The sequence below is a fragment of the Lissotriton vulgaris genome, chromosome 7 (genome assembly GCF_964263255.1).
Source record: "Lissotriton vulgaris chromosome 7, aLisVul1.2, whole genome shotgun sequence".
NCBI classification, from domain to species: Eukaryota; Metazoa; Chordata; class Amphibia; order Caudata; family Salamandridae; genus Lissotriton; species Lissotriton vulgaris.
The window spans coordinates 61,993,524-62,065,612 of NC_141695.1; the positions used below are offsets into that span (position 1 = coordinate 61,993,524).

Genomic DNA, 72,089 nt, shown 5'->3' on the forward strand with positions numbered 1-72,089 from the left:
AAAAAAGAATTGAGAAACCGTTAGCTCAAATACTCTATGCTGTTCCCTGCTAAACTTAGAGTGGAGGCAGAGGGAAAGGTTTGGTTTTTGGATGGATGGATGGATGGGTTTTTATATAGCGCAATATCACCGCCAGGTCTCAAAGCGCTTTGCATTGGGTACCCGTCCTGGTTTTCTCTTTGAGATAGCCCCTACTGGGTATCCCCAAGGTGAAAGCCAGGCATCCCATCGCGGGGGGCCGTAGTGGAGATTAAGCAAGCTACTGCCCAGAGTTGCAGAGTGTGAACCTGTGATTCGAGTAGGCACCGAAGGGAGAATTACCGAGTCCGTGGACATTTTGGGCTCAAGACCCTGCCGCGTCGGGAATTGAACCCTGGTCCCGGGTCAGATCTCAGCGTCCGGGTCTTCCTCCTCTAACCAGTGAGCCACACTTCTCCATGTGACTCTGGAGGAAGCCCAGGAGTGGCTCGACGGATGGCACTTGGTTATGAACGCCGGAAAGTCCGGAAGAAACAGAACAGGCATTCGTCGACGGCGGCACACTTAGGATCGGAAGAGGCGATGTTTATGAATGCCACGGAGGGCTCGGGAAGCTCCAAGTTAAATACCCCCTTGAAAGAAAGAGAAAAGAAGTGACAAACACCTGGTACAGGGCTCTTCTCATGACCGTAACGGCGATATAAGATCGAGACAATGGTGTCATACTTCTGGAATGACTATAACTGTCCAGGAGACTACGATGACAGAGTATCGCTCAAAGATCGTCAATGGACAACGTCCATTCCGCTGATTTTGCTACCTCTAGGTAGTTAATGTGTTAATCCGCCACAATATTGCTAAACATCTGACTTCAATATAAGAGTTTATTTACCTGGTAATCTTCTCTGATGCAGGGTACACAGTACCAATCTCTATTAGACTATATGAACTAACACATGCATACCATTTCAGATATTAAACCATTTTAATTCTAACATTCACATTTATCTTTTCCTTGTAGCTAACCATCAGGCCAAAAAGGAAGTGGCACTGGAGCAATGGGAGAAAGAAATCAGACATCTTGGGCAGATTTTATTCTTGTGGGTTTCACTGATGTTTCTCACTTCCATGACCTGCTCCTTGTTGGATTTCTTCTCATGTATCTGGCAACCATTTCCGGAAACCTCCTTATAATGTCAGTTATTTACTCTGACTCACATCTTCATACCCCAATGTATTTCTTCCTTTCCAACCTGTCATTTGTAGACATCTGTTACATCACCATTACTTTTCCAAAAATGCTGACCCGTTTCTTTCTAAAAAACATCCATATTACCCTACGGCAATGCCTGCTGCAGGTCTACTTTTTCATGGTCATGGTTGTAACAGAATTCATTCTTCTGACCATCATGTCTTTTGATCGCTATTCTGCTATCTGCAAACCCTTACAGTACACAGTGGTCATGTGTAAGTCAACATGTCTCCAGCTAGCCATTGGAGCTTGGGTTTTTGGACTGACAGAACCCATATTTTACGTTGTTCTCCTATCAACTTTCTCTTTTTGTAGGGCTCCTACAATCAACCACTTCTACTGTGACATTTCAGCCCTGCTAAAGCTTTCCTGTACTGATGCCCATAACCTAGAAGTAATGACTTTTATTATGGGTGTTGTCGTGGTAATATCCTCATGTGTTTTAATCATCACTTCATACATCAAAATTATCTCTGAAATCCTAAAAATCCAGGCAATAACAGGAAGACAGAAGGCCTTCTCCACGTGTGCTTCCCACCTCACAGTGGTGATTCTATACTACGGATTTCTTATGTTTATTTACATACGTCCAGCTTCAATGTACTCTGTGAGCCAGAGCAAAATGTTCTCTGTAATCACATTGGAATAATTCCGTTATGTAACCCTATTATTTACACTCTAAAAAATGAAGATTTCAAACAAGCTGTACAAAGAAGACGGAATAGGAAATGTTCAGTCCAGAGTAAATGAGCATATTTTTACAAATATAAACTGTTGTGAAATTTGGCATGGATATTCTTAAGGTTATTGTGTATCTTTGACACAATAAAGTACCATATGTAGGTAGCCAAATACCGGTCTGTAACGGCCGAAATGCGGTAATTTACTGAATTTTGACCGTTACCGACCGGTATTTAGCCCTTTACAATGTAGGTGACGATTCGGTAAGTAACGAATCGGTATTTACCTATTCTCTATTTACAGAATCTGTATTTACCGAATCGGTAAATGCAATGTAGAAAGCACATTAGAGGGTGCTTAAGTGCTGTAAGAATTTGTTAATTACCACCAACTTTTAAAAATTCACTTTTGAATTTTATTTAAAGTGCCATGTGGCAGAAAGGCATGTATGTGCGCCACATGTGCACACATGCACAATTCAGGGGTGCAACAGGGTGTCAATGTGACACCCTGCCACCCTTGAATATGCTCCCACTATTACCGATTCGGTAAATACTGAATCAGTAATAGTGGGAGCATATTCAAGGGTGGCTTTCCATTCATTCCTATAGGCCTCCAGGCCCATAGGAATGAATGGGAATTACCGAATCAGTAAATACCGATTCTTAAATACCGAATATTACTGATTCGGTAAAATGTACCACATTTTTACCTACATGCTATTTACAGATTCCTAATTACCAAATCAGTAAAATTCTGTATTTAAGTATTGGTAAATAGATATATCCTACATATGGCCCTACATCTATACTAACGTACCCAAACACCAACATACACATGAACATACACCCAGTCATACATGCACACACAGAGAATCAAGCTCATACACACAGAAACACGCAAACTATGTTTGTACTTGTATGTGCATGGGCACTTTCACTCACCCAAACACATTATTCATTGCACACACAATTCCACATAAACAAATACACAGATGCCCAAACACAAACATGCACACCCTTTCAGACATATGCAAACACACACACACATATGTGCATGCATTTACACAGACAAACACACATGTAGGCACTCTATGCCCTAAGCTGTGCAACTGTAACAAAATATGTATTGTTTGTGGATGGCAAAGCATGATGTTAAAAATATTATGAGTTTACAATCCCCTCCTGTCTGATACAGTCACATAAGAAAGGATGCAATAGACATTTAGAATTTGGAATTAGTGTGACAAATAATTGAGACTAAATTGAACAAACTCACAATTCTAAATGTAATATTAATTTGGGTTAAAACATTCTGGTTGGAAGATAATAAGAATGTCTTTATGTTGTTTCACATGGTTGTAGAATACCTGAACTATGTTCTATATATAGATGTCCTTTGTTATTTCTTTGCCCTAGCAGAGAGGGTTCATTCTATGACAATAAAACACTTACTGTCAAATATACTAAAGTATTACAAAAATGTAAATGTTGAAAAAGTTTAAGTACAAGAAAAGCACTTTATTCCAGACAAGAAACACTGTAATATTACAAATTGAAAGGACAATTATTATTTTGCTCAAAAGGATGAAATATCTGGATAGTCCAATGACTAAAACGCAAAGTATTGAAGCCAAAATATTAAGCTCCATCTATGTACCTTGTTATTATATATACACAGATGTAAATGCTAATTCAAACAATAAGGTCCCTAAAACCTGTGTTTTTTGTCAGTGATTTTCCAAGGTTTTTTAAATGCATAAAGAGAAAGAAAGGTGGAGAAAGAGGCTTGAGAAGTGAAGAGCGAGGCAAGAGAGGTACAGAAAGAGACAAGAGAAATGCAGAAAGAAGCATGAGAAATGCAGAAAGAAGCAAGAGAGGTGTAAAAATAAGCAAGAGAGGCATAGAAAGAGGCAATCAAGGTGCAGAAAGGACACCCTGATGCACCCCTGAAATGTACATGTGTGCACATATGGCACATATGCATGCCCTAAGGGCATGTATGTGCGCCACATGGCACCTTCACAAATGGCAAAAAGTGCATTTGTGAAAGATATTGCTAATTACCACCAACTTCAAGTTGGTGGTAATCTGCGATTTCTTAATTAGAGATTGCACAACTTGGGTGCTTCATACATAGCATTTAAGAAATCGCAATTTGCGATACCTTAAATGCTGATGCAAAATGAAGGAATCGCACATTTTGCGATTCCTTAATTTTGCGATGCAATTTCAATCACACATCGCATTTTCCGATTTTTTATTCACAAATGCAGCGTTTGCGACTAAAAAAACGGATGATACATATGCCCCCAAATCTTTTGGAAGGAAATGCATCTCACTAGTGGGACCGAAAACTCCTTTTTGAAGGAATTTGCATTATCATCTATTTAATATTATGACGGTAAAAAGTGCATATGAAGCATGACTACATTGGAATCTAGACTGAAAACAGATATATTCCATTAAATAATTTTCAAAATAGTTATTACACACAAAACCTTGAAGTCTGGTATTGATAGATTTTAATAGCAGGGCAATCCTTCTACAACCGCAGGAGGAATTGGACATTTTAGGCCATTACAAAAAACAGTACTGAACAAAACATCAACAATAAATGATGCGGTAAACCTATTTTCAATTCTTTCTGAATCACTCTGCGGGCAGTCTATTCTCCCTTCCTCTATAGCAGTTAGCATTATCACCCTTCCATTTGTCCTGCTGAAGGTCAGATGAGCAGAAACCAAACTGCTATTATTTCCAAGCTGCAATATTGTACAATATTGTTGACGTTTTCTGAAATCCATTTGATGTACTACAACCTTAGCCTGAGGTTTTCTTTGCAATTCTTAGTGGATTGCAATTAGACCTACCTCATGAATAATAATGAGGTTGGTTGCAATTTAGAACCCATTAGAATTGCAGCCATCCCAGAGATGAAGTCCTGTTGGCGTCAGCAAACCACCATGTCTGTGATTACTTCTACAGAAAGCAATTTTTGAAAATAAATACAGCCTGTTTTCATTAAGGGTAAACAGGATGTGCTTAAAAAGAAAAGAAATGAAACTTTGAAGTTACATTTATTAAGAGTAGGCAGTGGTTTGTAGGACCCCTGTCTACTCTTGAAAATATTTTACCAGCCATTCTCAAAGGGAAAGGGATCCTTCGGGGACCCCTTCCCCTTTGCAAATGAGTTTATTCATTTTATTTGAAAAGTTTTATATAGTGCTGGCTAGACCTGGAGGTATAAGAGCGCTTTACATGAGGTAGGACATTGTTTCAGAACATTGTTACATTGTTACATCAGTTGTTGGAGTTACAAAAGTTGCATGAGTTACAAAAGCATAGCATAACATTAGACAAAAATGGTAAGGAGAAAGTGCTTCATGGGACACAGAGACGTCAGGCTGGAAAAGGGGAGGCAGACAAAGAATCACAGAGGGAGGAGGTGGGGGAAGGAAAAGAAACAAATGGGGAGACGAGGAAAACAATGTCCGATGTCCGGCTGGGTCGGTGGCGGCCGAGGGGTGAACCAGAGCCAAACTCCTCTATAGCTGCATAGCTCAGCTCCACAGGGCATAGGCCAAGGTTGCTCAGGCACCGCGGTGGGTACAGACAGTTTTGGATTCCGCCTAGGGGGCATCGCCAAAAGTTCCATCGAGAGCGCTGGTCACTGTGCATGGTGCTGTGATCCTAGTGGTAGTGGGGCCACTCACATATCCTCTTCTGAGTGTGTCTCTCTTGCCGCTGTGATCACTCTCAGAGTGGACCCTGTATCCCAGGGAACAAATGCTGGATAACTCCCCAACAAGGGGAGAAAGAGTTCTTTTGTGAGAGGCCCACTCTTGGCGGCCACCTTAGTGAAAGTCAAGATGGTAAGAATGACCCTCACTGCTGTAGGGGTAATTGATAGTTGGGTCACTGCCTGTGAATCTGCAGCCCCAATACAGTAAATGTTGGTGGTAATGATATTGCAGGTAAAGTACAGCAATTAACATGTGCGGGGGCCATTTTGTTCATAGCTCCATCAGTTGCTGCTACACTCCTGGACTAAAGTGAATGAGTTGATGTGAGGGATGATCAGCCCAGGCCCGACTCGACCTTTGTGATGTGTTGTACGTCCCTGTGCACTGTGCAGAATCAGGTGCTGTCCCCAAGGGGCCTTGTTTCAGCCATGCTTGTCCATAATGGCCACAATGCGAGTAGCACAGGAAAGTCCTATCCATGCTTCTCTAGCCCAATCCAGAAGGGAATCCTACCTTTCATTCTCTGTTCCTACCAATTGGAGCACATAGTAGCTTATTCTAAGATGGCTGCACAGTGCTAATAATAGGCAAGTCCTATCTTTGTTTCTCTGGCCCTAAACAAGTAGGATTTGAAACTTGGTCTAGTGTAGGTGAAGCAAATGAGTGTAAGTTATCTTCAAAGAAATGCAAGTAACATCAAGAATCCACATGCAAGGGGAGAAGTCACACGGCAAGAACAGAAGGGCTCCTCGCTGGGCGCTTTGCTGCAGACAAACAGCCAAGGTCCGGGTGTGAGAAGTTTGCCTGATATATGATGCTCACTACTTCTAGTGATCACCTTGTATCATGCCAAGCAACCCTTATGATGATTGGTTGTAAGTCAACCTTAAAGACCAGCTATCCTAGTGGTAGCGTTGACAAAGCAGTCTTAGACTAAACTCTGAAAGGCATGTGAAGCAAGCTGTTTTACCATATACAACCCCCTTAAATACCAAATGAAAGGACACCACACAGATATATATTGAAAATATATATGGATTTATTAACTACAAATATCCCCTGGACTCTTTATGAGGACAGAAGCACAAGCGTTAAACACAAGACAGTTTAAAATACACAAAAGTTGCACAATATGGATGAGCCCTAGGGTCCACCTAAATCATATACTAAGAAAGTGGTATAAGAGATACCAATCGAAAAGGAAATAGGCCTTCGGCCTTGGGAATCGCTGGAGCTGATCGGGACTAGCAGTGACTAAGTCGGGAAAGACCCGCGGGACTCGGGTGCAGTGTTTAAAGTGCACGCACTCACCACTGCAAAGTCTATGGTGCGTAAAAAGTACAAAGTTAGTTAGTTAGGAACCTTCCGGGTGACCTAGAAAGCTGAAACTTAAGACACAGGCCCTAGAGGTATGTACCAGTGTGGGAACACCGGCGTTGCTGAGTTACCTCACCCAAAGGACGCGGGTGCACAAGGTCGAAGTAGTGTCAGGTTTCGTCACGCTGGTCGATGGTGCTTGGAGCTGAAGATGCTGCAGGCGGCTCGACGTGTAGAGTTCTGGTGGATCCAAGGGTGGATCTGAAGTTGTGAAGACCTGAAAGCAGAGGGGACAATGTTCAAAGTCACTAGCCAGTGACTATCGTGGAACCAGATTGGAACCAGGCGATGTCGGGTGCAAACAGGCGTTGAGGTATAGCTTCTCTCTGCAACCACGTGGACACCGGGGGTTGAAGATGTCCAGGAGTCAGTCACGAGCTGTCCCACGCAGGTTTCTCACTGATGGCGGTATCGGCAACTTGATTGAATCAAACAGGCCTTGGCTAATGCAAGCCATGCAGTAATTGAAAAAGGCTTACCACTCAGACCAGCAAGGTCAGAGCGGGTGCTCCCTTTTACAGGAGCGAGGGCAAGTCTGGAGCAACCAGACTCGCAGTGTAGTTTGTAGTTGTAGTCGCCATGTCAAATATGGAGGCCAGTCCAGGGGTGGCACAATACATGCTGCAGCCCCTGGTAGCCTTGGATGCACCTATGCCCTGGGTACCTATGGTACACTGTTACAGGGGCCTATAAGGTGAACCAGTATCCAATTCGTAATGCACCTAGAGTGCATTGGCAGTAATTTAGAGAGAGAACAGCAGGCTGTGGGTCTGATTAGCAGGCCCACAGCCACATTAAGTCATAAACCAGTGAAGCAAAAAGCAAAAATTTGGGGTGACCATAGGATAGCAGACCCTACTCTCCTACACCGGGGACTGCCAAGGGGCGGCAATGGTGCTTGATGAGTACTGTAGCCCAAGCACAACATGTAGGGAGAGGAGCATTTGCACTCTCGTGCTTCACCTCACTGCATACCCATGTAGGATAGTGGACCGGGTCAGTCACATCAAGCGCATCGCCACCACCTCAACTGTAGACCCTCATAATTCCCCATGACAACGGGGTTCACTTAGCCACCCAGGACGGGCAGCACGTTCTGGACAGGAAATGGAATGAAAACGAAAATACCGGTTCACGTTCAGGCAAGGTACATTCCAAAAAGGTAGCGTGCTTGACAGGCAGCGCTTTGCATATGTCAATAGGTCCTATCCCAGGACCCGGAGCATAGCCACAGGCTCTGCCAGGGGCAGGCCTTAGGGCCCAGTGGGTGCAATCCGACTAGAAGTCCTCAGCTTAGAAGTGAAGCACGACCGAGTGCCCCCCTTGTCAAGGTGCTGATTCCTCAGAGCTTGTTTGATGCTAGAAAGATCCACCTCCAGGCAACAAATGGGAGAAACATATTCACCTGTATATCCCTATCGTGAGACCAACAGCTTACAAGATGGGATTACTACAAAATAAAATTGAGCAATAGTTAATCATTTACTCTAAATGTCACTTATCACACTTAGTCATCAAAACCTTTGAATACATTAAGGACTCTTAACATACCATTGCTGTCCTTTTCCCCAGTATGTTAAATGTTTTCTCTTTTTGGAAAATGCTGGGCCAGCCAGGCAACTTTATACAAGTTCCTTCTTCCTAATAAAGGTTCTGAAATAGTCTTTTCACTTGGTTTCTAATAGTCTTTACACTTTTGTTCCAGATCGTTTTTACTCAGATTTGTCTTTTGAAAACTGTTGCACTAAATATCCAGATACACTTTTAGTTATTTTAATTAGGCTATCAAATTGCGAACAAGCCAAGAGTCATAAATCTTCTCAGAAGGCAAAAGTATTTAGGTGCGGCTTACCTTGATTCAGAAGTTCAGTTCCAAATGGTTATATACCTCTGCAAATTTCGACATTTTGTCTTCCACAAGCGAGAACTGCAAGGGATTAATGTGCTGTATATGTTAATTTCCCCGCAGTGTGAAGTTTAACCGTGAACCTCATATCCGGAGGATCGCTTCTACTAAAACGCCTTGAGCAATTTTAATCCAGGTATTATAGAGTCTATCACCAACTAGATATCTACTTTTTGTGGAGAACATCTAACAGCTTTACAAATATCATACTGTCTGTCTTTTTTAGAGCATTTCATCTGACCAATTCGTTTGCGTCCAGGAGTTTATTGACTTCCTGATGCACTAGAAGGTAATCCCCCAACATCCTGTATTTCCCTGCGAAGTTCGCTTACATTATTCAGTCCATATTAGAGTTTAGAACTTTAGATCCTCCACTTTTTATAGAACGGTTTAATATCAAATGTGCAGCTGCACTTTGAGAATTCCTCAAACCAAACATAAGTAGTAAATTTATACTGACTAATGAGGAACAAACGAAATATAACCATAGATCATTTATATGATCTTAAAACATACTTTAACAATATTAGCTATATAATATAGAGGTTATGTTCGAATAAAAGGAAATCCAAACGCTAAATTATTCGACAATAATAAGTAATAAAATCGATTTGAACGTATAGATTAGACTTCCAAGAAAAGATCCTCCATTGTAAAGGGTTCCCGTATGAGAAGCAAGGCCATCGCTATTTTCGCCAGATTGAAGCACACTTAAGATATTTAGACGACAAATATCTAAATTTGTAAGTTTCCTTGATAATCCTCTCAGTCTATCTGCTACTAACTAACTTGAGATACATAATTATCGAATGGAACTCATTATACTTTATATCATGTTATCTTTCTTTAGTTAATCCGTCCCTTATCCATACTCAACAAAATACTACCGCTAGCTTTGAAAATTACAAAGGCAGTAAGTATATTAGATAATATTTTACTGATAGATGTGAACAATAGTTAGTATATATATCCAAAAATAAAATATTGATGAAAGGGCATTTCTATTGAGAAACTAGCTCTATAAGTAAGCCCCAATTGTCCCATTTTCTACCCCTTGGGTCCTTTGGGTTATCTTCATACAAAAAACTATAATGAGCAATGAAACAAGTATGTTGAATATCAAAATAAGTTTGTTTGCAGGAATATTATGTTACATGGTTACTAAGTGACATTAGGAGATGTTAATTGAAATCCAATGGATCTTAGTTAGTGATTTTTTTGTATGATAAACTCTTAGTAAGTTTCAAACATGTGGTGATAACTTAAAAAATTGTAAAACCAGGTGACTTATATTGTTTTAATAATTCTTTGTTATTAGATAATCTGTGGCTACTCCAGAAGAAGGCGCTGGTCGCCGAAACGCGCGTCGAGAAAATCTTTATGCCACCTCTACCCTTCTCTTTTTAATACCCTTTTTCAATTTTAATTGTGTTTTTTTTAAATTGTGTTGTGATTTCATGTAATGTTGATTTGATTAATTTGTGAAATTGGGTAATAATATGTGAGAATCAACTTTTTTAATGGTTTTTATTAATAAAATTCATGTCACTGATGATTTTTTGGATGTATTTAATAATTTTTTCTCCTTTGTCACTTTCCCATGAGTTTTAAGTATTGAATTGCCTAGGTTGTTATATTTCATAAAGTGTGTTTCCCTGACCTAGGAATTACTATATTCAATTATTCAGGGGGTCCTTGTTACCTATAAATATCTTTTTCCCACAGCTTGTCTGTGCAGGGCTTGTATGTTTCCATTTTTACATATCTATTGTGAAGAACTTATTCATTCATTACTATTTCATTGCTCATTCTCTCTAGATTTAGAGGTCCTTGTTAGACCTCCCCCTTTTATGACATCGCCCAGTTTAAAACATTTGTGTTCACGGACGATGATTTTGCCCTTTTAGTAGGGAATACTAACTCTTTTGGTAGTGCATCAAATGATTCTGGTCGTAATGATGACAACTTCAGAAAATTTTTTGATTTAAAAAAGAAATTAAAACGGATGGAAGCACACGGAGAGTTCATGTTAGCATATTTAAAAACAGGAATAATCCCTATGGGCCGATGTGTGAGAAACATCCCAGGTTTATTCGTATACCATAGAGATTTCCTAGAGAAATGGAGTATGATTGCCACTAGATGCTCTAGGGACCTAATGATTTTAATTGTCGAGACAGCAAAAGAATTATCAGCTGAAATCAGAAAAGAAGTAGAGGAATTAGAGGAGAAGATTAAAACAAGTGGCCAAATAGAAGAAGCAATGAAAAAGATTGAAGAATGTAACAAAGAATTAGAGTTTTTTACCAACTATCTAGAAAAAAGAAAAAAATTATAAATTGATTAAAGATAAAGGGTTTAATACAATAGAAAATACCTACCCCTATTTGAGAGCAGACTTTTATAAACAAAACCATTACAGGGATGAAAATAAGGCCCAACCACAAAGAGTGAACACATTCTCTGAGACATCAGATTCTGATGCCAACGAAAATGATGGTTACTATGAACCTGAACCTAATTACAATGAAGCTCAAGCAAAACACCACCAAGGCCAACCTTCTTTTTTAGGGAATCGAGGGACGAACCGGGGACGTCCGCGAGTATGTTTCCAAGGTCAGCCTAGGGGGGATACAAACCTTAGCACCACTATCCCCAAGAAGAGCCACAATTCATCAGGGAAACCAGGAGCCATCAGTATTGGAACTCAGGGAAATAATCCAGATCTTTAACCTATCTGATACAGAATTGGATAGTCACAGTATTAGTTTATTATCAAAAGTTCTATCATATGTGCCCCATACTTCAGTAAATCATTTTGAGTTGCATTGTGATATCATTTCCTTGTTCAGAAAAATCCGCCTTAAAACGTTTTTTGGCCCTGAGAAACCTGAAGATGATGTTAGCAATAACATGAAAATCCTTTCTCTTCCATCTACCTTCAGTCCTGGCCTTGAACAGTTAGGTCCTGAAGTTGCGGCCTTTGAACTTGTAGTGTTGAAAAAATTGGATCAAGCCCTTAAATTCATCCCGAAACCAATCTATAACCTTAATAAAGATGCACATGTAGCTCTACGATCGTTAGCCTCTAATGAGAAGTTAACGATAAAAGGATGTGATAAAGGAGGCGGAATTGTTGTTATGGATTCCACCGAATATGAGACTAATATGTATAGGATGTTGGATGATCCTACTTTTTATACAAAAAATAATTCTCATTCTGCCATCAATATTGCCAAAGATATTCGTAGTATTACTTAATATGCCTTAGACAATGGAGACATTTCTAAAAAAGAATATGATTTTCTGAATTTTAATCAAGGTAAAGTGGCCTGTGTGTATGGATTACCCAAGATCCATAAAGATCAGTCTGACCCTCCATATAGGCCTATTGTTTCAACTATAGGCACAGCGACAGAACCTTTGTCAAAATATGTTGACAATTATTTACGCCCCCATATTCCTAATATTAGGTCTTATGTAAGAGACACCGGCCACATGATTTCTAAAATTGAGGACATTAATTTTAATCCCCTTACTGATCTGTTAGTTACTTTGGACGTAGAGTCCTTATATAGTAACATCCCCTTTCAAGCAGCTATGGAAACCACTGAATGGTTTATTGAAAAACAAGAGATACCATGTCCAAAGGCCTTTATTCTCAATTGTTTGAGGATTGTTTTAACTGAGAACATTTTTCAATTTGGTGCCCAGTTTTATCGTCAAACAAAGGGGGTAAGTATGGGGGCTTCAGTAGCCCCTTCAGAAGCCAATATTTATATGGCTGCTTTTGAAAACTGAAAGTCGATTTATTTGTAAAAGCTACGGCAAGAAATACCCTCTTGCATTACAATAGTTTTCATCCCCGTAACCAAAAGGACAGTATTCCTTTCTCCCAATTTTTACGTGTTAGATGTAACTGCTCCACCCTTGCAGATTTCGATAAACAAGCGCACGTGATGAGATCAAAATTCATAGAAAGAGGTTACCCCCACCGGCTAGTGAGGGACTCTTTTAAAAGAGCTCGATATTATGATCGGGACTGCCTATTGAGAGCTAAACCAGCTAAAGAGAAGAAACAGATAGTCTGTATTATTAAACATTCTACAGTCAATGCAAAAATAAAACAAATAATTAATTCAAGCTGGCATATCCTCAACAGTAACTGTTCGAATGATAAAATCTAGCTAAACCTCTATTTGCGCATCGTCGCAATAGGAACATCAAAGATCGTATTGTACACTCTAGGTTTTGTAATCCATCAAACCAACAGCGATTTGTACAAAAATCCATCCTTACTAGTCATCCCATCAAAGGTACAATACCTTGTTCCATGTGTATATCTTGCAATAATATAATTACAGGAGAGCAGTTTAGCCACAATGGACATACAACTAGGGCCAAAGAACTATGGAATTGCAAGACTACTAATGTGATATATTTCATCCAATGCCCATGTTCGCTTGGATATATAGGAGAGACGTCAAGAGCTATTCAAGTTCGCTTAACTGAGCACTGCTCAGCAATAAACACGAAAAAGATGTCTGCCCCTATGGTAAAACATTTCGTAGAACAGAATCATAGCCCAGAGGAATTCAGATGGCGAATATTAGGGAAAATCCACACGCCTCATACAAAATGTGGCTTGCAAATAAGAAAAAAACGTGACGTTTTATGGATGTTTGTTTTTGACACCTTTAAAAATGGGTTTAATAGCGATATCCCCTGGGAGAACGCTATTCATTGACTTATCTAAATTTAGCCTTGTCGCTGTTCACTATTAGATCAATTGATTCTCTTTTAATGTAAAATTGAATACTAATAGTCTGTTCTTTATGTCCATTGATGCAGGTCTTCTACTAAACTCTTAAAATAAATACTGTTTTTAAAAACTTTTAAACTTTATTACTGGAAAAGTTTGCCTTTCGTAATATAATTGTTCGCAATTAAAATTGTAAATTTGTAGTCAGAACTTACATAGTCCATAGAGCCCGTATTTATAGGTTTAATGGAACTGTCAATATCATTTTGTGTATATTTGGGTGTTCACTTTAGGCGCCGGTCCATTTAAATAGCCCACACCTGAGGAGCTCTCGTTGGCTTTCTAAAATCACTGCTACGAGACAGCTCACGGTGGTGCTACTCCTGGTCGGCTCGGTTGCATTTTTAACAATCGGTAAGTACACGTATGGCATTATAGTTCGACATTTTGTCTGCCACAAGCGAGAACTGCAAGGGATTAATGTGCTGTATATGTTAATTTCCCCGCAGTGTGAAGTTTAACCGTGTACCTCATATCCGGAGGATCGCTTCTACTAAAACGCCTTGAGCAATTTTAATCCAGGTATTATAGAGTCTATCACCAACTAGATTTCTACTTTTTCGTGGAGAACGTCTAACAGCTTTACAAATATCATACTGTCTGTCTTTTTTAGAGCATTTCATCTGACCAATTTGTTTGCGGCCAGGAGTTTATTGACTTCTTGATTCACTAGAAGGTGATCCCCTAACATCCTGTATTTCCCTGCGAGGATCGCTTACATTATTCAGTCCATATTAGAGTTTAGAACTTTAGATCCTCCACTCTTTATAGAACGGTTTACTATCAAATGTGCAGCTTCACTTTGAGAATTCATCAAACCAAACATGAGTAGTAAATTTATACTGACTAATGAGGAACAAACGAAATATAACCATAGATCATTTATATGATCTTAAAACGTACTTTAACCGTATTAGGTTATGTTCAAATGAAAGGAAATCCAAACGCTAAATTATTCGACAATAATAAGTAATAAAATCAATTTGAACTTATAGATTCGACTTCGAAGAAAAGATCCTCCATTGTAAAGGGTTCCCGTATGAATAGCAAGGCCATCGCTATTTTCGCCAGATTGAAGCGTACTTAAGATATTTAGACGACAAATATCTAAATTTGTAACTTTCCTTGATAATCCTCTCAGTCTATCTGCTACTAACTAACTTAAGATACATAATTATCGAATGGAACTCATTATACTTTATATCATGTTATCTTTCTTTAGTTAATCCGTCCCTTTTCCATACTCAACAAAATAATACCGCTAGCTTTGAAAATTTCAAAGGCAGTAAGTATATTAGATAGTATTTTACTGATAGATGTGAACAATAGTTAGTATATATATCCAAAAATAAAATATTGATGAAAGGGCATTTCTATTGAGAAACTAGCTCTATAAGTAAGCCCCAATTGTCCCATTTTCTACCCCTTGGGTCCTTTGGATTATCTTCATACAAAAAACTATAATGAGCAATGAAACAAGTATGTTGAATATCAAAATAAGTTTGTTTGCAGGAATAATATGTTACATGTTTACTAAGTGACATTAGGAGATGTTTATTGAAATCCAATGGATCTTAGTTAGTGATTTTTTTGTATGATAAACTCTTACAGCCCGATTCATCAACGGGCCGTTTTGCGAGCCCCTAATAGCGAATCATAGCGATTCACTATTAAGGACTCGCAAAACGGTAATCATGTAGGAATCGCATAATAAAATGTGATTCCTACTGATTCCTTATTTGCGACATGGACATGTGTGTGTGTAATATGCAACTCAGAAAAATGCATTTAAATGCATTTTTCTGAGTTTTCGCAATTTACCGCGAGGTCTGACCTCGCGGTAAATTGCGGCAAGAAATTGCGAATTCGCAAATTTAAATTGGATGTTGAATTGCATTTAAGGAATCTCTAATAGAGATTCCTTAAATGTAATTCCTCGCACATTTGCGACATCGCAATTAGCGATTTTTGCATTTGGGATGCTGAATCCCAAATGCAAAAATCGCTCTCGCAAAGGGCCGGATTCTCAGAATCCGGCCCCTTGTGAGCGCAATTTAGGTTCATGAATCGGGCGGATAGTAAGTTTCAAACATGTGGTGATAACTTAAAAAATTGTAAAACCAGATGACTTATGTTGTTTTAATAAATTTTTGTTATTAGATAACCTGTGGCTACTCCAGAAGAAGGCGCTGGTCGCCGAAACGCACGTCGAGAAAATCTTTATGCCACCTCTACCCTTCTCTTTTTATACCCTTTTTCAATTTTAATTGTGGTTTTTTTAAAATTGTGTTGTGATTTCATGTAATGTTGATTTGATTTATTTGTGAAATTGGTTAATAATATGTGAGAATCAACTTTTTTAATGGTTTTTATTAATAAAATTCATGTCACTGACGATTTTTTGGATGTATTTAGTAATTTTTTTCTCCTTTGTCACTTTCCCATGAGTTTTAGGTATTGAATTGCCTAGGTTATTATATTTCATAAATGGTGTTTCCCTGACCTAGGAATTACTATATTCAATTATACAGGGGGTCCTTGTTACCTATAAATATATTGATTAAAAATTAGCCACCAGAAATGTTGTCGAATAGCTTCTATAGTTCTTAGCTTACCTGGATGTCCAGCACATGGATGATTGTGATGCCACTCAAACACTGTCTTTTGTAATTTTTCCGTTGGTACAAATAAGGCATTCTCATGAAAAGGTAGATCTTGAATGATTTGTCGGTTAGCTTCTTGTATGAGCCATTTCTTCCACACGTGTGCAGGGAAATTGTCCCGTACAGAATCTAATAACTTTTCAGGGGTTATTAGACAAACCACCTTGTCTGGATCAATAAAAGCCTGTGGTTTTTCAACATCGGTGGGTTGTGTAGACTGCTGATGAGTAAGAGCATCAGCTTTTTTATTGTCTGAGCCAGGACGAAAGGTCACCACAAAATTGTATTCGGAAAAGAACAACATCCACATTTGACGTGGTATTAATGTTCGAGCAGTTTTCATGAATTGTGAATTGTGGTGGTCTGTATACACTGTGCCCCTAAGAGATGATGGCGCCATTCAGAAAAAGCATCTTTTATTGCCAATAGTTCTTTTTCTGCAATTGTATAATTCCTTTCTGCAGGTAAGAGCTTTCTAGACATGAATGCCACGGGATGCACTTTGCCATTGATCAGATCTCTTTGAGATAGGATAGCCCCTACTGCGGAGTCAGAGGCATCCGCTTCTACAATGTAAGTTGTTCATGATTGGGATGTGCAAAGACAGGAGCAGACATGAAGTCCTTTTTAAGCTGCTCAAAAGCCTTTTGAGCTTCTGAATTCCAAACAAATGGGATGTTCTTTCGGAACAAATGGGAGATGGGTGTGATTGTATGAGAGAAATGACTAATGAAAGGCCTATAAAAATTTGCGAATCCCAAGAAACACTGGACATCTCGAAAAGACTTGGGACTAGGCCAATTAAGGACTGCCTGAATTTCTCGTTCTGCCATTTGAAAGCCTCCAGGAGTTCAAATGACACCAAGGAACTCAACCTTAGTTACATGAAAGTCACATGTATTGAGTTTGCAATACAAACCATTTCTCTGCAAAACATTCAAAATTGTTGAAACTTGTTGTTCATGACACTTGTGTGAAGTTGAATAGATGAGAATATCATCTATGTATACAATGACATATCTATCTTGGTATTCTTATAGTATGTCATTCAGAAAAAATTGAAATGCCGCTGGCACATTACACAGCCCAAACGGCATGACTGTGTATTAAAAAAGACCATATCTGGGTTTAAATGCTGTTGTCCATTTATCTCCAGATCTCATTCGTACCAAATGATAAGCGCCTTTCAAGTCGAGCTCAGTATAGATTACAGCTGACTTCACTTAGTCTAAAAGAACTGGTTTTAATGGAAGCGGATATTTAGTTTTTAATTGTGAATTTAATTTGGAGCCCTGTAATCTATACAGAGACGGAGTTCGCTGTTGGATTTAGGTATACAAAATAAAGGAGAGGCCGCTGGGGATTTGGACGGACGAATGAAACTATTAGCCAAATATTTATCCAAATACTCTTCCAAGTGTTCATTCTCCTTTTCTGCCAAAGCATAGATTCTACAGTTAGGAATTACTGCTCCTGGAATTAAATCTATTTGACAATTAGATGCCCTGTGAGGTGGTAATTTGTCAGCTTTATTTTCATTGAAGACTTCTCTATATTTTTCGTATTGAGGTGGTAATGTTGTTTCTTTTTCTTCAGCAGTGGCGACAGTGTACTTGAGTTCTGATCTCTTTTCTGATTGTTCAAGTTAGTCAGTAACGCAATGTTGTTTACAAGATTCTGAAAGAGCAATAATTTTCGTTTGTAACCAATCTATGTGAGTATTATCGGTTTGTAACCATGGCATTCCTAAAATAAAACCATATTGTGGGGCTTCAATCAAATGGAAAGAAATAATTTCAACATGATGTAGATTGGCTATGTTACATTCTAATTGCATAGCTTTAGTTTGTTTTGTAATGGGTCCTGAAGTTAAGACGCGTCTGTACAATTTCTTGTTTTTTCTTGATTTCACAGGGTATAAACAGATTGTTTGCTAAGGTTGAGTCCACAAAGTTCAGTGTAGCACCAGAATCCCAGAGTACAGTGATGTTATGTCTTTTTTGTTTTGGAACTATTGTCAGAATCATGTTGATTGTTAAATGAGCTACTTGTTCGTTAGCAGAGATTCGTAAGGAAGGGATTTGTCAAATACTCAAAAGGTCCCCTTCTTTTTCTTATGATCTTTTTAGTTTTTTGCCGAATTAGTAACACTGTTTATGGTTTTGTTTGATGGTTGGAAGACCCTATGTTTTGGTTTAGTAGGACAGTCTTTCACAAAATGACCTTTTCTCCCACAACATAAACACAAATCATTTTTTCTACGGGTTTCTTTTTTATAGGATCTCCATGATTGTCTTGCGATGGAATGCTGAGAATGGGTTTACTTTTTTCAAATCGAAAGGAAGTTCGACGTCCTTTTCTCTCAGCGAGTCTATGGCCCAAACGTAAGGTCAGGTTTATCAGTTCAGTGAATCCTTTTGGTTGTGGATCTATTGCGCTAGAACATCTTTTAACCGATCTCGTAGCCCATGGTAATATATAGCAGGTCTTTTTTCTTCGGGCCATTGTCTCTCAGATACCAATCGGTTAAAATTAGTTAAGTATGTAACTAAATCACAATGTCTTTGTCATAACTCTAAAAGTTCTTTATCTGCGGAGGCGGTGGCTGCTCGTCTATCAAAAACTCTTTTGAATTCTCCTACAAAGGCTTTCCAGTTGTATCAAATTGTGTTGTCCCCCCACACCAAGGGGACAGCCCATGAGGTTGCATCACCATTTAGATACGAAATAAGAAATGCAACTTGTGAATGAGCATCTGGAAAAGCCGTAGGTTTGCAAGTAAAATGGAATTCCACTTGCGTCAAGAATACTTGAAATTTGGTAGGGTCTCCAGAAAATCTTTCAGGAACAGCTAGCGGTACTGGGGTAGGAACAGTAACTGAGATAGATGTGGGGGTAGAGCCCCCACCAACAGCTCCCTGACCCAAAGTTTGTGTAACACTGGAAAATTTCCCTAACCGAACATCAAATGGGTTTCGTTCAGCCTTTTCTCTTTTATCTAGTCGTAATTGTAATTGCGAGACACTCTCTGCTAGAGCTGTTGTGCGAGCTTTGGAATCTACCAACTCCTGCTGCACCTGCCCTAACGCCTTAAGAATATCTTCTAGAGTGGTCATTCTTGGATTGAACAAACCAGGAGGAAAAAACTCTGTGGACTCAGTATTCTGTCAAGGTGCTGATTCCTCTGAGCTTGCTCGATGCTAGAAAGATCCACCTCCAGGCAGCTCCAACTCTGAAATGTCGTAGTGACACAGAGTATTAGAGTGGCCAGGTGGGGGGAGGGAATTGGGGAAGGGACAGCTGGAAAGGAGATCTGTAATTAGAAACACAAAATGCGTTAAACATAAATGACCTGTTTGTTTTTAGATTCACTAAGTTCTGGTAACAAATGGGAGAAACATATTCACCTGTATGTCCCTATCATGAAACCAACAGTTTACAAGATGGGATTACTACAAAATAGAATTAAGCAATGGTTAATCATTTACTCTAAATGTCACTTATCACACTTAGTCATCAAAACCTTTAAATAAATGAAGGACACTTAACATACCATTGCTGTCCTTTTCCACAGTATGTTAAATGTTTTCTCTTTTTGGAAAATGCTGGGCCAGCCACGCAACTTTATACAAGTTCCTTCTTCCTAATAAAGGTTCTGAAATAGTCTTTTCACTTAGTTTCTAATTGTCTTTACACTTTTGTTCCAGATCGTTTTTACTCGGAATTGTCTTTTGAAAACTGATGTGCTTAACGTGAGAGACGTTTCAAGGTAGCGGTAAACACAAGACCGCATGAAACGTCTTGAAGAGGCAATGCATGTGTTTTTCTTTTCTTTCAATGCTATCAAAAGCGCTAGCCATGTCTTTCAACCACAGCGCTTCGTTCAGGCACACAATATTACTGTGAATACACTTTCTCTGTGTGTTTGTATTGCAGTCACAAAACAGTACATATAAAAGGAAATGCGCGCATACAACAAGAGACACAATATGATATTTGACAAAGGCTGTGCACATGAAACATGAATCACAGGGATTCCTCAACACAGTTGGAAGAGAATACAAGGCATCAAATAAAGCATGACGGATAAATACTCCTGCGATAAGTCATAATGAAATGCTATCAAGTAAATGGCATCAAACCTAGTTACTGTGTAATTCAGTAACAGTGCCACCAATACCAGGCTATTGGTTTGGAGCTATGCATCTTGCCACACAATATCTGTGAGTAGGAGATTGTGCCCCTACAGCCGCAGCCCAGAACGATGACACCCCGCACTCTTCAACACCCCCATGCAGCCAGGCCCGGACTGGCCGTAGCGGGCACCGGGCAATCCCCCGGTGCACCGCATGGGTGGGGGCCAGTTTTTGGCCCCTGAGGGCCGTTTTTGTTACAGGGCCGTTTTTGCAGCATAGCTGCAAAATCGGCCCTGTAACAAAATCGGGCAAAAACCGACCCTGGTAAATAGCTCGGCGGCACCCCCAAGCCCGGGTGGGCCGGCCGAGCACTTTGCCAGGGCCGGTTTCAGTACCCAGTCTGGCCCTGCATGAAGCACGACTCCGGAGACCCGGGGGGCGCACGGATCACAGTGCACTGATCGGCAGCACTACGCTTCAGCTGAAAAACCCGGTACTGGAGTGCAGCAGTAATCTCCGTCCGAATGTAGACCTCATGCAGTGTGACCCCTGTGAGCCAGGGAGAGCACAGCGCAGCTGTTAAAATGGCCTGCCCAAACTCATGGCAAAGCTGGGCTCAGTACCCGCAGCAGCACGCCGGAATCTCCCCAGCGACCTCAGCAGCTCCGTCTCCCATTCAGAGCGGCCATCGATCTTGCCAGGATGTTTCAGGATCACCTCCTCAGCCATCTCACAGCAACCAGAGCCCCCTCAGTACACCAGAACCTCCGATGAGGTCTTCTCAATGCTGCTGCTGGAAAGTGAAGCCCCAAACCAGGTGAGCCGGGCTAAAACTGGCCAATAACACAGAGGGCTCCTTGGGTGAAATACAGACAGCAAAAAGCCGGGTGGATGTCAGGGACTGTTAAGGTAACTGTGAGTTACCTCCAACCTTAAGATGGTGACAAGTTGTGAATTTTTAGCGACCACATTTCAGTCACAAAATACTCTTACATGCCATTTCTGTTCAGTATTTGAAAGGAATGCCTACAACACGCCCCTTCCAAATTTATCCACACACTCAGGTGCTTAGGGCTACATGTACAGAGCATTTTGAATCGTGCCGTTTGCGTCTACCAACGATTTGTTTATGATGTAAAAAGCCCAATTTGCGATTTAGTAACATGCTATAGAGTTGCAAACTGGGTTTTGTGATTCAGTACTGGCTTGTTTAACATGCATGTTTAGCTCTTTCACAGAAAGAAAGATGTTCCTCTATACTGCAGAAGACACACAATTGATGGACGGAATGCAGAACAAATCAAAACATTCACCCCAGTCAAGGGATATGGGTTAAATCCACCATTCTTTTTCTCACCATGCCAGTTTAGACCTGGCCATAAGCAAATCAGTCATGTCCCTGTGCCTCATGGGAACAGTCCAGCCAGAACTGCAAAGCCAGGTCCTCCCTGGACCGTAAATAAGCATCCTAGGACCGGTTTTAGGGTTTCACCCCTCTTCAGCCATGATAGCTTGATTCCAGTGGCACAGTGAGCCCAGGATCCACTGCTGAGCACACCTGCCACACTTAGGGCGAGAAAACAAAAGACACACAATTGATGGATGCAAAGCAGAACACATCAAAACATTAACCCCCAGTCAAGAGATCTGGGTTAAATCCATCATTCTTTTGCTCACCATGCCACCCCAGTTTAGACCTGGTCATATGCAAATCAGTCTTGACCCTGTGCCTCATGGGAACAGTCCAGCCTGAACTGGTAGGCATAATAGAGAAACTTTTTTGTGAGGATGAATTATACATTTTTCTGTGCAGGGTTAACAACCCCAGAAAGTCAATGATGTATGCATCTGTACTTTCACAATACTACTGAAGTGGGTGTTGCCCACCTGGTCCAGTGTACATGTCTATTTGGATATCTCAGATCACAGCATAATGGTTAAGAAAGAATGGCTGTCTTAGTGCCTTTCTACTTGTGAAGGAGTTGTAGAGTGCATTATTATTTGGGGTGGGTACATGTTTATCTTAAAGGGTAATAACACCACCTACTAGATGTCCCATAATGAAATACAATAAACTAAGGGTCTCCAACCTTTTCTGTGACATGAGCTATACAAATTATCCTGAACTATCAATATTATTAGTGATGCAATAGTGAACACACCCTATAGGATTACATTAGTGCCACGCTATGTTAGATTACCAGCAATGATCACCTCAGCGCATCAGGCAGGGTTGCCAATCGCAATGTGAAAAAACGTTTTTGTCAGCCTGGAATGCTTGCAATCATAGATGCTACCCTTGTAGCACCAAAGTAAAAATATACATAATAAGTTTCTCCATTGCTACATGATTCATCATATGAATATTGACTTTTAAATATTTTAAAAGTTCAAGCATTTTCCTTGAAATATCTTATGAGTTTCGACAATGCACACAATTTCCTCTTGAATACACACTTTTCAATGTTGTTAGAAATATTTTCAGCCAAGTAAAAGCTTTTTCCTCCAAACATCAACTTAGGAGTTTTGAAAAATACATGCTTTTGAATGTTGGTATGCATTTATTAAATTAGCCATAAGAAAAACGTGTAATTTATTAGGCTGAGCAGCACACCAGTAGCTCACAAGCTACTCATTGGAGAAGCCTGCATTCAACCAATAATCACTTCCAGGTAATGTGGCACAAAGCAAGAAGGGTACATTCAAAGGCAATGTGTACAGTAATTAAGCAGTGGATACACAGCAGAAAACAGTCACGAAAAAGCTAAATTTTAATATGAAGAGAAAATTGTTACGGGTAAAAGAAGACCAAAATCACAAAAATCCAGAACCCAGACATATGAATCGTTTAAGATTTAAATGACATAGTGCAAAAAAGCACAACATGGCATTCTATTAAATGGATGGACCAGGACCTAGTGGCAATTTGAGGTCGATTGTGATGGAACCCTGATTGGATACAAGTGAATTGGTCCTGGTGAAAGACAGGAAGTCAAAAGGTTTGAAAAGTGCAGAAATGGGCCTTTTTTCACTTTTATGTAGGAAATGGTGGATTTTTTTCTGAGTCCTAATGCACAGAAGATTTGGGCTCAGGTTTACTCATATTTTGCATCATGCTTGCAGCTTCTATTTTTGGTGCAGTCACCATGCAAAATGCTATTTGAGATTTACAATTCCCCGGAAAAGCCAATTTGTGTCACCTTACTTTGCAGTCCACAAAGAAGTAAAGCAACACAGTGCCTTGCATTGCACTATGTCAAGTAGGCATTACCTGAGTGGAGCATGGACATTCCCATGCACCCACACATATTTTAGCGCAAGCCCAGATTTGCTATAAGCAGGAAACCTGTGTTTGCTTCAAAATAGTTCCCCTACCTGAGAGAGGGATTACAAGGCAAAATAGCGTAATATCTCCTCAATATTTCCTCTTTCCATGTGCGCTGCAGTAACCAACAAACATGGGAAGAGGAATATGCCTATGAGGATTGTTTTTGTGCTGGAAGATATCTAGCCGTGAACAAAAACAATTCTGACACAATGCAGACACTGTACAGTATGACAGAATGGTACCTGCTTTGCCACTAGGTAGTCACAAGTGCATCAGCACAGCGAGAGAGCTGAACAGCTTTATATATATATAAGGCAGGTGCTTACCGCCGAAACGCGTCAAGCAGCCTAAATGAGAGAATAAACTTATTTGGAATCAACTATTTTCACGGAGTCAGTGCCTTACTTGCATGAGAAAGTTTGGAGTGTTCCAGATATATATATATATATATATATATATATTGCTATACAAAAAATAAATACGCTGCACTCTTCTCGGATCTGTTTTCAAGCGATTTATTCCAGCTTAAAACAAAACTTCCTTCACCTACGCGTTTCGAACAGTAAATGTTCCTGATCATAGTAGTTACAAGTCCGTTTTTAGTTTCTGTTATTTATACCCTCATCATCACGCAGACAATTAGGAGGCATTGTGGGAGGGGTAGTTAACTCTTGGCTTAATTAAAGCCATTACCGAGTTCCCATCATAAGCGTTGAGCCAAGTTTTATGTTATTTTTGGCAATTACTTGTTGGAAGCCAGTATTGGCTTTTCAGTTTTGCGGGCTAAGTGCCCCTATTTCCGTCTTATAGAACAGGGATATGAATTCTCCTGCGCTTGTGATATAGTAGCTGAGTGCTAGTCAATAATGCTCAGTTGTATGGCTTATACGTTTATGTGGGAAGTCGATGTTGACATTCATGATTCAAGATTATGCAGCTTGTGCAACAGACATTTACCTTCAATTCTATTATTACTCTGACAGTACAATACTAATAAATTCAGTCCAAAATGTATTGAGAGTTGCGTGCAAATCTACATTGTTCAAGCAAAGAGGGTTCTTCTCATATCTTTAGCATTTTTTGTACAATTCATTGTCATTTTTGATTTTTATAGAATTGTTCAGTTGCCTATTTTTGAGGCTTTCATAATACATGTACTTATATACTTTTTTTTGATTGACTGATCTGCTTGGCAAAATAATGGAATATAGCGACAAAGAAATTGAAAATGGAAACATAAGTGCAAGGCAATAATAAGATTCACAGTTTATACGTCTGTTATTGGGCATATGATTGTCTCTTTATAAATGTACATACAGTTTACATTTTATCTTGCCGTATGTACCCCCGCAGTCTCTAAGATCTTTAGGACTCCATCTGGTCACAGTTCCGCGCTTCAAGAGGGCTAGGGCTCCAACGTGTGTGTCTCCAAACACGGGTGCCGGCTCCAGACAGTGAGATTGCACCCGTGTTTGGAGACACACGCGTTAGATGCGAGAGGCCATTGAGCCATACCAGATCAACCCAAGGAACTCCTGCCTTGATCTTCGAACCGCCCCCCTCCCCCCTGTCTTGAGAAAGACCCGCCGTGACCACCTACAGGGGCACACAAGGGTCGAAACGTCGACGAATCCATAGGTTTAGAATCACCAGGATTCCCTCAGTAATCAACAGGAATCCTTGGTTGAGATCAAACCATCATCTGACCAAACTCTAACTGTACCTGTATATACATCTGTATTGATTTATTTTCCACACTGTATTTATTACCCTGTTCACTGAGCACTCTTTCACAAAAAGTCAAAAAAATTGTTTATTACGGTCCTGTTATGTATGTATAAATTAACTTACGAATGAAGTAATTCAGTTTTGTATAGAAGTAATCATGAATTAATATGTACAATACAATACTTTTGAACGTATAACCTCGTTATTCCGTGTTTTGAGCAATTGATTTCTCACTAAACACTAGTCCCTGTATCAGAGAGCTGATTTGTTTTCATTTGCATCTATGAGCATTGTTCAAATAACCTGTCCTACCCAACAGAACCAATTTTTTGTTAAACCACTAGCAACACAGGGTCCTATGTAATAACAGACATGTTGGAAAAATGAAGCAAATTGTGTGCTGAATTGTGAGTCTTGCAAGTGTCCTCTTGGGAGAGATGTAGGCCTAACGGCTAGGGCGGTCAACCTCGAATCTGGGGAACTGGGTTCGAGTCTCGGCAATGACGCTGAACTTCCTGTGATTCTAGGCAGATCCCTTAATCTCCCTGTGCCTAACAAAAATGAATGTATCCTCATGTAATGCAACCGCTGATATGTAAAGTGCTCTGATACCTGATTCGGGTCAAGTTTGCGCTATATAAAACTCTGTTTGTTCTAATAGGTCATATAATAAAATGTCCAGTTACAGAAGGTTGCAGAATGATCTGCCTCACGATTATCAAAGTTAGAAGTTGATGCTCCTTTCACATTTCCTCCATATTCACATCATAATGAATCACAACATGTCTTTTGTGTTTCCGAAAGGGGTTTCTTAATTACAAAATGTGTTTTGGCCATCTGAGAATATAATTTTGCGGTTGCAAACCCCATGATTTAGTAAAATGCTGGGTTTGTCACTACAAAATGCTTCATCATATCAAATCCAATGTTGCCTGCCCCTCAATAAGATACCAGAAAAAAAGGACGGCTCCAACCCTTGCTTCTACATTCAAGTTGAGACTTGCTTTGTTAATTCCCCCATGAAGAACATGCTGCTCTTCAAAAGATTCAACATTTATCTCTTTCATCAATAATACTTAACCCTCGTATTATTGGATTGTGTATATTCCTAAGATTGTATGGTCTGTTTTAGGAAGTTTAGTAGGGGTTTATCAAAACATTCAGAGCCTCATTTATGAGGCCCCTTGTGGCACTTTTTTATTGCGCCTGGATACTCATGAGTAATTGTGAGCGCTACAAATCCCATATAACATAACTTTTGAGCCGCTTGAACAGGCGCAATGTGCCAGGGCATATTTTCAAGGCCAAGTAAAGCTGCTTTCCATGGCCTAGTTAATATGTGTACCTTCCACTCAGAACACTGTGTTAAAGGGGTGTTCTAAGGGTATTGCTGTGGTTGCTCCCATACAACACCCATGGAATCGGAAGCATTCCCAGATTTATGAGAAATCATAAACCTGGGAATGTGTCAGACTCTAACTCCACCACAGGGGTAGTGTTAGGGAGGCAAATGAGGAGAAATGTATGAATGTATTGATTTTGTGCAGGAAGGTCTCCCCTCCTGCACAAAATTATTCAGCCCTGCAATGCAGATATCCTTGCACCATGACGCATGGGTGCCTGCATTGGCCAATGGCAGCCCATTGTGTGCCAGCACAGGGGAAAATGACAAGAATGAACTGTATTTCACAGTACATTTCTGCCCTTCTGTTTCAACGTAGGGTAGCACAGCAAGATTTCTTGCAGCACTGCCCTGCACCAAAGCCTCATAAATGAGGCCCTCAATCCTGAGTATATCCTTATCCTGAACATGCTGATGTGTTGAAGGCAGTGACTCAGCCAGTTCTTTAGATATGCTATTTTGTGGGAGCTAATATACTAGGCAATCATATAATGGTTGTCTTACCTTTACATGGTAAGGTTTTAACACCCCTAGTGTTTTAAACATACAATTTAGTGCATATAAATCTCACTGTCATTAGCTTCTTTCACCTTGGGGCTTTTTTCACCATAAACATATTATTCATGAAGGTAAAAATAATTTACTAACAAGTATTCTACAGGCTTTCCAATTCATGTAAACCTTGAATTACATATCTTCAAATCTAGAATTGTTGAAGCACGTAAAAAATCCTTCTGAAATAAGCTACTCTGTGGTTTTTTACAATAATAATTGGATAATCTAAAAGGTAGTGTTTTGAAGACAAATAATCTTATTGTACTAACTTATATCTATTGCATCTCAGCAGATCTTTTTGTATCATTTTTGTTTAAATTACAAAATTTGGTTCAATAATCTGTTTTTAGAGACCTGTTGTTGCTTCACCAAGTCCCAATATCTTAACTACTTTCTTGATGGATGTCTGACTCATAGATACATCATAAAAACCTTTAAAAACTGATTGCTTGGAATTGAGGACATTCTGAAGATCTCGGGGTCAAAATACCTCACAGACAATCAAGTCCACTGTTGCATTTGTTGCAACCAGAAAATATGAATAGGGGAGTCAGTGCATCATTAACTAATGGCGCGTGTGATATCAACCATTAATCCACTAGAATTTTATTATATACACTAATCCTCTATAGCCTTACTTATGTACTTGTAAAAATGCAGCCAGAGCTGCTATTGATCAGGGCCATCCAACTTGAGAAATCACAATTTGTTTGCAACTGACTATTTATTGTTGGTGTACAGGGATTCAAAGTGGTCATGTGAGGGAAGAGGATGTAGGGAAAGGTCTTGTGGGGTGAAAAACTGAAATTGCAACAGTAAAGTATTAGCAATGGAGCACTTTCTTCTGTTACACTGTATATAAGACATGGCATGTATCAGTCTATAATCTTTGGCAAATTTAAGTATTGAAACCCTGGGGAATTGTTCGGTGGCAGCAATAAATAGAGAATGCACATAGGCCCTCATTATGAGTAGTCCATTAAAATACCTGATAGCTCTGCCTCAGAATTATCATAACCAAGTGTTCCAGTTATTCGGGAGGGGGAAAAATAACTGGGATACTAAGATTTCGGGATTCCTGTATGTGTCTCCTGCTGCACAAACCATTACAAGATAGAATTGTGACAAGACCAGTACTTTTTGTCTCAATGTCCACTAAAAACTAGAGGCTGCTTGAGGTATGTGTCAAATAGCATTTGATGTGCCATCCTTAATAACCAGCCCTTTTAAAGGCACACATTCTACACTCTGAGGGTTTGTTAATGGATTAACAGGATCACGGTTATTATTGTATTAATTGATAATTCAGTGGTTTTACAATGTTTCAATGATGGTAAACGGACAGTACTTTAATATCATATCTTGGATGTCCCTTTCATGTGGAACTTGTTGAGTAGAAACGGATCCCACTCTGCATCCAGGGTCTTTTCCAAACGACCTTACCTAAATTCAAAGGCCACTAGATAAACATTTGTTGTAATATCAAACAAAATTAGCTGTATGATACCATGTCCTACTAGAAGGCAGGGACAGGTTGAGCAACCCATGTAACTCATCCTGTGTTCCTAGCTACCATAATAAAACTAAATTGCTAGTACCAGGAGTCAAAAACATTTCAATTCTAAGTAATATATGTCAACCAACAAGGGCCCTGGAAAGGATAATGATCACAGCTCTAAACTTCAATAGATTACTTCTTGCTCCTATACCAGTGGAAGGCAAAAGCACATGATTGTTAGCAGGAATGTTCAGAGATCCTAGGCTAAAAAAGCTGATAATGATTTTCTCATGTTATGTAAACAGAGGAGCCATGCACCAAGCCATGGCCCAGTAACAGCTCCCAGGGAGATTTCTTTTAACTATAAAGCATCTTCATGCTACACGTAATAATTGCAATAATTTTATTTTTAACTAATATAAAATCTTTAGCAATCTAAATAAAGTGAAAATGAGGTAACTACATTCTTTACATTTAGTGCCATAAACAATTTGAACATGTAACTGTTTTGACCAGATCCTATATAACACACAGTTGTTTGATTGGGGCAGTGGTGGCTTTCAGAGTAGTAATATCTTTGTTGTTGTTGATTGAATCTAATAGGTCTTCAAATGCATAAACTGAAATGTTAACCCCAGCATGTAAAACTCTGGCATGTTAATTTTCTTGGAGTTTCATTCAATCTAGTTCAATCTCAGTTCTTGAAGTTGCTCAGTTTGACATTATTTTGTTTCCTTCTTTTGAGGGCTTTTTTAAATTCTTGGTTTTTTAAGGTGTACACAATGGGATTGCACATCGGACTCAAAGCAATGTACAAAAAAGAGAGTACTTTGCTCTGAACCACGGAGTACGTTGATGCTGGGCGCAAGTAGACAAACATGAGGGATCCATAATACAAGACCACCACAGTGAGATGTGAGGCACATGTGGAGAAGGCTTTGTGGCGCCCTGCTATAGTCTTTATTGTCAGAATAGCTGAAATTATTTTGACATATGATGCGATTACTAAAATAGTTGATGAAACTGGACCTATAGCACCCAAGGTAAAACTCATTATTTCAACATTGCGGGTACTGGTGCAAGAAAGCTTCAGCAGGGCTGTAATGTCGCAGAAGAAGTGGTTGATTTGATGAGTCCGACAAAAGCAGAAGTTTGAAATTAGTATGGCATGAGTAACAGGCTCCAGAAAACCTAAAATCCATGCTCCAGTTGCAAGCTTAAGACACATTGTCTTGTTCATAATGATGGAGTAATGCAATGGATTGCAGGTAGCAACATACCGATCATAAGCCATGATGGACAGGAGAATAATTTCGACCACAATCAGAACAATAAAAAAGTATAACTGCAGCATGCAGGCCTCATAGGAAATACGGGTACCTTCTAGGAAGAAGCCAGCCAGCATTTTGGGAAATGTGACAGAGGTATAGCTGATGTCTACAAAAGCAAGGTTGGAAAGGAAGAAGTACATAGGAGTGTGCAGACATGGGTTGGAGTACACAACTGTCATGATGATGAGATTTCCTGTTATAATCATCAGATATATCAGAATAAAAATACAAAAGAGAAGACCTTGGAGCTGAGGAACATCTGAAAACCCCACAAGGTAGAAGTCTGTATCTCCTGTCTGATTTTCATTGGCCATCTGCAAGGACTCTGGTAGCTGAGCATGGACTATAAAAAATTAATAGTAAGCCATTAAAATTCACATCTTTGGGATGTTAAAGACCCTAATTTAATGATGAACAAACAATTATTTAAATATATCATACAAATGACTAACACCTGAAGGCAAACACGTGTTCAAACAGGTTAGATGTAGAGTTTAATCTAATGGGAAATGACTAATATGAGTCTTGAACCTAAAGCCTTTGACTCACATTTCTCTTTCATGTGAAACCTAGCATTGCTCTGCTTTAAATTCAGCTGAAAAGTAACTACAATACAAACGTTATGGTATTTAATTTCTTCCCAGCTCAAAACATCTTCAATTGCTTTTCTGGAGTGGGGTCTGGAAAGCAATAATACAAATTAAAGGGGTCATTCAAAAACTTTTCAGCACTACATAGTATTACAACGTACTACAAAATACATCTCACAAACATACATGTTTGGGTTATGCCTCTCCTATATTTTTCTCTGTGGAGATTTCCCCCTTGACTGCAGGGACTCTGTACATATTAGTACACATTTTAGTAGTACATTTTGTAGAGACAGTGGGGAGTGGCTAGAAAATTGGCAATACTGATGACCAAACGAGCAAGGCATATGGAAGAGTCAGAAGGAATTTAAAAAGTGTTGGAGGGGTTTTAGGTGAGATGTGCAGCCATGACAAAAGTACGCCCATTGCTATTCATGAACTGCACTTATGAAGTTACAAAGTTCAAAAGGGAGCAAAAACAGAAGTAAATAATGCCAGCTTAGAACTGCAGTAAGTGCAGCACCACCCATGGTCATCTACTAGTACTACATCACCCTCCCACAGCAAATAATGGGAAAATGAACTCAAAATAAAACCCCATAGGAAATAACTTTAATTAGCTAACAATTATAAATATATATTATTGAATAAATATTACAAAATTAATTTAAAAAACTAAAAATGAACCTAACAATATTTAAAAAATAGAATTAAAATACACTCAGTGAATGCTTATACATCACTTGTAATCATTATTAATGCATAATAAAAATATTTTATATATATACACACACAATATTTTACATTATTATTGACAGAGAAATATTAAAGTTTAAGGCCACCAAATAGCCTTTTGTCTGGGAAGAGGCACTACTCTGAATCTACTCTGATGTTCACACTAGATGAGGTGAAAAATACAGTTGCTAAAGAGGAATTTTCATCACTCATTCTCTAGGACCAATCCAAACCATTCAACACTTAAGATCATAAAATCTACTGGGAAATTTAAATACTATTGCTATGATAGGATATATCTATGGCAGGATCAATTTGTACCTTAAATTCAGGTCAAGCATCATCTTTATATCCCTATTCTCCTCAACGCAATACAGCATCTAGAGAGGAGATCCACCAGAGTCAATTATCTCAATGTCTTTTTCAATGTCTGTATCAAAGGAAGGGTAGAACATATCACTTTATTCAAACACACATGCTGCAATTGAGCCACTTGTAGATAAGTGGGATGTTAATTGTGAAATATATGAGACCTTCACAAGTGATAAGTCAACAATCCAATTTTTACCAAGTACTCCAATTTATCATTTGACTCTGTAAATGTAAAAAAGCGGAGCAGTCCAAGATCTACTCAGGGAAGTTAGTGTAGGTAAGTACCACTACTTACAGATATGCAACAACAGCATTAAAAAAAATCATTGTCCACTCATTCATTTCTCTGAAAAAAAGGAAACATTCTTTATTATGTAAACACTACTAAGAGTCTCATTATGAGATTGGCTGTCCACCAACTGTCAGAACCAGGACGACTTGCCACCCGGGGGCAACCGTCAAAGATCAGGGATCCCTGGCAGTGGCGCAGCAGTCTTGAGGCCGCAATATGCTTGGCAGGACGGCTACGGCCCCATCAAGCATATTACACATTTCCTCTCTGCCATGGTTTTCAAGGCAGTTAGCCCCCCATAAAACAATGGCACAAAGGAAACAAAGGGTGCTCTACAGCACCCCATGTTGCCCCAGGTCCATGGGCTGGAAGCAGGGGGGCACATGTTGTACCCCCTTGTGTGCATACACAGCAGTATCTGCATGGCATGGGCTGCATCAGTACATGCCATGCAGGCTGATTTTGAGGTTCCCACTGCGGTGCCACCATGGGAATTTCAAAGAATAGCATGCCAGATAAGAGAAAACTCCTTCTCTGACGGGTGGTACAGCCACAGGTTTTAAGGTGCGGGTGGTCCCACTGGTATCATTTAATTTACAGGCCATGGTATATGGTATTCCACGCTACAAGTGACATACAAGTAAATTAAATATGCAAATTAGGTATATGTCAAACAAACCATGTTTAGGGGAGTGAGCGCAAGCACTTTAGCAGTGGTAAAGTACACAGAATCCTAAGGCCAACAAAAAAACAACTTTAGCAAAGTTGGAGGCAAGCAGGCAAAACGTCCTGGGGAAGGCCACCCTAGGATTGACAGGTCTAACACCTGTTTTGGAAGTTCGGGGTGCACTGTTCCATTGGAGCAGGTTCAACACTGATTTGCATATATCTGGGACAAATCTGAGGTGGCTTGGTATGCAAAACAATTATGGACTGGGATATGGACCTGAGTGATTACCAGTGACTCAGTTATTCAAGCATTCAAACCATCACTTTTTGTATACTTTAGTATGTCATTCTTAGTGGTACGGGTATGCCCAGATGTGGGTACAGTGCACCCTGTGTCACTGGAACCAAGCTATACCCGGCTGATGAGCCCATGATGAGGGAAAAAACAGTAGATTGCTTTTGTTCTAATTCAGGAAGGACCTGGCTTGGCAATTCTGTCTGGACTTTTCCTATTGGAGCAGGGTCAAGATTGATTTGCATGTAGCTGGGACTAAACTGAGGTGGCATGATTTGCAAAATTACAATTGACTGGGATACAGCTCTGAGTGATTAGCAGTAGCTGAGATTAACTCAAGCATTATATCCATTACTTTTTCTATACTTAAGTACCTTACCCTAAGTGGAACGGGTAGGCCCAGATGGTGGTCCTCCTGTGGACACTGTGTCACTGGAATCAAGATATACTCAGCTGATGAGCCCATAACAAATGCAAAACCAGTCCTGGGTTGCTTATGATCTGGTTAAGGGTGGATACGGCTTGGCAGTTCCGTCTGGAGCAGGTCAATAATGATTTGCATATAGCTGGGTCAAAACTGAGGTGGCATGGTGTGCAAAGTAATAATGGTCTGGCATGCGGCATAAGTAATTACCAGTGGCTGAATTTAAATAAGGCATTCCACCCATCGCTTTTTGTAAACTTTGTTATGCGAACACATTAGTCTTCTGTCGGGGGCACCAATATAACTCCCTCTGAAACTTAGGGCACTCTTTTTAGGGTCATCTTCTATAGGAATGTTATTCCTCAGACAGACCCCCAAAGCCTTGTGCAAACTGTTTGTGTAGCACATTCCCTTTCTAAAGTACCACAACAGCAATAAGTGTAAATCAATTCATTTAATTTTTTTTAACTCCTCACAGGTGCTTATCAAGTATTTCAGGGCCTGAGTCAGTGAAGATGGGATGAGGATAGTCTCTGCTCTCCCAGATGGTGTTTTATCCTTATTTTCCTCACATACAATCTCACTCTGCGCTTTCCCTTTTTTTAGAACCAGATGCTCATGCCCAGTTGGACACACGAAAGCTGAATTTTATTGAAGGCTGTGAGGAGGATGCTAAGACCTTGTGGCCCCTGTCAGCTCAGTGAACTCACAATACACTTCTAGTGTGATGGTTTTGGCTTCTACTCAATGATCAGCATGGGTGGAGAGTTGTCAGCGATAGGCTTGCTGCTCCCCAAGTCATAGTCACTGTGACCAGAAGAGGCACATCACCTTGGCATAGAGCATGGCTGCGCCTCTTACTTGGTTTGCTGCTACTGTATCAGGTAGAAGGGGGCACCCAGAGCAGGACTTGTGCATCAGGCTCTGGGGGTGGGGGGGGGGGTGTTCCTAGGTGCAAAGGTGGTTCCGGAAAGTGGGCCCCACAAATGCCTACCTTCCTACACAAATAAACAATTATGAAGATTGTGTGATGATCCTGGGGTTTACCATTCCTACTGCAAATTGCATTAGAGCACTAAGGGCCCGATGTAGGTACCAAATACCGGACGGAAACGGCCGATTTCGGCCGTTTCCGACCGGTATTTGGCCTACTGAGATGTAGGGGACCTTTTTTTGTCCGATTCGGTATTTTACCGATTCGGTAAAATTACCGAATCGGTAAAATACCGAATCGGTACTTTTACCGATTTTTTAATTTGGGATGTAGGTGGGACTACTTTCTGTCCCACAGGACCTTCAGATTCGGTATTTTAACACCCAATCCAATTGGGTGTTAAAATCCCGAATCCAGGTGATTAGGGCATGTCTGTGTGCCACATGGCTCACATGCCTGTTTTGGGGGTGCTAGAGGGTGTCAAAGTGACACCCCCTGCACCCTTGCACAAATCGGTAATTACCGAATCGGTAATTACCGATTCGGTAGTGCCCATTGATTCCTATGGGCTTCAAGGCCCATAGGAAGCAATGGGGGATACCGAATTGGTATTTACAGAATCGGTAAATACCGAATCTTACAGATTTGGTATTTACCGAATCTGAAATACCTACATCTCCCCCCCTCTAATTTACCACTTCATAAATACCGATTCGGTATGATTCGGTATTAATGAAGTGGTAAATGTAGATTTACCTACATCGGGCCCTAAGTGCCAGATGTAGGTATCCAAATACCGGTCGGAAATGGCCAAAAATACAGATTTTCGGCCATTTCCGACCGGTATTTGGATATTGAGATGTAGGGGCATGGTAAATTACAGAATCGGTAACTTTACCGAATTTTTAATTTTTCCGATTCGGTAAAATACCGAATTGGTAAAATTACCGATTCTGTAATTCAACATGTAGGTAGCACTGTAATTAGTGCTACAAGGGTTTAAGAATTAGTTATTTACCACCAACTAGAAGTTGGTGGTAAATAATGAAAACCCTTCAAAAAGCATTTTTTTGCTTTAAAAAACGTGCCATGTTGCAGACATACATGCCCTAATGGCATGTATGTCAGCAACATGTGCACCCATGCACAATTGAGGGGTGCAACAGGGTGTCAAAGTGACACCCTGTCCCCCTTGCAAATTCGGTAATTTTACCGAATCGGTATTTACTGATTCAGTAATTAGCATTGATTCCTATGGGCCTCAAGGCCCATAGGAATCAATGGCAATTACTTAATCGGTAAATACCGATTCGGTAATTACCGAATCATTTCGATTCGGTAATTTCAAAAGTGAAATTACCTACATCCCATTTACCTACTCTTAAATACCGAATCGGTATGATTCGGTATTTAAGAATAGGTAAATCAAGATTACCTACATATGGCCCCTAATGCTCTCTTTCCTGCCAAGTTCCCTCTGGGAGCAAACTTCTGGGACTGTATCCTCTGGTCACGTACAGCTGATTTGCTTGATCTTAGTGTCCAGCTCTCTCTACCAGACGAGTTTTCTACATTTGACCTTCTTTCCTGTAACATAGATTTCTAATTCTGCAGCTAAACCTCTCCTCTGTCTGCCTTCACCTTGGGGCTTCCTCAGCAGTCCCTCTGCATTGCCAGCACAGTACCCTAATTTCTGCACTGCCCATTCCTAATGGCTTCGGACAGCTTGCAGGGCACCTGAGTTAGCGGCTATGTCAGTAGTACCCCTCCTTATGGAGGTCAATCATCTGCAGGACTAGTCCATGAAAAATCCAGAGGTTCCCCCCAACAGGTCTATCTCACTACTGTCCCACGGAGATTATAAGGAGGATTAAGCTACCAGACCTAGAGAAAGACTCGCAGTCACTGGATGCCAGTTCAAATCAAAGTCCTTAAGTCAATCCTTGCAGTAGCGTCAGTAGGCTTCTACTTCCTACTGGGCATTCCTTAAGCATTGTCCTTCCCTGGTGCAGTGAGTTCTCTCCAGTCTATCATTTGTGCAAGATTGCTTTAAATGTTTTAAATGGTGATGGAAATGTCTAGTAGCCAGGTACCTATGCCCTATCCTAATGTGACACTTCATTACTCCATCCCTGTCCCAAGCTTCCTGCACAGCTTGCTGAGACATTTCAAGATAGCAGCTTGAAGTGGTCTATGAGAAGACCTTCCCTCAATTCAATCCCCAACCAAAACAGCTACATGGCTGCTTCTCACCAGAACTTCTAAAGGGAGCCCCTTCTGTGATTGGTTCTAGAGGTCTGGCCTTCTATCTGTGTTTCTGTGGGCTTGAGGTTCCCCATACTAGGTGCAGTGTGTTCATTAGCAAAAGCAGAGTTCTTTCCCACCCCTTCCTTTCCAAGGAACTAGGCCAAGCACTGGAAAGTAGCTCTGTTGGATGAGAAGGCCTTTGATTGCCCTGCCAACCAGCAGGGTAAATAACTTGGATCAGTAGGGTGAATAAAGACCTGGAATCACATTATGAGCTGAGCAGTGACCTCAAACTCATGACAAAGATTGTTCTAAAACTCAGCACCTAAAAAAAGCATATTATGGTGGGAATCTAAAAACTACATCCAACTTATTAAGAGGTCTGAAGAACTAGGAACAACAACAACAGCCTCCTACAATATAAAGAACTAAGGATTTGTCATGGATGTATCCCACTCCATGATCTCTGAATTGAACTTGCTGACCAATTCCAAATGTTACACAATGTTATCAATCTGTCCCAGCCCACCTTATCTTGGGTTCCAGCAGAAGGTCCGGTTTACCACTTCACTAATCTTATCATGGCTTGATTGTGCAATTGAACTGTTCCATGAAGTATCATTAAATATTATAAAACGACTTCAAATGGTAGAAGATGCAGTGGCAAGGCAAATGCTTCACCTCATTGGCTCTGAAGGCTCTGAACTGACTTCCTCCTGCTAGATATCTATCTTCAATCAACTTTGCATACAGATGAGAGAATAAATGAAAAAGCAGCAATACTTTTAAAAATTAACTAGGAGTTGGCATAGCTCATATAATTTTCTGTAGAGTAAGTGCGCAAAATGTCATTGCAATTATGTAAGATTCCATGATATTACTTGCGGAGCATAACCCTGCATTTAGTGCTAATTCTTACACAAAATGCACTCTCACTTGCAAAATGAATCAGAAGATGCATTTTGCCCTTAAAACATAGTGCTTAATGCAACGAAACAAGAACAGCACAGTCAGCAGCCAGTCACACTCTGTTTCTGTGCTCAAAGGTAAGCATTTGTTCCCAAAATTACTGCAAATGACACATACAGGTATAAACATATCATTTGTGGTAATTTCTAGTCAGAAGTGTAATGCAGCAAGACCAAAAGTAACCTGATTTCTCTAAAGTAATTACTATTTTACCAAAGCCTGAAATTGTCCACAAGAAAAACTACGAAAAAATGGAAGCTAAACTCTAGATTGGCCTCACAGCCACTTGTTTTGCCACATACATCCTTATCTGCCCAAACCTCCAAACTAAGAAATTCAGTGACAAAAAAAACCCAGAAAATCAAAATTCACTTGGAGGCAGGCCAGTATGTCACGTTTTGTAATGCACTGGCAATGCATTTCTCTGCTCCATAGTAGAAAGACAGGAAAAACCACCCTGTATGGCTTTTTCTGTCCTTGAAAATATGGCCCCTTTACGCACAGCACTTTGCGTAAAAGGGGCATTCCATGGGTGTTGCTGTGGGTGTTCCCACGCAACATCCATGGAACAAGACACATTTCCAGATTTACGAGGATTCGTAAACCAGGAAATGCGTCATTAGGCTACCCCACCCTAGAGGTGGCCTAAAGAGGTGCAACATAGAAGAAATGTTTTCATTTCTCCTCGTTTTGTTCCTCTTTCAGTGTATGTTGCATTCTACAGCACGCATTGAAATAGGGAAATGCTTGTAGTGATTGTTTTTGTGCAGGAAGGTGCCCGCTCCTGCACAAAAACAATCTCCCCATGATGCAGGCATTCTTGCATCATCATGCAAGGGTGCCTATGCCGGCGTATGGCAGCTACTTGTGCGCCAGCGCAGGGGGAAGCACAGAAATGCAACATCATATTGTAAATATGTGTCATTTGTGTGCTCTGAAAGGGTTGCAGTGTGGCGCAGCCAAAGTGCTTGCAGTGCCACTCTGTGGCACTTTCCTGTACATCTGCTCCTTGGATGCTGAAATTGTGGATACTCCCCACTTAAACCTCAGAGTATAACATAGAGTAAAGATGTCACTATCAATTGGAAGTGGGGACTTACTCTAGAAAAGGGCGACATGTGCTCAAGACAATGGTCAGCCTAAAAGATATGCTGTTATAGAATAACACATTTATCAATTCATAGCCAAAGGTCGAATACAAGTTAGATCTGGAAATACTTTTATCATTCACATCTATGGTAACCTAAACAACATTGGAGTAATTGCGGCAACTTTCAGTACTTACATTATCTAAATGACACAACCAGGTAATTATAAATACAAATACAAATAAAATATTATTTTTGCATTCTCTGGCATTTCAGTGCATAAGAGCCATCACTTAAATTCACAAAAAATTCGTAACAGACTTATTTTGCACTCCTATGTCAGTCCAGGTGTCATGTCCTACACTGCTTGACTTTCCAAACTAATCTTAATGACTCAGTAATATATTCTATATAAGCATGACCCAAAATAAATCTAATTATATTCTCTAACAGTACTGATGGCATCCAATAACAGAGTGCACTAGGACAACTGAGCAGTAGAATAATACACTCTCCCTACATTCCCTTTAGTGACAGAGGCACAAACATCTGTATCAGTAACAAACAATCAACTAACCCTAAAATGGAAATATGTTACTCAGGGGTGTCTCTTAATCAATAACATTAGGGGGCTTCAGTCTGAGGTGTCCACAAGCTACGTGATGAACCCAACTCATAATGACAGGGGACAAGATAATAGGCTGAATTTGGAGCCATTCATTTGGAGTTACTTTGAAAAGCAAAGATACATACACCGTGGGACAGTCAGATTACGACTGGATTGTTGTGTTCCTACCACTGTGTAAACCCCTGTTTGGGCACGAGTTGGAATAACAAGCTGGATGTATAAACATACTTTAAACTTTGTTACATTTCGGCAGGTCAAACCTATGAAATTTTAACAGGAGAAGTGTGTACAGGAGAAATGTGTACAGTATTTACCAAATCCTTGTTATTCCCCAAAACCCATGATATGTGCTATTTACTGCACCCGTTAAATAACATACCGCGTGGTATTGTTGTTTATGAGGTGCGATAAGTACATTCTCCACTCGTAGTCAGGGCCGTAGCTCGAGCTAGTAGAAAAACATTGCAAATACCTATCCCCGAATGTAACATTTGCAAAGTGGCACAATGTAGTGATACATTTGTGTGATGTACACTAGTGTAGATGCACAGAAGTTATTTTATTATGCTACTCTGCATTATGTTGAGTGTTTGGCTAATGAAACTGTGCATTGTTTAAGGGGGAGTACTTTGAGATAAGTCCCAGTTAAAAAGAAATGTGCTTAACATGGGGCAGACAGCAAGTACAAATAAGACATTATAAGTTACAATCACCTCCTACCTCTGCAATACCATGGCCACAGTCTAGGTGTTCTGTCACAATTGTAGTCATACCTGAAATTATCTGCAGGTTGGACTGCAGGTCTTCTCTTTCTGTCTGTTATTGGAAAATCCAACAGGAAGGTTTCATTTTAAGCCAGGCGTCCCAGTCAGCAAAGGGCCCCATTGAAAGGGTCTCAACGATGGATGATGTTGCCTCTCCAGACCAGTTTATCAGCACAGCATTGCAAATCTGGGAATTAAAAAGAAGAGAATCAGTGACAGCCTGGACCAAGCAACAACAGAGCATGCCTAGTAGCAGCCACAGCCCAGCAGCAGGCCTGCCTTATAGAGGGCAAGGCGATCAGACCCCTAGCAGCAAAATTGGGTTGCAAGGGTAGCATTCTGAGACTGTGGGGCATAATTACATAGAAATATCAGAGCTTGGAGCTGTCCCAAACTTAGGAGCACCTTGCTCCGACATTTTCAAACGCAGGGATGCACTGTATTTACAACAATATGGTCCACCCCTGTGTTTTCCCTAGTGCGGGTGTTAAAATTAGCTGCCAAGCGCAAACACAGGCCCCCTTGCACCGCAGTGAAAGGGGGTCTGCATTGCAGGGAATTATTTTTTATGTGCAGTAAGGTATCTCTTCCTGCACATAAACAATCAATAATTGTAATTTGTTACTTCTGTGTGTGGTGCATTCTGCAGCAGGCATAGAAGTAACACATATTCATTGTTTAATTATTGTTTATGTGCAGGAAAGGACACCCTCCTGCACATAAACAATCATTAATGGCATTTTGCTCCTTCTATGTATGCTGCACACATACAAAAAGTAAAAACAAGGAGACATAAAATGATGTCTCCTCGTTGTGTCATTCTAACGCCTGCTACTGCAGGGCATTCGATTTTGGCACTACCTCATATTTACACATCCTTGGAATTCTGGGGCCGCGTCAAAATGCTATGGGTGTTATGGTGGAACAACACAGCAATCCAAAGAAATCCGAAGCAACAGAGCCGTCCAATCATGAGCAAAGGATTGACCCAAACCGAACTGTAAGTATATAAGGACTAAAGTACCCCCAATGAACATTATACGAATACCGCAATTTATACCTGAGTTGCATGACCATAGAGGGAAACTAGACTAAATGCGGAGCTTCTTTACAAAGTGTTGGAAGCCTGAGGAGACTTGTATTATATTTTTAATATACCAAGTAATACATAATCATGCATCACCCTTTCCTCAACCCACTTACAATGAATTTAAATTCAACACATCAAAAAGCATTTAGTAACTTCTACCCAACAAATATTAGCATCAGTTGAACATAAGTCATATTAATAAAACTGTACATACCTTAAATTGTGTGGAAACATGCATTCTTTCTATCATGTGGAAACAAATAAACAAATGAGTGTAATTATCTCATTTTTGCTGATTACGTTCCATTTTGAGAAAAATATTTAAGAAATTCCTGTTGTCCCTGTTTAAACAGAAAGCTGTATTTATGCGTGATTACCTACCCTTCACCCTGGCTGAAGCTAGCCAGCATAATGAGATCAAAACTCAGCTGTAATAACTTATTACAATGGTGACTAAAGACATCACAAATTGAATGCATTAAAGACATTAGAGACAATCCTTTATGTAGGGATTATAGGCTCCAGAGGCAGAACCTGCATCACCCCCCCCCCCCCCCCGCTGTGAGCAAAACAAACCGTGAAAAATAAGAAGGTAATAAAATAATTGTATAACCATTTTGTATTTCACTTCTCCCAGACAAAGCCAAGTGTGAGAGAGGGGCTATTACTGGTGACTTGCAACAAGGAAGGCGTGGTGCCCACTCCAGTTTAAAGTGTGGAGATCCTTTTGGCCGACTCTCTGGTGACGGCCAGCTATACATGAGCACTTTAAAACTGTCCAAAACAGATGTGTTAGACGTTCAGGTGGAGAGCAGGCACAGGCCCCCAGTGCCTCAATGAGAGTCAAGCCAGCCCACTCCAACCAATCCTTGCATATCTCTCATGCTAGTTAATATAATGAGCAACATGAGAGCAGTGTCTGCATTGGTTATTGGAGAAGGCTCAATGACCCACTGAGTCATGGACTGAAGACGAATATCTAGGGACTGCATTGCAGCCAGTGGGTAAGCAAAAAATAATGTAAAACTTTAAGTTAACATGCTTTAGTATTTGACACCCTAACAAGCCTGTGTGTAACTCACAATGCCTCAACTCCAGAACTCACACTCTGGGGGGGCTTGAGCATGAGGCAAGGACACAACGTGGAGAGACGAGACGCAGAAATCACAATCTGCAACGCTAGGCGAGTCGGCGGGGCCTAAGGGAGGCGTGGCGTGCACCTACCACACTTCCAAAGAAGCCAGACAGAAAACCAGAGGCCTCATTTATGAGCCCTTGCGCCACTTTTACGCTGCTGGTGCGTCCCTTTTTGTAACGCACCAGTGGCGTAAAAAATGCACCTTGTTGTGCCATATTTACAAAGTGATGCATCTAGATACATGCGTCACTTTGTAAACCCCTGCGCCACATTATACCTGCGCCAGGTATGATGTATGCAAGGGGGGGCGTATTGACGCAAGTAAGGGTCGTAGAAGTGACGCAGTGAAATCTATGAGATTTCACTGCGTCACTTTTAGGACGCCGTTGTGTCAAAATCTTGCGCCTGCCTCACAGCAGGTGTAAGACTGACGCAGGCCCTTCCACATCGGTCTTGCCGCATGTGAAAGGACGCATTGCTGGAGTTGTGTTACTTTTGTGACACACTCCAGCAATGCGTCACTTTTGCGCTTACAGATACGTCAGAAATACTGACGTATCTGTAACTCCTTGCGACATGATGCGTCATACTGTAAATATGACGCATCAGGAATGTCGCAAGGAGTGCGCGCTGAGAAGTGACGCATCGCTGCTTTCAAGCAGCGATGCGTCATTTCTCATACATGAGGCCCCAAGAACTATAGATCTCGCAAGCGAGCAGTTGCGACCTAAAGAACGAAGCACCTGAAAACATTTGTATCGCTTAATAGGCACAAAAAAGAGGGACTGGGAATTAACTGAAAGAGGTAGCAAAGGGCGGGCAAGAGAGGGTGAAAGCACTCGAGAATAACCAGAACACTTTGAAGAAAATAATACTTTAACGTGGATAAATGCCCTTCAGACATACCCATGTATTTAAAATAACACGATTCAACCAAATATTAGATTACAGAGACCTGAACACTCATTACAACATTCTAGCACATTGTGATTTGTGAGCCTTATTAAGAGTGGTCAGTAGATTGTGATTATCATCCAGGACTTGTTTGCCCAAGGTTCACAGTTATAAGTGATGGTGTGATTACCACAACCGGTACATGCCGCACTCGTTTGATAAAGAGCAAAACCTCCAATGAATGATGACAGGTCAGACCTGCCGCAGCCTAGCCCGGGGAGACGCCTGCTCTTTACCGAAACATGAGCAGCATGACGAGGGAGGGAAGCACTGAAGGGCGAAAAGGCTCAGCATCGGAGCTTTTCACCCCGCCTGATTCATTCCAAACCCTCGGGGTGTGGCGTGTTCTCAGGCGTGCTCAGGACCACCCATCCCTTCAGGGCACTTTCAACAGGGTCGGCAGGTGTTTGCTGAATGTGCCCCAATTGCATAAATTTTTTTACAATTTGTCAATTTTACTGCCACATCAATGAAATGTGCTCATCCATTCGAACTTATTCTACTGATTTTCAATAAAGAATGTGTTTTATAAAATAGATTAACACATTCCAAACATTTTATTTGCATATAATGTAAAACATATATTTAGCAGCAACTTACCTTTGGATTTTTCCTGTACAGATGTCGTTGCACATCTGCTTGTCAGAGGAGGAGGCAGCTCGGAAGTTTGCACCGCAAAAACGAATTCTCGGAAATCACACATCGCCCCACCTGCGTTTGATGTTGAGGCGTCCAGTTGTGTGAATGACCTGGCTACATAGAACTGTCTGTGGTGTTTTATCTGCTGTTAACTCATCAGAGACTTGACCCATGGAGGCTAAACTGACAAAACTTAAATGCAGCTTCCAAACCTTTCTGATTAAGAGTCGTTTGTTGCATCAGATGTGACCAGAAGAACTCATTAAAAGTTTTGGGCATCACCTGCCAATGAAAATCACGTCCTATTGAAACTTTTCCTGCACTTTCAACAGACGGTGCCTGATTAAAAATATGTTTTCCTTGTGCCTACTAGATTGCTGAAGCAAGATGGCCGCTCTCTTGTGACGCGCCTTGCCTTGCTCATGCAAAAAAACACATTAAATTAAGCTGAGGTACCGCGTTTCTTTTATTGGCTAACTTCATTTCTTAAGGTCTACATTTAAAACAGGTACATATTTTCTATTTAAGGGAACTGAAAATTCACGCAGAGGCAGGGCAGTATCACAAGTCAGCCTCGGTATACTTCCAGATTTCTGCTCTATCAGTTGCCTTTGCCAGTCCTAAAAAACATTTTACAGTTGTCAGTGCAAGTATTTTGAGTAGAATCGCTTATCTGTGCAATTGACTGACGGACACTCAATGGCATGGATTTTCACAGGGAAAAATTGAACCGGTGGTCATTTTCCCATCTAATATGATCTGCTCCTCTTGCTTGTGTCACCCTATATAATCCTGAGGTGTCTTGGGGAGGCTCTCACCTTCATAGGGCGTCTCCTTGGAAATTGGGGCCACATTTACAAATGTAATCATTTGCAATTTCCAAATAGCATGTTTTATTCTGATTTGCTATTTCTTTTTTTTCAAACATCAATGTAGAAATGTGTCTTTGACAAGTTTTGCGATTAAAAAGAAAGTGGCAAATAGACCTACCTTATGAATATTAATGAGGTAGATGTTGGTTAGCAGCCCATTGGAAATTGCTAACTCATAGGGATGGTGGCCCACTAGGGTCAGCAGACCACCATGACTGGGATTGCTTTAAATAAATATTGAGTAAAGAAAGGAGCTAAAGAAACACAGCAGGATACACTTGCCAGCCCTGGCCGCTGGTGCATCTCACCTGATTAGACTTGCCTGTCGAGCCTCAGCTAACTGTAGTGAAGGGTCATTAATAGTGAAAAGTGAAAGATATAGCAAAATCAATGGGGTTTTGGAAAGAACATGATATATGCAAAGGTGATAAAATCATTCTGTAATACCATGTAACACATGTGAACATTCGAAATCAAGCAAATCGATAGTTTCCAATTATACAAATGGAAAACTGAATTCCAATAATGGTCATAATGTTGTTAGGAATGACTTTCAGAATTCAACAAGTTCTACCGATAACAGTCAGCCACAAAGATATGGCAAATACGCTTTGAACATGTTCAGGACAAAAAAATGGTAAAATCTGAAAACTTTTTAGAGAGCTGAAAAATGACATTCTTTAGAGGAATCTTTTTAGAAGGCTAATAAAAAGCTATGGATGTGTAAAGGTAGGCCTTGTGGAATGCCGATTAGTTTAATGACAGATTTGATAATATAAGAAGAATGCAGACATGAATTTTGACCCTTCGAAAAAAACAAGCATCTGCAAAGCCAATATGTCTCTCTTTTCCATTGATTTTCCTAACCTTTTGAATTTGCAGCAGTTTTTTTCCCAGTTTCACATTGATAAAAATAAAACAAATTTTGATGACTGATAAAAAGCAGTTTCAGCAAAAAAGAGGGCAATGAGTTATTTGCATACTTCATCACACATACACAAGAGGATCATCCCATTTCGAAGGCCTCAGAGTCATCAGTCATATCCGCTCATACATGCACTATGAACACAGCTTTCATTTTGATTTTAAACTGAATTATCAAAACAATATGGCAGACATCCATTGTGGAGCTGTAAACTTAAAAAAATATCGAAAGTGTGCCAAAGCATATTCTTTTTCAGTACTTTAGTATTTTCGTACGGAGCAGTCCAGCGCTCCTAAAAAAGCATACATTATTGTAAGTTAGAGAATTATTGATAGAGGTGGATGGTAGTCCACCACGCGGAATACAGGGGCACATGCATTAAGCATATATTTTGCAATTCTAAAATAATATTTTTCACAGGATCGTTATTTTGGAATCGCAAAATGCAATGCATGTAGGAATCGCAAAAAATTGAGTGATTCCTTAACATTACCTAATATCGATTCAGATATTGCAACTCACTATTAGGTAATGTGACTATATTCATAGGAATGAGTGGTATTGGATTCGCAAATTGTGATTACCAAATTGGTAATCGCAAATATCGAATGCAAATCCAAGGGTGCCCGGTGGCCTAAGGCCCCCATGATTCCACACCATAAAAAAAGGTAAGTGTTAACATGTAAAGCGCACACATGCCCTGAGGGCATGTGTGCACTACATGCCACTTTGAAAAATGCATTTTTGTGCATTTGTCAAAGCATCCACATATTAAAATCATCTTGAAGTTGATGGTAATTAGCATTTCCTAAATGCACAGTTCGCCTTTAGGAAAGGCTACATGCATGTGCATTAGGAAATCACAAATTGCGATTCCCTATTTGCATTTGGCAATCAGGTCATCTCAAAAAAGTGCAATTACCAAAATTGAGAATGTCAAGCTTTTGATACATTAGAAATGGTGCCTGAGTCAGAGCCAGTGGAGACCGCATGGGAAGCACACCGGCGGCAAGAACTCGGCCATCAGGCAAACTGACTACCCCGGCCCTGGGGGGAACACGCCGATAGATCACCAAGGGTGGGGTGGGTCCCCGGCGGCCTGGTTGGAGCTTCCAGAGTAACAATGTGACATAGGAGCAAGATAGGATCTAAAACGGAGGATACCGAGAGGGTGTAACAAAGCAAGGCCCAACAAGTAAGTTCAGGGTGTGAGTTGGTAAACACACCAGTCACCGACCGGGGAGTGGGAGAGGACAGTACGTTGAGGGAACAGAGTCAAAACCTGACAGGCCGCAGGGGCCGCCCCGGTAACCCCTGGCATTTGGCAGGAGCTCACCCAGTGGCCCCAAAAGAAGAACCACAAGGGCGAAGCAACCTAGGTGGATAAATGACTGGGGGAAAGAACGCCAAGAACTCCCACCAATTAAACTAGACAAATTCACCCTCCCAAAAGGAGCTGAAGCACAAGATCCCCCACATGAACGGCCGCCACTGGAGGCCCAGGCAGCTCAAAACAAAGGTACACTATCCATGCATGACATTATGGTGGCTATATGAAGGGTACAAAAAATGCAAGGGACCCGAATAGACTCCATTACGAGTGAAGTCTCCTTAATCCAGGCAGACTTACGAAATATGGGGACAAGAGTGCAAACAGTAGAAGACTCCACAAAATCTTTGTTCCAAGACACGTCAACGCTCAAAGCTCAAATTAAATGAATGCAAATGTGCAATGTCCAATTGGAGGCCAGGCTTTAGGATCAAGAAGGGTGATCAAGATGTAAGAACGTTTGAATCCTGGGGGTCCCTGTAAGGGTAGAGGGTTCAACAGCTGACCAGGTCTCACAAGGTTTTACTTAGTAGAGAGAGCTCACTGTGAGCCGGGGGGATGCCCCGAACCTGGGGCCCCACTGAGACCTATTAAAGCCCGCCTCTTTAACTATAGAGATCAGGACATCATACTACAAACTGCCAGGGCAGCACCCCAGTCCTATTTGAAGTGGGTAAGAGTAACATATCTTCGGTGACCGGCCGGATAATTGCCTGTCCAAGTGACTTTGGCCTAAAAGCGTCCTTCCACCCAACTGTCAGACTTGGGGGGGGCTAACACAGCATAGAACCCAAGCAGCGACAGGGGCAGGAATGGGCTGAGCCACCGAACTACCTTAGCACTGATGGAAATGGAAGCTCAATATTAATAGTGGACCGAGTAATTGTAAACCCGAAGAGGGGGTTGGGGAAGAGTTGAAGAGCAAGTATACGTTCCCTATGTTTAATATGTTGGGTAGGGTTGACAGGCACTCCGCTGAGTTGGGGGGGCAAGCAATTGGGACACCACCTGGCATGGTTTCAGGGTGGAGGGTGGTTAGGGAAGGGGAAGGGAGAGGTTTGTTACATGTTTTTAGCAGTTTTGTTGTGCAATTTCCTAGGCTACAGTATATAAGCAGATAGTTATTTTCAACATGACCAAGACATTGTGTCCTATATAGGGAGCCCATAGTTGCATGGGGAAAGAAGACATCCAGCGACACTCCAGCACACTCCTAATAAGAAAAACAGAACAGCGATCACATGACAGGACAAGTGCAGGCTGAAATGAAATTAATGTCCTGGAACGTAAATGGGCTAGGAAGTGAAGTTAAGGGAGGCATTGTGCTTCAGTTTATTAAGAGACACTCCATGGATGTGGTTCTCTTGCAGGAGAGCCATCTTTTGGGAAACAGCTGTAAGGCCTTAAATCACCGGGGAAACAAAATTAAGGCGCATGCCGGCTATACATCTGGTTCAAGAGGTACGGGAATTCTCATTAAGAAGGGCCTACCCCTCACCATACGCAAAACTTGGACGAACAGACTGGATAGATACGGGGCAATTTCAGTAGTATAGGCAGTCAAAGTAGTAAATATCCTTTCCGTATACGTCCCCCCATGTTAAGGGACTCGACCTTGAAAGAACTGGGACCACAAATACTGTATCTCCCAGCGGGTCTTCTGTATATGGGAGGAGATTTTTATATGGCAGGCTGCGACTTTCTGGACCATATGACGCATAGGACCCCAAGCCCCATGCAAACACAGCTGGTAGAATTTGTCTCAGCTTTAGGCCTGTTAGACGTATGGAGGTCTCTAAACCACACCACAACAGAGTACACGTTTCACTCAGGAGCACATGGTAGTCAATAACAAATTGACTGTTTGATTTCTCTCCCCATGTTCCTCCCTCAATTTTCTGATGTCAGACACTTGGCGAGAGGCATCTCGAACAACTCCCCCAAATGGGCAAAATATATGGTGGGTGGGGCGCGGTGCTTGGGCTCGGTGGCAATACATCCCTGGTACATTAAGATTAGGGCTCCTGGTTTTATGGTATTTATTTTTTGGACATTTCCGTCTGCATTTATCCATATTTATTTTTTGTCAACTTCATCTTTATTTATACAAATTTACTATGGGTTTTGAAAAGAAATAAAGCTGGTACTGGTACTGGTACATTTCCACATTTATTTAACCAATAAATATGCAGTCATGCTTGAATGCCTTCAGGTTTCAGTGATATTAACACCTGCAGAAGATAAATCAATGCACTTATATGAAAATATGCAAATTTCAGTATCAGCCTTTTGCATATCTACTGCTGTTTAAGCCTCTTTACTAAAATTCCTTTTTTTTAAAAAAAACCTTTACCCGCCAATCTACATTTATTGGCCTAGCATTCATGGCAAGGTGTATTTAGAATCACTCAAAAATCACCCAATTTCCGTTTTATCCACATTTATAAATGAATACAGACAAGAAAATACATGATTTTTTGTCTGTATTTTTCTGTAAAAATCAGTAAAAATGGTAAGCAGTGAGGCTTAATTAAGATACCGAAAATAAGAAATTATTTGGAGGAAGCCACTAACTCTTACTTCCAGGAAAATGTTAAAATCAGTCACATCACCTCAGACATTGTGGGAAGCGAATAAGGTGGTATTTAGGGGTCAGGCCCTCTCGCTTATTTCCTGACAAAAAAAAAAGAGAAAAGTTGTAAAGCTGGAACAGGAAATCATTAGGAACTACAATGACGATTTACAACACACACTAAAACTCAAACAACAAGATTATAGAGATTGCATGACAGAAGAGACCAGAAATAAAATTAACGATACACAACACCAAGTATATGAAATGGATGACAAAGCGGGCAAACTACTAGCCTGGTTAGATCAGCACCAGAGAGCAGACATGTGGGTCCAATCGTTTACCTCTAGATTCGGGGAGGAGATAAGAATCCATTAGGTATTGCGGAGGCCCTTGCGGACCACTTTTCAGAGGTATACTCTGCAAGTACGGAATATTCAGAACAGGAATCCCTAGAGTTCCTAAGAGATATCTTACTCCCGGTGTTAACAAGAGAAGAGCACCAGTCTCTCGAGGAGAACCTAACAGTAGCTGAGATAATCCAAGTGATTGGAGCCCTGAATTCGGGCAAGGCACTTGGGCCAAATGGTATCTCAATAGAATTATACAAGCTTACAGCACAGATAACTGCGTCTCACTTACTTGAAATGTTTGAGGAGATCAGTACCAGTGGCAGACTCCCATTAGATCAGAGACTAGGGACAGTAGTTGTAGTACATAAAGAGGGGAAGCCAAGGGACCAATGCAAGTAATATCGTCTAATTCCGATGTTGAATGCATAAGCAAAAATGATTTCAAAGCCATTGGCCGAGCAGCTGCTCCCTCTGCTCCTGGCCCTAGTTCACCCGGACCAATCCGAATTTATGCCAGGGCACAACACCGCCCTAGACCTCAGGCGTCTTCATGGTGTCAGAAAAGACGTGGTGGTCCTATCCCTAGATGTGTTGATTGCCTTCGACACCATTGAGTGGTCATACATGGTGGCGGTGCTCAAATGAATAGGCCTTGGACCCTGATTCCTATCTTGGCTTCACCTCTTCACCTCTTATGCACAGAACATCAGGTGCCGGTATTGGTTATTGGGGAAACATTTTGTGTATTACCATTAAAGAGCGGCACAAGGCAGGGATGCCCCCTGTCCCCCCTGGTCTCCATGTTGGTCCTCGAGCCAGTGGCTACATGGAGCTTGTGCTAGTCGAAAGACTGGGAGGATCTTTTGTTGCGCCCCCTGAGCCTCTATAGCTAAAATATTAAACATCTTTGCAACGTTCGGAAGGTACTCAGGATGCAAGTCAGATGAATCTGCCAGTACACTGCGAAGCGCAGGTGGCCATAGTAGGATTCTGATATCTAGGCATCTTTATAACAGCAGTTCAGGCGTGCTTCCAAGCCCAAAACCTCTAACCTCCTCTGGATTGCCTCAAAAGTGATGTCCACCACTGGCGAGCCCTCCCTCTCTCATTCCTTGGTAGGGCAGCGCTGTTTAAAATTATGGCCCTGACGTGATTTTTATACATATTACAAAATACACACTTTCCGGTACAAGATAGATAGTGTGGTACGCTCCCTCCTGTGGGATGGTGGTCTCCCTAGGGTAGCCCTTGTAAATTGACCCATAGTTGGTATAATGGAGGAATCACGTTGCCACATGTCGCAACATATTACATGGTAGCTCAGCTTGCAACCACTAACCAACAGGTCTACCAATCGCTAACAGAGTTGGAGTACCAAATGGATTGGCTAGTACTGCAGCGAGAGGCTATCTCAATGCGATTTATATTGAACCACTACGACTCCCTTTGGAGGGTCCCACAGTGGTGACAGCACGCCAATGGCATGCGGCTTAGTCCAAACTAGGGTGGAAGAATAGGCACACCAAATCCACAGCAATTTGTGAATTCCAACAGCTGGGTACCTCAGAAATAAGGAAAAACTACGCCAAATGGCATTTAACAGGAATATCGAGGCTGGGGTACCTCCACACAGGGGTAGAGATCATCACATTCAAACAACTACAAAAACACATGAACTGGCACTCATGGAGTGTTTCCGCTACCTGCAGATCCGACATGTTGTACAGGCAGCAGTGCCCATGAGATCGGAGCTACTGAAGTCATCACCTCTGGAATGTAGACTTCTCTAGGAACACTTGCAACGAAAGGCAATCTCTCTCACCTACCGAAAGTTGTTTAGCAATCAACTAGACACTCTTCTTGCCCTGAAAGACTGCTGGGGGTTAGATGTAACTGACTTACAGGAGGAAGACTGGCCCAAAGCTTTAGCCTCCCTGAGGGAAGTAGCCATCACAGCTCGCTTCAGACTAGTCCAGCTCAAAATACTACATACAGTGTACATCTCATGGAAAATACTTGTAAAAATGAGTCCTAGGGCGGACACAAACTGTAATAGGAATTGTGGGGAGGTGGGATCGTTACCATATAATATGGATGTGTCAGATGATTCAGGACTATTGGAAAGCAATGGTGTCATGCATCTCAGGGGTGGTAGAAAAAGAGCTCACACTTTCACCTAAATGCTGCCTTTTAAACATGTGGGTAGGCACAAACCTGGGATGAGCAGACCAAACCTGGGTAACACTGGGTGAAATGCAATAGAGCTCGCCACTGGGGTGCTACCCCCCCACCACCCACACTTCGAGACTGGAAGAAAGTCATGGACTGGTGTATGTTGGCAGAGAAAGCAGTCTATGTGAAAAGAAGATGCCTAAAAAAGTGGGGAAAAATCGGGAACAAATACAATGGAAATCTGTGTATGCCTCCAGTGGGTGAAACAATTCTTTCTGAGATTCATTCAGAGACTAACTGATGGTAATATCAAATGTGTGTGGGCGATGAAGACCGTGGCCCTAGCGGTGATTAATAATGCTAATCTGTGGCATGGTGTAATAAGGATTGGTTGGTATTCAAGAACGATAATGTAAACATGTTGTACTGCTCTGTAGCAATAAATAGATTCATTAAAAAAAGTAGAAAACACAACAACATTAAAATCCCATTTCAAATTAGTGAAAAATTAAATAGGCAAAATGTCACCAAGAAAACAAATTCAATAAGGGGAACAGGAGATATGATTTTTTATTTACTATTTAAGAGAAAAAGTACCAAGAAAAATGTACATTGCCTATCAGTAACCACTGGGCTTGATTCACAAGCTGTATTTTAAAATAAGTTTACATTTGTAATAAGTAAGTTTGGGAGGGTGATGCAGTACCAGTGGTTTCCCAGTTGCATAGTGATGGACTTACAACAAAAGTGCAAGTTACCATAAAAGTGTAAGTTACTACAAAAGCGAAGCTTTTGAATAACAATAAGCAGTAAACATACTCAAATATATACATTTATACCAAAGTTTAAGTTACATTTGTGAATCAGGCCCTGTATGACTGGGCTAGGCATGATTTCAAGCTGAATGTGATGGAATTAAAGTTTAACATGCAAGCAAATATGTCCTTACATGTTGATGTAAAGGGAACTCCTCTGCAACGCAACCATTTCTTCCAACATATTGGTCCACCCACTCAATTTTAATGCAGGTGGACCTTTGGTGTAATGACAGTGGAGACTGCCTCTTCTCTGCCGTGACCATCTGATGGCCCATCAGAGTAATGACTGTTGGTTCTTGACCTGTGTATCCACCTACCTAATTTAGATGGGTGGATATTTTGGTCAGTTTTCACTGCCTGTCACTGTCGGATAAAACCTGTTGGTAAAAGGCAACAGCAGAATGCTCCCCTCACCATTGAAGATAACTCTATTGGAGATAGGTGGCATTGTTCTTTTTTTATTTTAAAACTAAAAATTCTGATTTGATATTTTCTTTCTGAAAATAAAAAAGTTGTAACTTTTCCTACTGTGCTATCCTGTTTGATGAAACTTTCCGGCAAAGTTATAATTCATTGCCTGTCAAAATTTGAAATCTGTGATTGACATTTAAAAATTTGTCAGTTGAGACTTTTCCCAGGACAACACTTTTACCCTGGTGGAGAAAGTTCCAACCACTAAAAATGAAATTGGGCACTTAGTTTACAAAATGATTGTCAACATTCTTTGAAGGTAATGCTCTTGTTGACCAGGAGCTAGTGATGTTGTCGGAGGTATTGCATGATGTGGGTGTGGTTGGGGATGTCGAGGACTAGTCTGGCAGCGGCCTTATGAACATTTTGTAGTTTCTTGAGCTGTTTCTGGGTGACACCAGCATAGACTGCATTGTCATAGTCCAGTCTGCTGGTGATGAGTGCGTGGGTGACAGTCTTATTGGATTCTGTGGGGATCCATTTGAATGTCTTTCAAAGCAGGTGGGGTGTAGAAGCAGTCTGAGGAAATTGCATTGATTTATGGTCAATTGTGAGTGATGAGTTGAGAATGATACCAAGGTTGCGTGCATGGTCCGTAAGGGTGGGAGAGGGTTCCAGAGGAGCTGGCCACCAGGAATCGTCCCAGGCTGACGGGGTGGGACCGAGGTTGAGTACTTTGTTCTTGTCCTAGTTGAGCTTGAGGCGGATGTCTCTTATACAGGTGGTGATGGCCTTCATTCCTCTGTGAAAGTTGGTTCTGGCGGTTGTGGGTTCGGTGGTGAGGGAGAAGATCAGCTGGGTGTGGTCGGCATAGAATGCGAAGTAGAGTTTCCTTGGCTTCTGATGATATCTGCACGGGGGGCCACGTAGACGTTGATGAGGGCTGATGGTGAGCAATGGGTTGGAAAGCTACCCCAAGGGAATACCAGTGGCTAGAAAAATTGCAGGCATTCCGCACATCACCTTTTGTGTGTTCTGGTACTTATGGTGTACAAGAAAGTCAGGTGCCTCAAGTGGAGTGATAATAATGGTACAGGGTTCAGATGTGGTTGGTGATTCCCTTTCTACGTTTTCTTGACCATCTGCACTCTAGGTATCCTGTGACACATTCATGGCCTCAGTGCATCACAGTCATTCTTCACACACATCTTGAAATCAGGTCAGCTTCTCCTGGCACACAAAGAGAAGATTTTCATTCAATAAGGTAATCTGAACTTCTCTCTGCAGTTCAAATCAGGAAGCATACACCGAGACATTGCAGTCTGTGTGGAAGGAGAATGTTGCTAACCATTGCAGGCTTGTAGTATTGCGGTAAAAGCTACATTTGTAACATTTCTTAATAATTTTAAAACTCACCAATGTCTAGTTGTTGCAGAATATCACGCTATATTTAGAACTTACTATGCAAGCTTGCGTAGCAGCGCCCTCCTGATTGGGAGTGATAGGATTATAGAGTGCGGTAGAAGAGATAGTGTTAACCCTCTCTACCATAGAGTTCACTCGGGACAGGAAAAATGCAGGTTAGCGGTCTAGTTGACAGGATCCAATTAACCTGCACCTTCAAATAAAGGCTGGATAGCACGTGTGCGCAGCAGGCACACCACCGGTGCCGCAAAGGCATGCCAAAGGCAAGTCTGTCTGTGCCCATCTATGCCTGACTGGGCCCAGGGGCCAGGAGCCCTGCACAAGTCCCTAGAATTACATACTCTTGAAAGGAACTTCATAGTTTTAACAAACTTAAAGTAACCGGCTGTGAGAATGGCTGGAATTTCACGCTCAAGCCATCCTTAGAAAAGGTTTGTCAGCATTGTAAATTAGTTTGGAAAGCTACTCACAAGCTAGGTTCAGGCAAGATCAATGGGCCAGAGGAGCTGCATGCATGGAAGATAGGGCTCATTAACTGCCGCTTTCTGCCTAAAGACAAAACAGAAATCCGCCTTCTGTAGAGGAGAAAGAAATTTGTATTTGTATTGGCATTTGTAAAGCGCAGGAATCACCCCCGAAGGGGTATCTCCGCACTGTAGAAGCGGGTACGTCGGATAAAAATGGGCAGACAGGTTTTAAGCTCTGAACAATACCGTTTTCAGGTGTTCCTGAAACAGAGTAAGTTGGAGCATTTGCGTAGTTCCTGGGACAAGGTATTCCACAATTTTGAGGCAAGATGGACAACCGTTTTGCCTCCGGATCTAAACTTCTTAAACTGGGGGATCACCAGCAACCCTGTAACTTCCGATCTAAGAAGACGATTCGGACAGTAGATTTTATAGACCCACTGTTCATCACAGAAAGCTGGCTTAAAGACTGCTCCGCCCCTGACATAGTAATGGCCATGCCATCAGGCTATAAAATACTCAGATTGGATAGGATGGGACAAGCAGGGAGAGGAGTGGCCATCATAATGAAGAATGAGTACAAGTGTACCACAGAGGCCCTCCTTATTAAAGGGTGTGAATGCCTCCTCTTCTCAATCTTGTTAGCTCCCACGTACACCTTATCAGGGCTCCTTATTTATAGACCCCCAGGCCCCTATGGAGATTTTTTAGCAAACTTGCCAGAAGCTTTAGCCAGCATACTTCTAAAATAATCTAACATCACCATATGATGACCCAAATCTGCATATGGAGGACCAGAACCTCCTCAGCATCAAAATATACAGATCTGGATCTAGAAAGTCTGCAACTTGCCCAGTTGGTATCAACAGCCACACACGTTAAGGATCATATATTGGATCTAGTAATTTCCAATGACTCCAAAATCAAGGTCACACCGTTCAGTTCCGGTACCCTGGTCAGATCATCATGTTATCCCCTTTAAGTTAGAAAAGAAAGGGAGAGAGTACCCGGGGAACCCTCCCAATGCCGAAACCATGAAAAGGTGATGGGCTAAACTCAACTCAGAGATATGGGAGAACATCTTAACCGAAACAACTTTATCTGATTCTGAGACTCCGCTAACGGTGGAGGACGCATACTCCAGAGGGGAAACCTGGAAAATTCATTCATTGGATGAAGTAGCCCCTAAGTTTACCTCCAAACCAAAAGCTAGACCCTGGGCGGATGGATTGTTTAATTCCCAACTGTTGTTGCTAAAGAAAAAAAGTTTTACAAAATCAAAAGTGACTGGTGAAACAATGATTATCCACAACTCAAAACAATGTATAAATCAACCTCAGAAACTACTACAACAATATCAAAATAACTCAGGCAAAGTTCCTTGAGAAGAAAATTAGTGCGGCACAAAACTCCTCATGGGAACTGTTTGCATTAGTCAAGGCTTTAACTACTCCAGGACACCCTTCCATCAGAGACTTCAGAAGAGAGGTGTAATGAATTAGATGACCACTTTTTTTTTTAAGTAACTGATATATACAACTCCTTCAAAGTAAATGGGGAACTAACTTCCCAAAGGAAAAAGGGTCAGGAAAAAGCTCCCCACCTAAACACCATCACCAATCTCCCGCCAATGGAAGCAGAAGATGCAGAAGCTCTGATGGACAAGGTGAAGGCTGGCTCCCCTCTAGCTCCAGCCCCACTGCATGTCCTCAAAACAGTTATACATGTCATCCTTGCTTCCGTAATTAAGGTCATGAACCAGTTTATGGGCATGGGCATTATCCCAGCCTCTTGGAAACACACCATTGTTAAACCTCTGCTAAAAAAGGCTAAACTAGATCCATTGCAACTGGGTATTTTTTCCTAGGCCTGGGCGGTAAAATCTGTTCCGCTCGCGGAATTTGAGTAATTTCGCGTACAGCGGAGAAAGCGGAATTGCCCAAAATTCTGCGATTCGTGGCTTCGCAGGATTTTTTGCTTGGTCGTGCTTTCAAAATGCATATTTACGAACAGGAAAAAGCACAGTGAATGGATGGAACAATTAATTCCGCGTGTTTTTCGGAACTCTGCGTGCTCACGGAGATTTTTTACCGTTTTGCGCAGCTTTGCGTAGCACGACTACGCAAATCCCACCCACTCCTAGTATATATTGCCCTATCTCCCGGTTGCCTTTTGTGGGCAAACTACTTGGAAAGCATGTTAATAGATCACTGTCTGAATTCCTAGAAACTAATCAATGCCTCCACCCCACCCAAATGGGTTTCCGGTCTCTGCCCCTCATGGAGTCTGGTCTGTTGGTAGTCGTGGAGCAACTCAGATCATTTTTAGACCAGGGAAAATCAGCTGCCCTGCTCCTCTTAGACCTGAGTGCTGCCTTCAACACAGTAGATCACCACACATTACGAAGGAGACTCTCAGCCATCGGGGTACAAGGTACCATGCTCAAGTGGTTGACGTAATTTCTAGAAGGAGAAGTATTGGAAGATACAACCCTCTTGAAACCTTTGTCACTAAGATGTGGGGTACCACAGGGGTCCTCATTAAGTCCCACACAATTTAACGTATATATGGAACCACATGCTAAGATTGTCCAAGAGTTCGATATCTCATTGATGTCTTATGCAGAAGATACTCAGCTAGTGTCTTCTTTGGACCCAAATAACAGCGAGGATTTTGAGAGACTTTCACCATGAATGGAAAAAATCAAGGAGTCGATGAAAAAATGCTGCTTAAAATTAAATGGGGATAAAAACAGAGTTAATGATCTTCGGGAACGAGATCAGCCCCAGGTCCTCCATAAGCTGGCCCAAAAGTTTGGGCGGCTCAGCCATACCTGAACAAATAATCAAGAATCTGGGTTTGCTTAGAAGTCTCTGAAAAATCCTAGATAGGATACCAATCCTGCTTAGAAATACAGTAGTCCATTACTTGGTGACCTCGCGGCTAGACTATGGGAACTCACTGTTCCTAGGGGCACCAAAATTTGTGACCCACAGACTGCAGGCGGTCCAGAATGCTGCAGCAAGGCTGCTTTGCAATACTCCAGCTAGGGAATCAGTAAAAAAAAACAGAAGGGGTTACATTGGCTCCCAGTAGAGGCCAGAATCAATGTTAAGATTCTAGTCATGATGCACAGAGCTTTACATAATAGGGGCCCCAGGAAAATCAAGTGTCTGGTATCCCCTTACATCTCAAATAGATATCTGAGATCAAGCTCTGAGGGGCTCCTAAAACCAGCCAAGGCCAGAAGTGAGAGCTGTCTTCCCACCTGGCTACCAAACTACGGAACTCTCTTCCACAGGAATGTTGGGCACTGGTGCAGTTCTGCAAAACAATTGAAACATGGCTGTTTAAGCAATGCCTTTAAGGTCCTTTCGATTAACTGCATGTCTCTTAGTCCTGGTAAGCCCCAGGGCAGCCATGCGCTCTATCAAACCCAAATAATAATAAGCCATTGGTCCAGTGTGACGGGAGAGCAGTAATCCAGCAGACATGTCCGGTCAAAGGAGCCAGAACATTGGCAGCCAAGTTGGGTAGCTGGATCCAAACAAAAGGTCTATCTTGTTCAAAAGAATTGTTGACTTCTCAAGCAGATTGGCATGTCTAAATCTTTTGGATTGGTTCAATGTGAAATGTATGTGCATTCAGCTGAGAAATAGCATTGTAAATCTTCCCTTTGCCAAGGGAATTGGCTACAGAACAGGAGTCAGGTATTGGATGGGTGTCTTTTAGGGCAAGGGGAACCTTCACTGGGCAAAGAGGTTGGGTTGGGTACATCCCTCCCCTAATAATGAAACACAATTTGGGAGGGAAACAGGAAAATACGTACATATAATTACCTGGCATGTCCGAGATGCACATGGCCAACATACTATTTTTTTTTTCTTTTCAAAACTATTTATTGGTTTTGAGGGTGTAAAAAGAGATAACATTCAAGTCATATACAATGCTTACAGCATATATGTCATGGGCTGATATATTATTAAATATTAAATTCATGGTATGACATGGAAAAAGCTGTCTAGATGAAAGCATTGTTGGTTATTATCACATTATAAATGGGTGTAGTGAGAAATGGAAAAGGTGAGGGAAGAGGGCAAGATTTAAAACTCATGGGAAAATAAAAGGAATACAAGTGTAGTAGGTGGTATTTGTGTTTGGCAAGCGATGAGTAGGTGAAAGGTAGTGATGGCACACATCTACATGGTTTAGTGCAAGCTTGTGGTTTGTAAGTGTTTGCTATACCTCAGTACTCATCTGGAGATATGCTTGGGAATGTGTTAGAGAAAAGACTTTGTGGAGACTTAGGGCCAGATGTAGGTAAATACCATTTACAGATTCTAAAATACCAAATTTTACCGAATCTGTATTTTAGAATGGCTAAATGCTATGTAGGTATTCATTCGGTAATTTTTACCGAATCTGTAAAATTTGGTAAATACTGATTCGGTATTTACCGAATTGGAATTCCCCATTCATTCATGTGGTCCTCCAGGCCCATAGGAATGAATGGGGAATACCGATTCGGTAAATACCAAATCGGTTAGGGGGGAAGACCTACAAGGGTGGCAGGGTGTCACATTGACTGAATAGTGCATGGGTGCACATGTGGCACACATATATGCCCTAAGGGCATGTATGTCAGCCAGATGGCACTGTTAAAAAAGCACAAAATAGCTTTTTTAACGGTTTTCGTTATTTACCACCAACTTGCAGTTGGTGGTAAATAACGAATCCTTACAGGTGAAAAGCACTCACTTGAGTGCTTACTACATTTCAGATTCCGTAATTTACCAAATTGGTTTTTAAGAATTCGGTAATTTACCGAATTCTTAAATACCGATTTGGTAAATTACTGAATCTGAAATGTAGCCACCTACATCTGAAAAGCCTAATTACGGTCGGTAACGGCTGACATTTGGTCATTTCGGCCGTTACCGACCGGAGTTAGGCTTCCTATATCTGGCCCGATGTAGGTAATCCCAGATTATCGATTCTTAATTGCCGAATCATACCGATTCAGAATTTAAGAACAGGCAAATGGGATGTAGGTAATTTTTTGTAATAAATTACAGAATCGGTAAGTTTCGGTAATTACGGAATAGGTATTTACCGAATCAGTAATTGCCATTCATTCCAATGGGCCTGGAGGCCCATAGGAATGAATGTCAATTACCAAATCAGTAAATACCGATTCGGTAAAAGGGGGAAACATTGAAGGGTGGCAGGGTGTCACTTTGACACCCTGTTGCACCCCTCAATTGTGTATGGGTGCACATGTTGCAGACATACATGCCCTAAGGGCATCATTGTCTGCAACATGGCACTGTTGGAAAAGCAAAAAAAATGCTTTTCTAAGGTTTTCATTATTTACCACCAACTTCTAGTTGGTGGTAAATAACGAATACTAAGATGGGAGAAGCACTCATTTGAGTGCTCCCTACATTTCAGATTTGGTAATTTAAAGATTCAGTATTTTTAAGAATCGGTAATTTACAGAATTCTTAAATAACAATTCGGTAAATTACGGAATCTGAAATGAAGCCACCTACATATGAAATGCCTAATTCCGGTCGGTAACGGCCGAAATTTGGTAATTTCGGCCGTTACCGACCGGAATTAGGCTTCCTACATCTGGTCCCTAGAAACATTTCCAAATGAAACCAGTGTATGTTAGCCTATGGAAGGAAATTCTAGTTACTGTAAGTATGATTACATTTACTTTTCAGGGGCCGTCCTGGGCTCAAAGATGCAGCACTGACGTCTCTTATGATAACAGGTTAGTAAATTGGAATTCATACTTCGGCAGATTTTAGAGGAATATTTTGCTCAATAGTGAAGGAAGGGGGCGGGTACTGAGATGACATGTGTGCAAACACGCCCTGTGGCGCCTTTTAAGTTGGGGAATATATTCCTCTTCAATCCTGAGGTCACCTGTGAGCCAACTAGCCCACCAGGTGCCTCCAGTATGCGCCAGGGAGCTTCGTTGCAGAGAGGTGTTGAGTGGGCACGCCCCCTTTTTACAACACTCTGCAACGCAGCTCCGTGGCGCTTACTGGAGGTACCTGTTGGTCTAGTTGGCCCCTAGGGGCCCTCTGGATTGAAGAGAAATATATTCCCCAACCTAAAACGGGCCACAGGGCGTGTTTGCACACATGTCACCTCAAGCCCCGCCCCCTACCTTGATCACTGTGCAAACATGCCCCCTAACGCGTTCTAAGTTGGGGGATTAGGTCCCCTTGCATACTGGGGGTCACTGGGGGCCAACTAGCCCTCCAGGAACCTCCAGTATGCGCCAGGGCCCTGCATTGCAGAGAGGTGTAAAAAGGGGCGTGGCCTCAGAACACCTCTCTGCTAAGCAGCCCCCTGGCGCTTTTTCAGAGGGGCAACTAATTCCCCTTGCATACTGGGGGTCCCTGGGGGCAAACTAGCCCACCAGCAATCTCCAGTATGCGCCAGGGAGCTGCGTTGCAGAGATGTGCAATGAGGCCACGCCCCTTTTTACACCTCTCTGCAACGCAGCCCCCTGGCGCGTTTGCAGAGGGGGAACTAATTCCCCTTCCATACTGGGGGTCCCTGGAGCCAACTAGCCCACCAGGAACCTCCAGTATGCGCCAGGGGGCTGCGTTGCAGAGAGGTGTAATGAAGCCACACCCCTTTGTAAACCTCTCTGCAGAGCAGACCCCTGGCACTTTTACAGAGGGGGAACTAATTCCCCTTGCATACTGGGGGTCCCTGAGGGGAAAATAGCCCACCAGCAACCTCCAGTATGCGCCAGGGTGCTGCGTTGCAGAGAGGTGTAAAAAGGGGCATGGTCTCATTACACCTCTCTGCAAGGGAGGTTGGCCCCCAGGGACCCCCAGTATGCAAGTGGAATTAGTTCCACCTCTGCAGGGGACATATTTGCAGAGAGGTGCAGGGAGGGGGCGTGGCCTCCTGCCGATCCCGTTTTTTTAAAAAAAACTTTTAAGGAGGGGGGCTGTGTATCCCCCCCTTCTTTTTCTTTTTTTTGGGCCCTGGGGACCCTATCTCCAAGGGCCTTCCCCCAAATCTTTTTTTTAAATTTTTTTACGAGAAGGGGATCCCATTCCCGGGGGCATGGCCAACTTCTATTTTATTTTTTTGTGGAGGGGATCTATAAAACTCCTTTTCCTGCAGATCATAACTTTTTCACAATATTTTTTCTTCGCACCTATAGGGCTATCTTTCTGAGCTTCGCAGAGAACCATGGGGTAGTTGGTAACTTCCTTCAAATGTGATTCTCCTTAATGGGTGCAAAAATGTCAACAAATTATTGAAGCCAGGATGAGAACTCAGCTGCCGCTAAGTCGATATTGTTCTGATTCAAAAGGAGAACAGGATTTAAAAAAAAAAATAATAATAATGCTCCCCTTGCCAAGCGAGTCATTATTCACCTTTTAGTGTCACTCACCACCAGGGTTTGCCTGTTTACGAACTGTGCTGTATAAAATAGTATACTGCCTTGCATAACTATCAGGTTACATTTATTAACGATACACATGCAGGCACCTAAAAGCAAGCTCTGGGCTCTTATTCAGTGCTGCCCGGTATAACAGGCCTACTTGCAACATAAAGGCACTTTGTGCAACATGATGTTTGATATGAAACTTCCTGGTGTCACCCAATTGTTCACAAGTTGGAACCGGGCCTGCTTTATGGCATTTCAACCGTTGCCACTGTACTAGGTGCTGCTCTTGGGTGTTGTATTTTGAAATACCTTAGTTTTTTTTTTTTAAAGTCCTCAATTTCTTTATTCCTGACATCACTAGCACAATTTACAGGGCAATATACATGATGTAATAAAAAAATAAAGAGACAAGCTACAACCGATAAAAAAAATAGGACCTCAGGAATGTACATCTAAATCAACACTACATTGTATTCGACAACTGCACTTTTGTTTTAGTGAACTGTGTCAGTCAGAATATCTTTATTCGACTTATTTAAAGTCATACAAAGAAAGAAAACATTAAAACAGCACGTTAAAAAGTATACGTTGCGGTCATGACATTTAAAAACAATCTAATTCAATACACATTTTAAATACTATTTACACATAATTAAAAGGTATGTATATATATAAAACAGTGCCTATAATGTAATTTCATACATTTAGTAAACTTTTAGGGCGGAGGTTGGCCAGCAACTTTCGCCCTAGCTGCCGCGACTAAAAAATTTGCAAGACCAAATGCTATGCATGGATTGGTCATAAGCTGTAGGTAGAGCAGTGCGGGTCTCACCTGTGTGAACCCAGCATTTTTGAGTAAGGGGAGCAAGTGTTTTTTCCTCTGCTCATGGAATAAGCTACAAAACATGATGAAGTGCATAGTGTCCTGCACAGAGAAGTGGTCGCAGCTGCAAGGGGCGGCTAGTTCTGGCTTCTGCCAACCCTTAAAAGAGCCTAGGTGAAAATGAATAAGGTTGAACCTTAGTTTAGTTAATAAAAACCTATGGTAAGGGATAGTTACGAAGCGGAGGTAAGGGGCCAATTGAGAATCGCTCATCAATAGAAAGTGAGCCCTAACTGCCGGCTTCTGAAGCTCAACTGCCTCACGGCTTGCTTCCTTCCTTTCTATAAAGGCTTTTTTTGTTTGGACTATGTCGCGGGTCGTGATTTTCTCAGGGGAACGGAAAAGTTCTGGGCGACCCAGGTCTGAGAATGATTTACTTAGATAGGCCAACCAAGGAATTTTGCTCTGATTGTCCAGTGATAGGACGTCCCTCAGGATTTTATGGTTCAGAGGTAAGTCAGCATTTAACCACATTTTCAGCCACAAGGTCAGGGGTGCAACACTTAATAGGTCCGACAGATATGGCAACCCAACCTCCTTGTGAATGGAATAGGTGGGGGTTGATTGGGGGACAGAGAGAAGGGATCTTATGAATCTGTTTTCTACTCTCTGAATGGGGTCGAGGTTTACATAACCCCACAGAGAAGATCCATAACATGCGATGGCAACAGGCTTACTTTTGTATATCTTCAACAACGCTTCCATGGGCCTGGCACCCAATTTGCCGGCAAAGCCCAGGAGTGCGGAGGAAGATCTAGTTACTGCCAACCTCTTTGCATTTATCTGTGGGCCCCAAGTACATTTTTGATCGAACAGCACTCCCAGATAGGGAAATGTGGTTACCTCGGACACAGGGGTCCCACTGCAGAAGAATGATTTGTGTCTTCTCTTTGCGCCCTCTATACCCATGACCATGGTATGGGATTTAGGTGCGTTAACCTTTAGATCCAGATTTTCCATAAAGGAACCAAAGGCGTCAAGAAGAATCTGCAGGCCAACACCCGTACGGGCTATCAACACGGCATCGTCCGCGTACAGGAGTGCCGGAATGTGGGTGTCTCCTGCGCGCGGTACGTCCGTGCCTCTGCCCCTCAGGTGTGCCCCCAAGCCGTTAATATAAATGGTAAAAAGCGTAGGGGCCAGGATGCAGCCTTGGCGTACTCCTTTGAGGGATTTAAATGAGGAGGTACACCTACCATTGTTGGACACTCGGACAGCTGCGAAAAGCTCCTGATGTAACGAGGCCATATACATGACTAGGGCTTCGTCAATTCCCATATCTAACAAAATCGACCATAATTTGGACCTATTGACAAGGTCGAAGGCCGACGAAAGGTCCATAAAGGCCAGAAAAACTGAGCCCTCCTTAGCCATTGTATACTTAGAGATGAGTAAATACAAATTAATGCATTGCTCGATCGTGCCTTTACTCTCTCTAAAGCCATATTGTAGATCGCACAGCCCGCCACATCCCTCAACGTTCTCCCTCAATCTTACTAAAAGAACTTTCCCCAAAATGTTTACAGTGGAGTCCAACAGAGATATGGGCCTATAAAATGCTGGGTCGTCCCTCTGGCCTTTGTTTTTATAAATGGGAACGATAATAGAATTAGCCCATGAGGCGGGTGCTGCGTTGGAGTTTACTGCATTAAACACGTTAGACAACACTCTCGACCACATCTTAGGAGAGAACATAAAAAAGTCGGCCGGGACTCCGTCCGGGCCCGGAGCCTTATGTTTGGTGGTTTCCATAAGCGCCTTTTCTACTTCTTGGGGATTAAAAACAATGGGATTAACATTCCCATTAGAAGGTAAGCGACTATTAATGTCCTCTACGGCTGCGTTGCCCCCATACACATTTTTAAAAAAGGATAGCCATTTTTCCTCAGTGATCACACAGTCCATTGGTAGATTATCGTCTTCCGAAAAAAGAGGGTGCTTGATGATTTCCCAGAATCTTCTGCTGTCCTTAAGCACCGACGCTGAGAGGAGTTCCTCCCATGTTTCGCGCTTAATGGAGTCTTTGCGGCTCTTTACTGCTGACTTATAGGTTTTCCTTAGCCTCGCAATTTCCTCTTTTGGTCTTGGAACAATTTTAAGAGCCGCCAACAGATTTCTGTGGGCCTTCGAACATGCAGCGTCGAACCATCGCTTGTGAACTTGAGTTCCCGAAAGAGGTTTAGCTATAAGATCTTTCGAAACCTGTGCGCATATTTCCTCGTAGGCTGAAACCAATAGGCTCCCTTGAGTATCAGGATTCTGACACAACTCAGTCTGCATTTTAATCTTAGGGAAGCATTTTTTGTAAAAGTTTTCCGGGATCACCTTTGCCCATTTTATTCTTCTATCTTGATCTGTAGTCCTCAAAGAGGAGGCTGAGTTTACGATTGATGGTGCTGTACCCATCTTGCTGCCCCACGCCACTTCAAGAAGCACTGGGTTGTGGTCACTGAAGTGGGTTGCCACCGTCCTGTATGCCGTGATAAAAGATAGAATACCAAGAGAAACGAAAATATAGTCTATCACAGAACCATGCTGGCAGCCGTTAAAAGTTGGCGTTCTAGCACCAAAATTGGGTTCATAAAGGTTATAATTAGCCAGTAGGTCTTCAAGCTCCTGTCCCTCTGTGGTATGTTCGAAGTGGGGCGCAACCAAGGCAGCGTCCTCATCATCACATGCTACTCTTCCCTTACAGGTTGAATTACATAAATGAATGTTAAAATCACCTAGTAAAACTAACTCAAATACAAAAGAGATATTCTGTAGGACTGAATTTAAAATGCTATCTAAATTAGCGATATTTCGGCCATTATAAGCACAGTTACTTGAATTATAGAAGTTGACATATAAGGTCCTACTAGTTTTATTGATAGTCCTTTCAACGATCAATATGTTATCAGATTCAGACCTGATCTGTCTATAACTTCCTTTTAGATCCACGGAGAATAAGAGCACCAGGCCGCCTTTGGCTCTACCCATTCTACTAGGGACAGCAGGAGTTGCAAAACTGGTGTACCCATCCCACCAGATATTGCTGGAAGTGTCCCATGTTTCTTGCAGCGCGATGATGTGGTACTTTGAAATAAATCTGCACCATACTGGGTCCTGGCGTTTGGTGCTTAGGCCTGCCACATTCCAGCTTAAAATCCTACATGACTCCCTAATAGTCATAGGTTCACTGCCACTCTCAGAGTCACCTTCCTCAGGAACTTGTGCCAATGTGGCTTTAGTAAAATTCACATGACAGCGATGCTGTGTCATCCCGCTGATAGTGCCCGTATCAGGAGCAGCGTCTAACCCAAATGAAAGTGTTTGCTGACCACGAGTGATGGGTATATGTGGCTCTATGACTGCATTAGGCTTGTAAGAGCTTTGGAGATCGTCGGTGTTTTGGCCCTCTTTGCGTGGGTTCGAATTAATTGGTCCAGAATTGTTTGGGTTAGATCTTGATGCAAGTCAATCACAGGTGTTGAGGTCCGATAAGGGGCCAAACCTATTGCCTGTGGTGAAGCCCCAAGCAGAAGGAGTGGCTGGGTGGGTCTGAACAGCATGAGCTTGATTCCACTGGTGATGTGGGGTGATTGGGTGGCCCATGGCCGGATCCATTCTCTGCCACCGTGTTGGCCTGATACCCCGTGCACTGTATTCGTAACCGGGTTCGCCGTTCATCCACCCGTTAAGTCCGAGCACGTGCGGGAGAGCCGGGGGGATGATCCGCTCATATGGGTAATTGGTTCTTCCTGGCAATTGCTGCGATGTAGGCAGAAACCGATCGCTAGTGAATCGGGAGCCCATTGCCCCTCCCCAGCTGCTATTGTTCCTATACTTTGTTGGCCTATTAATAGTGGCTAAAGTAGCAGATTGGGTCTCGTTGTTAAAAAATCTGAGTGTTAACGGGACTATGGATCCATTACGCCGTTGAGGCGGAAAGAGATTGGTCAGGATTTCGGGGAGAACCTCAGCGTTAGTGAAGTTTATAATGACGCAGTCTCCCTGAAACTTTTTCGGCTTGTTGCCAATCCAAGGTACCCTCCTGGTCGAAACTATATCACCTGCCAATTTATCAAACCCTTCTTGCGCCATGTAAATGTTGTTAGAAAGCCAATGTAGGGCTTTGTCCTTGAGATCCTGGTTGGACTCTGTTTTATCTTGTGACAAGACAGGAACGTTGGCCAATACCAAGACTAGCGGTAAGGCTTCCGCTATAAACTGGACCGGGCTGGCCTCTTGATTACGTGCCGCTGTTGCGTCAGTGGTGCTGACGTGAGGGCCCCCAGTTGCCGCACTCTGATTCGGGGCTATTGATGTTAAGGATGGGGGTGGGTGTGGCAAGTCTGATTGAATGGGCTGCGCACTACTATCAGTAGAGGGAACATCCTCATCCGTAGATATTAAATCTGCGACGAGGGTTGAAAGGTTCTCTAGTTCCTTAGCCAAGTTACCATGAACCCCTCCCAATTTCTTAACTTCGGCGGTCAATTTGTCCACTTTCCCGATCAGAGGCTTTATAATAGTTTTGATCTTGATATCCATCATTTCTTGGATCCTGTTGAAGAGATCATCATCAGATATGCGCCTAGACTCGAGATCTAACTCATGGTCTGTGAAGTTACCCGTCCTTCTGGAGGGTGGGGTGGCTGGCTTCTTCCTCCCCTGTTGTTTCCCCCCTCTCTTGGCTGCTATTTTCCTACATGCTCTAACAGCGCGATTAGGGGGAGACTGGAGCTGAGGGACCTCATCAATGACGTCTGTCTGGATGCTTGTCTCGGTGGAGGCGTCGTCAGCTAAATCTATAAGATCAGCGCTGTCCTTGGCAGAAGTCGAGTTTTCAGTGGCTTCAATGTGGTTGATCGGAGAGTTAGGGCCAGAATCTGCAGCAATTGACTGTGCGTTTCCTATCAGGGAATCGGACATTGCTGTGCTTGTGGACGGGCTATCTGCAAGCAGCACTGGTGATTGGCTTAGGCCCAGAGATTGCCTTCTCTTGCTGTTGATGCTGGTTACCACTTGCACTAGATATGAATCAAGGGTATTCACAGCCTCGGCAGGTTGAGGAACCAATTTTTTGCCCATATTTTAGGTTGATGTTTGTAGGGTCATAAACTCGCGCTGTCGGCTAAACTATGGCCGGATGACTTGCTGGTCTTGGCGGGTAATGCTGTATAAGGTGACCGACTAGAGGGAATTGACTAGCACCTGTGTTATTGGCCGAAATTTACTCCCAAAGTAAGGAACCAAACAGCCGTACCTCAAGCCCACGTGGTCGTCTTCAGGGGGGTGGCCTAGCCTGGCCTTGTCGCGCCTCGGAGGGCCTCAGAGGGCCCGCCCTTTGCCCGGGCTTAGCCCCGGGCGTCCCGCTCGCGTCCCGCGACGCTGAGGGCTGTTGCCTTTCTAGAGCCCCTCCCGTCGCTTCTGCAGCGTCGGGGAACGCGCCGCCGCTGAGCCCGATGGGAAACGTAGTCCCAAGGCGGCGGCGCGACTGGTGGCGGGAACTCGGCGTGTGTGAGGGTCTCTGGTCACCTGCTCGGTCTCCAGGCACAGGCGCTGACTTCCAAGGTAAGGCTCCGTGTGTTTAGGCTCCGTGCGTTTTGCAGCTTCTGCAGCGTCTCCCACCCGCTCCACCGAGGGCTGTTGCCTTTTTAGAGCCCCTCCCGTCGCTTCTGCAGCGTCGGGGAACGCGCCGCCGCTGAGCCCGATGGGAAACGTAATCCCAAGGCGGCGGCGCGACTGGTGGCGGGAACTCGGCGTGTGTGAGGGTCTCTGGTCACCTGCTCGGTCTCCAGGCACAGTCGCTGACTTCCAAGGTAAGGCTCCGTGTGTTTAGGCTCCGTGCGTTTTGCAGCTTCTGCAGCGTCTCCCCGATAAAAAAAATAGGACCTCAGGAATGTACATCTAAATCAACACTACATTGTATTCGACAACTGCACTTTTGTTTTAGTGAACTGTGGCTATGAGTCCTGAACAAGAAGGTTCTCCTGTTTAGGTACAGTAACTTTTCTGCCTAGGATCATCGCTCCCCCTGTGGTAGAATGCAGTTCCTCCTAATGCACATGGATGACTGTCTCAAAGTAACCTGCAGCTTTCCTGACAACTCCTCGCTCTCCTGCCAAGAACTATAGCCTTATAGCAAATTCTTATTAAAACCTTCTGCCACCATATCCGCTGATTCCACCACCAGTTCCACCACCAGCTCCGTAGCCATCACCTCTACCACCACCATAGGGAATGCTACCAGAACTTCGTCCACCTCCAAATCCGCTTCCACCCTTCATCAGCCATAGTTGGTTTGCTGTTGGCAACCATCATTTCTGAAATCGTTGTAGCCACCACTGCCTCCAACGCCACCAAAGTTTCCTTCTTCTTTGTAGTCATCGTAGCCTTCGCTACCACCACCATATCCTACACCACCTTAGCTCCCATAACCACCGGGACTACCACCATAACCGCCGCTTCTACCACCACCATAGCTAGAGCCGCCTCTATAGTTTCCACCGTCCCCGCCATAGCCGTTGTAGCCATCTCCTCCACTGTACCCATGGCTTCCACCTCCACCACGGAAGCCTTCTGGGCCCATACTGCTGAAGTATCCTCCTCCTCGACCACCGAAGTTGCTGCCGCCACCGCCACTACCATTGCCGAAGCTGCTTTCACTGCCACCACCTAAACTGCTTGTACCACCACAACCTCTTGCGAGCCAGCCGTCTGCATTTCTTGTTTGGAAAGTGCCTTCTTAACTTCACAGATATGCCCATTGATTGTATGGTATTTATGAACAACACATTTTTCGACTGTATCATGGTCATCGAATGTTACAAATGCAAAGCCTCTTTTCTTCCCGCTCTGGTGATCTTCCATTACTTCAATTGTTTTGATCTTTCCGTACTCTTCGAAGTAATCTCTTAAGTGATATTCTTCTGTATCTTTAATCCAGCCAACAAAGATTTTTTTTGACTGTCAAGTGTGCACCAGACCTTGCAGAGTCTTCACGTGATAGCGCTTGCTTTGCTTCTACGATACGTCCATCAACCTTGTGTGGCCGAGCTGCCGTTGCATCATCCACTTCTTCCACGCAGGAGTAAGTCACAAATCCAAACCCTCTGGAACGTTTTGTTTGTGGGTCCCTCATTACCACGCAATCGGTGAGTTTGCCCCATTCTTCGGAGTGTTTCTTTAAGCTGTCGTCTGTTGTTTCGAAGCTTAGGCCTCCGATGAAGAGTTTCCTCAACTGCTCCGGCTCCTTGAGATTACGGTCGTCCATTGCTGCTGGTGCCGCGAGACGCTTCGATGTTAGTCCGTTCGCCCAGGAGGTGGAGGAAGTGATCAAAATATCTTATGTTTAAAAGCACGTGTTGCAGGGTTCCAAGTGTGAACAGCAACTTTCAGGCAATAATAAAAATACCTGACGATTAATGTACCTGGTGGAGAGAGATTGAGTCTTTCTAGTAGCAGTTTTGAATTATAAGTAGACTAAATGGTTCAAATGCCTGCTGTCAAGTATGTGTACCATGCAGATCACAGAACTGTACTTTGTGAAGATATCTCAGTGGGTGACTGCTTCTGTCAAACAGATCTTTTTGTTATTTGCAATTTATAAGTTACAACCCAAATATAGCACAAAGAGCAATTAATTGTATTGTAATTGTAATTGCATTGTTTTGGTAGAAACAATTTCTTATTAGTGAAGCCAACCCCAATCACTGTGTCATAAGTCTATAAAACTAGTACCATTGAGTTGGGTAACAATCAACTTCTGCTATTCAGCGCCAAGATGCCTCTGGGTGAACGGGCACTTTAAAAATGTGATGTTATGTTATGTTTTAAAACTCGAGTTTGCACTTGCTTTAGAGCAAGCTCTCTTAAGATAGACTGCCTACCAGTATGGATGACGTGTGAATCCCACGCTTTACAGTCCTGATCAGGGGCATAACACAGGCCCCCTCTATGCGGGGGGGGGCAAGCTCCAGAGGCCCCCTCAGCACAATATTCCAACAGGAGAGCTGCTGATTGAGCCTGCAGGCGCCCCTCTATGTACTTTGCGGAGGAGCCCCCTCTAGTTTTGTGAGGCCACTGGTCCTCATAGTCTTTTGAGACATTACATATACACTCATTTACAAACGTATTCATTACGTGTATAATGCATGTGTGCGACGTAAAGTGCCCTGACACCCCACACTGGTATGAGTAGTGCTTTAAAAGGAATG

The 72,089-nt window shown here is 42.1% G+C and overlaps 1 protein-coding gene and 1 pseudogene across 1 annotated transcript; both read right to left on the minus strand.

The window, feature by feature from the left end:
- Positions 1-29,766: 29,766 nt before the first annotated feature.
- Positions 29,767-30,717, minus strand: LOC147700721 (olfactory receptor 5V1-like). Its single transcript, XM_086929197.1, has one exon. The coding sequence runs from the start codon at positions 30,715-30,717 to the stop codon at positions 29,767-29,769; it is 951 nt and encodes a 316-aa protein (XP_086785323.1).
- A 39,308-nt stretch (positions 30,718-70,025) lies between these two features.
- LOC147700722 (heterogeneous nuclear ribonucleoprotein A1-like) lies at positions 70,026-71,173 on the minus strand (annotated as a pseudogene).
- Positions 71,174-72,089: the final 916 nt, after the last annotated feature.

What these genes read in the sequence shown, in the direction of transcription:
- LOC147700721 (XM_086929197.1), bottom strand. Translation starts at nt 30,717, where the DNA reads ATGGCCAATGAAAATCAGACAGGAGATACAGACTTCTACCTTGTGGGG.